We start from the raw sequence: 72,089 nt of genomic DNA, 5'->3' as shown, positions 1-72,089 counted from the left end.
ATAAGTCTCTATAAGACAAGGGGAGGCGATATAGGAACAATTACATCGGACTAGAGATGACGTTTCAGTGGCCCTTAGTGTGATGGTCAGATATAGTGTACTGTTAACCTCTATCCAGTACAGTCGGAATCTGATAGACCACCACACTGCACCTTGTCCGAAAACTGCACCTTGTCTGATCACTAATCCTTGTCTGATCACTGCACCTTGTCCTATCTCTGCACCTTGTCCGATCACTGCACCTTGTCTGTTGACTGCACTTTGTCCTATCTCTGCACTTTGTCCTATCTCTGCACTTTGTCCTATCTCTGCACTTTGTCCTATCTCTGCACCTTGTCCGATCTCTGCACCTTGTCCGATCTCTGCACCTTGTCCGATCTCTGCACCTTGTCCGATCACTGCACCTTGTCCGGTCACTGCACCTTGTCCTATCTCTGCACCTTGTCCTAGCTCTGCACCTTGTCCGATCACTGCACCTTGTCCGGTCACTGCACCTTGTCCGGTCACTGTACCTTGTCCGATCACTGCACTTTGCCATCAACTCCCTTTTATTCTAATAACGGCACTATACTGCATTTACACTATGGACATCACTGTACCTGTATATGCTGTATTTGTCATGGCAGCATCCCTTCCTCTTCATGTATCGATATTTTCGCTCTGTAAATTGGACATCATCACCGTAAATCAGCTTTACTTCAGAGTTTTGTTTTAAGTTTTCTGTATTTATATAGTATATGCTGTATGTTGACTATGTTGACCTTGTGTCTTTATTATGTCTGTACATTGACTATTGCTGGCAGCACTTATTCACTAAGTATAATTCCAGGTATGTGCAAATGTACTTGGTGAATAAAGTGATTCTGAGCCTGGTTCCTCTCTAGGTTTCTTCCTTCTAGGAAGCACAATATTTTGGGTCTAGGTTACTGTAAAAGCACTTTGTGACAACTGCTGATGGAAAAAGGGCATTATACATTTGATTCATTGACTCAATGGGACTGCATATAGGTCATAGGACAACCTTGCAAGTGAATGTGACCCCAATGTGTTGACACTGTGTTGACATTCTACATCCCAAAAAGCATCTACCACATGACGGCCCCCAAGGCAGAGAGTGGAAGGGTGGTGTAGCAGTGAATCCTTCTAGGGACCCAGAGCTAATGACATTGCAGATTTCAGGGGCCCTACAGGTAAAGTAGTATGTGATGTGCGTAAACACCTAGTAATTCCATAGCAGATATTGACTTAAGGAATCTGACTGAACTTACGCAGTGTAACCATACCAAATTGTTTCAAATGCACTTTGACAGCACATGCATGTAGGACCCAGACCTAATGACACTTCAGATTTCAGGGGGCCCTTGAGCTTTAGAAAATGTCTAATGTGTGAGCAAATACATTATTAGCCAAACTGCACAGTCATTATTAAAGTAACTGTCCAGTGTTTCAATATTTCTATGAAATATAATCTATAATTACTTACAATGTGGGTGAAATAGTTTTCCTTTACACATTTTTTAATTAAGTGTTAAAAAGCAGTTTTTTTCTGTGTTGGAATGGTGTGGGCGTGCCTCAACAACAGAAGGTGTGGGTATATAACGGTCATTAAAAATAATGTGAGTAGATGATGATTTGCCGGCTCATCCTCTGCAGGAGTATGACATCATCCCCTATGAGGAAATAGCAAGAATTGTGGAAACTGTATGTGTAAGATACAACTTTTTGGTGGTTTTTTTAAATTGTTTTTCGCCAGTTAATGCTTTCTCCACAAATACGGGTATACAGTAGGATGAGTCAGCAACATTATTTAGGTATGCGTTAACAGAATATTAACTTTTAAAATTGAGCTTTTCTATGGACAGTTACATTAACACAGCGTTCCCAAACCAAGGGTCGTCTGATATGAAAATTGGGTTGCCGGATAATTAACAAAATGTGGAGAAAAAATATATATACATACAAATATATATATATTATAATATAGTCGTTGTATCAAAATCACTGTAATGTGGTTAACCTTAACATTCTAAATGAAAATGATTTAAATCTAAAATATACAATTCAACCAGAGATCATGGAAAAAGTCTGCACTTGACCATTGCACTTGAATCATTCTTTGTCAGATAACACTGTTAAACGAATAATTTATGATATTGCTAGCAATCAAAACGAAACTCTAACTGCTGAACGATTCAAAAACTCCCCAGTTTATGCTCTCCAAATTGACATTAGCTGTGAGGACCGAGATGCCCATGCATTGCATGTTGTTCGCTATACATGTCGGGGGATGCTATTCACGAGGACATCTTTTTCTGTCTCACGATTCCCGAGCATTCAACTGCACATGGGGATGTTCAGTGTGCTGCGTGGCCATATTGACCAAAAACAGATTCCATGGGATCGAATGGTGGGCTTTTGCACAGATGGGGCTCCATCTATGGCGGGACGGCGCGCGGGCATATGCTCTCTAGTTATGAATGTGTCTCCCTCTGTCATGTAGACGCATTGTATGGTTCACCGAGAGCAAATGTCCTCAAAATAGCTGAGCACAGAAGTCAGAGATATGCTACAGCAGGTAACTTTGATTGTAAACTACATCAAACCACATCCACTGCGCGCCCGCCTGTTCGCAAAACTATGTGAAGACACGGGATCAGAGCATGACAATGTTCTACTTCACACGGAGGCTTGGGGGTATCGAGGAGCGTTGGAAAGATTTTTCACATTGAGAGAGGAACTGCTGTCATTCACAATGGATATATAAATTAGACTTGGTTGACTTTATGTGTAATGAAAAAAATATATATCCTTGAACACAAGCATGCAGGAGACATAGAAAACGTTATACAGATTCAGAGGAAAGAATTCTTATTGGAAAGTCTTTCAAAAGCGAACCATGCCCCTTCCCTCGGCTGTGCATGTTTCTAACAGAAAACAGCATCTGTAAGTGTCCCACAGGAGTGATGACTGATCACCTTCAAGGCTTGGAAGAGCACATTAGGAACAAATTCCCAATCCGTTGTGCCCCTGGTTCAATTGACATGCCGGTAAGTGAAATCCAACAGCTGAACGAGCTGTCATGTGACCGAATGCATTCACTGGTCATTCGGAGGAGTTTTGGTTGCTGACTCAACTGGAAGAATACCCTGCCGTCTCCCTCTGAGCATTAATGCCGCGTTCAAAACAACTGGGAACTCGGAAATCTCCGACTTCCAACTTCAGTGCGTTCAAGACAACTGGGAACTCTTTTTTTTTTGTTTTGTTTTTTTACTGTCAACCAACTCGGAATTCCAAACTCAGGAAATTGGGCCTCTTTCTAGAGCTTCCGACTTTCCGAACTGAACATCACGGACGTCATGATTTGACCTCGTATTTTTCCGAGTTCCCAGTTGTCTTGAAAGAACCATCAGCGCTCTCGTCTGTATTAAAACCAAATATCGATACAGGTTGGATGTGACAGCAGAGATAAGGTGCGCACTGTCGACCACGCCCCCTGACTTGAGACCTCTGACGCGACATGCATCAAGTACACCCATCTCATTAGTGGTGGTGAGATAAGACACATTATGTCAGACTAATTTCAAATTGACTGTCATAGCCCCACATTAAAAGTATGTGATGGGGAGTTGAGAAGACAATCATAAATACTTTTAGAATGTTTTTCAATTCACTGCCATAGCCCCAAATAAAAAAGTGAATTACATAATTATTTTCACATGGTTGGCATCGCAATAATTCAAATATCAAAATGGGGTCGTGGGCCTAACATGTTTGGAAACCCATGCATTAACAAGAATAATTAGTGCAAACCAAACCAAATTGCAAACCAAAATGCTATCAAACAACAGTTCACAAAAGGGGGTCTTGTCATTAGATAAACCCAATACATTTATCAGTTACAAGTTACACAAGTCTCACACTTACAGGGTGGATAGCCTCGGCCCACAATAACAACTCGATAGACCGAACACAACGCATGCAGCATTGACAAGATTACCTTCTGACAGCCGTGCAAAGTGCACACAGACCTGACTGACAAAGACAGGTGAGGGTTCCACGACAGGGAAAACTCTTCTGTCGCTCCTCGATTAGTACACATGACACCCTAGAATCAGAATGGGTTCCCCTCCTCAAACTCGGCTCTCATCACTAAATGATATCCGACAATAGGAAAGGTAAACGGGACGTTGTGGTCACTCTGCTATCAGGCATCGCTTCGGACAGAAACAATGCGCTCAGAGTCAGTCAGTGTAACTTAGAACTGACCTTTGTAGCTCCCTATTTTAAACTGTCAACGGATAGCTTAATGTTTGTCTACCAAATAATATACTCACATTTTGTACAGTTGCACTGTAACGGAAAACGGTATATTATACGGTAATTTGGGAGTATTAATAACAATACTCTGAAACGTTTTATTGCAGAATACTGTCATTTATGGTGCATTGTGGGAAAATTGTGAGGCCAGGGAAAGAATCCTGTCTCTCAAATAGGACTGTAATTCCATCCCACAGAATATAGTACCTATCTTTGGAACGCCAGAAACCTTTTGACCCCTAATGAGTGCATGTTATTGTTGTTTCTGGCTTATTACCATTTCTTTTAGGTGTGCCTTGTAAGATGCTTTATTTGTTACACCTGTGAGTGAGAATGCTGTACCAATTATTTTCCAATGTGCCTTGATTGGTTGAGCATCTTGCCATGTCCTTTTTGTCTGTTTTTCCCTGTAATCGCTGCCAGTTTGGAAGCCTTTGTTAAGGCCTCTAGATGTGCAAATGATATAAAACACAAACTATTCATTAATATACTGTAATGAGTAAACACTTTACCTAGCAGCCAACCTGCTTGCACCAATACCTTGTAATTACAGCATAATAGTCAATGTAACGGTATTGTACTGTGTGCCATTACACAAGTACTTGCTTCGATATCGTATTTATATTACAGTTAGGTGTACTGTAATATGAAATACAGAATTGTACTTGCCACCGAGCTGTCTGTAAACTTAAACTACTGTCTAATTCACTTTAACCATTTGTGTAGCTAGTTTCATGTCTGTACAGTACAACACAACTTTGTTAACGCTGGCTCAGACTCAAAACTATAACGTTATCAGCAGCTCTCTGAATTGCCTCTCACCTTGCCGGGTCCAACCAGTCCACATCACTGCAGCATGTAAACATGCTCTCTTTACACTTTAAGTTAAAGAAGCAAGAAACAAAGTAAAGAACTAGTTCACAACATTTTATATCAGAATCCAAATTTAAAACGTATATTTATTCACAAAACTTTCGAGAAAGAGATACACATCTCGTTTAATGTTTATTACATCGTTATTAAGCATGCATATTAAAGGGTTTTATTGTCCTACGTGAGAAATTGAGATGGCATGTATCATTTTGAAATATGCATTTAAACATACAAAATAATAGTTTACTGTGACAAGGCTAGTCATTGTTTCAACATCCCCACCGAGCCACAGACATGTACACTGAACAACATAATACAGAGATGTATCAGCCACTTTTTACCTGCAATGGATGAAATAGTGTAAGGATGTCCTGTCCAACCTGCTGATCCTGCTTACAGGTCATTTAAATCCATAACGACTAAGCAGTCAGCCTCTCGTTGTTTTGAGGACAGTCAGCGCACTGCGCTCTTGTCAACCAATTGCACAAGCCCTCCTTCCTCGAGTCGCGTAGAAAGTGTTCAGGCAGAGGTATGCATGAACATCTATGGCTGAGGCAGTCCCTGTGCGGTTGACGTCTCAGTCATATTTCTAATGGTGTACAACAAATTTAATTAACGTACCAAACAAGCCCAACTCAATAATTCAAGTTTGCCAATATATTTACGCAGGCCATCTGGGTTTTGATCCGTATGCAAGAGACATCCTACTTCACTTTGATGTGTAGGCGGGCATTATTCTCTGTTCCACAAATAATGCAACTAACTATAATAGCCTAACCAATCCACCTAAAAGCTAGGTACTCCACCATGTAAAATGGTGCACTGCAAGCAAATATGAACAGTGCCTGTGGTTTTTAGATATAAAATATATCTTAATCTGTAGTAGACATTGTGCAACCTACAAGAGAACCCAGACATACCGCAACCCTCACCTTTTGCTTTGATACCTCAACCTTTGTTGTGATAGAATCAACTACTTGCAATAACACTTTTAGTCATACATAATGATAACAAGCAGATGGTAGCCTAATCATCATATGCTATGGCTTTAAGGTTGTCCTGTTTGGAGAGAATCTCGCTTGTTTACTGCTTGACACTAGTTACTATGTGAGATCACATCAAATGCTAAGCCAGAGCTTTTCTTTACATGACCAGGTAAAACTCTACCTGAGTATTTGAGTTGTTGTTGAACTCGCATGACTTCAAGCTGAAAAATAAGGGAGATTTCCTCCCAAAAATGTAATCCAAAGGTGAATGAAGCACAAGACATTATAGGCTTAAGATTTGGCCAACATTCTTACAATTAAATGCCAATTGAATAATTGGATTTGCCATCACATACGCAGTTCAAGCAAACAACAAACTCAAGTCACAAGTAAAATCAAATCAAATCACATTTTATTTGTCACATGCTTCATAAACAACAGGCGAAGACTAATGTAACAGTGTAGGTTCCGTCCCTCTCTTCGCCACAACCTGGGCTCGAACCAGGGACCCTTGCACACATCAACAACTGACACCCCACGAAGCATCGTTACCCATCGCTAACTAACTAGCCATTTCACATCGGTTACACTAACAGTGAAATGCTTCCTTACAGGTCCTTTTCAAACAATGCAGCATTGAAGATAAATATAAACAAATTATAATTAAACTACAAACAGTGACATGAGGAATAAATACACAGTAAATAATGAATAACAAAATTGAGTAAAAAATAACATGGCTATATAAAGGAACTACCAGTATCGAGTCAATGTGCAAGGTTACGAGGTCATTGAGGTAACTATGTACTGTAGGTATTCCTTTTGTCCAGGTGGGTGAGGGCAGTGTGGAGTGCAATAGAGATTGTGTCATCTGTGGATCTGTTGGGGCGGTAGGCAAATTGGATTAGGTCCAGGGTGTCTGGGATGATGGTGTTGATGTGAGCCATGACCAGCCTTTCAAAGCCCTTCATGGCCACCGATGTAAGTGCTACGGGGTGATAGTCATTTAGGCAGGCAGGCTACCTTGGCGTTCTTGGGCACAGGGACTATGGTGGTCTGCTTGAAACAAGTTGGTATTACAGATAGGGTCAGGGATAGCTTGAAAATGTTAGTGACGACACTTGCCAGCTAGTCAGCGCATGCTCTGAGTACATGTCCTAGTATTCCGTCTGGCCCTGTGGCTTTGCAAATGTTAACCTGTTTAAAGGTGTTACTCACATCGGCTATGGAGAGCGAGATGACATAGTCATCCGGAACAGCTGGTGCTCTCGTGCATGGTTCAGTGTTGCTTGCCTCAAAGCGAGCATAGAAGGCATTTATCTTGTCTGGTAGGCTGGGCAGCTTGTGGCTGGGTATCCCTTTGTAATCCGTGATAGTTTGCAAGCCATGCCACATCCATCGAGTGTCAGAGCCGGCGTGGTAGGATTCCATCTTAGTCCGGTATTGACGCTTTGCCTGTTTGATGTCTCATCTTAGGTCGTAGTGGGATTTCTTATTAGCATCGAGATAGGTGTCCCGTTCCTTGAAAGTGGTAGCTCTAGCCTTTAGCTCAGCACGGATGTTGCCAATGGCAACATGGCTCTGGTTGGGGTATGTACGTACGGTCACTGTGGGGACAACTTTGTCAATGAATTTATTAATGAAGTCGGTGACTGATGTTGTAAACTCCTCAATGTTATCAGCTGAATCCCAGAACATATTCCAAGTGAGCCATTAGAACAAGAACTCAGTGGCCATGCCACTTCAATATTATTAAAGACCATCCTGGATCTTTAATACTTGAGAGTGAAACAAACCCATTGTTTTTTTGTTCTTTAGTGCAATATTAAATAAGTGGTAATCAAATCAAGAGCCTAAGACTTTGAATTTAAAGCATTTCATTCCATTACAGAAAACTCTTTGGGTTGGTTGGTTTATGTAACCATCTAGCTTCTTGTGAGCTGATTTCCAGATAAGTTTCCTTTTCTGCCTGCCTGCCTGCCTGCCTGCCTGCCTGCCTGCCTGCCTGCCTGCCTGCCTGCCTGCCTGCCTGCCTGCCTGCCTGCCTGCCTGCACAATTAAACGTCACACAGCAAGGCTCAAACGTCACACTGAGTGGCACAGTTGCGGATTGTTTCACAGCAGTTGAAAGTAAGAGCAATGCTATCAATTCATCCACATCCAGCATTCTATTTGACATTCATTCTTCTTTGAATCCCATGAGTGAGTTATGACAGACACACACACACCAGTGGAAGCTCCTTGGAGGACCATCCTACTCAGTGAATTTCAGAAAAATAAAAACAGTGAAACACTTAGTTATAATTTTTAGATAAAACTATACTAAATATATTCACGTCACCAAATAACTGATTAAAACAGACTGTTACAATGAAGGTCTACAGTTGCATCAACAACACTTTCTGGGGTAGCACCCTGGTTCAGCCGGAGGACAGCTATTTTTCATCCTCCTCTGGGTACATTGACTTCAATACAAAACCTAGGAGGCCCCTTCCATAGACTTACATATTAATTATGACGACTTCAGGAGGACATCCTCCAACCTATCAGAACTCAGCATGAACTGCATGAACTGACAATCACTGGCTGTGTAACGGCCGTCAAAGGGAGTAGACCAAGGCGCAGCGGGTGGAGTGCTCATTTTAACGTTTATTTTAATAAACTTGAACACGTAACAAAAACAAGAAAACAAATGACAGCTAAACAGTTTTGCAGGCTAACCCTAGTAGTGCAAAAACAACTTCCCACAAAACCCATTACAAAAACACCCCTCTATATAGGACCTTCAATCAGAGGCAACGAAGAACAGCTGCCTCCAATTGAAGGTCAAACCAATAACCCTAAACATAGAACTAGAAAGACTAGACCAGAACATAGAAATATACTAACATAGAACATAACCAAAAAACCCCAGAACACTTTAAACAAATACCCCCTGCCACGTCCTGACCAAACTACAATAACAAATAACCCCTTATACTGGTCAGGACGTGACAGGCTGACAATCACTGGCTGACGGAATTTCGTGACCGCCACAGCCCTAATTATGACAACTTCTGGTAGACATGCTCCAACCTATCAGAGCTCTTGCAGCATGTTGTCCACCCAATCAAAGGATCAGAGAATTAATCTAGTACTGGAAGCAGAAGCTACAGCTAGCTAGCACTGCAGTGCACTACGTGGCGAGTAGTTGACTCACAGAGAGAGAAAGCCAATTGTTGAACAGTTTTGAACAAATTAATTTCTTCCAAAATCAATGAGAAGCAGCAACGAGAGCTAACTATATTTCGCTTAAGTTTTTTCACTTTCACTTACTTAGCTAGCTAATGCAGCTAGCTAATTTAGCCTACTCAAACACCCAGCTCAAACACAGAGGAATGGTATTTATGTTATCTAGCTGGCTAAAGCTATCCAACACTGGAAATCTTCCAAGTCAAGGTACGCTTTCGGTTTTATTGCCAATGGGGCCCACCTGTGTAACTGCTAAACTACTTGCTGTACACTGTACTGCATGATTGTGTTGGGTTTACTAACACGGTAGTTCTAGTATCTATGTTGTTGACTATTACATTAGCTAACATGGTGACAATGATGTAGGCTGTGTGTAGCGGTTAGGGAAAGGTAAAGGGGATACCTAGTCAGTTGTACAACTGAATGCATTCAACTGAAATGTGACTTCCGCATTTAACCCAACCCCTCTAAATAAGAGAGGTGCAGGGGCCTGCCTTAATCGACATCCACATCATCGGCGCCCGGGGTTAGCAGTTATGGTTTGAAGGTTTGGCTTGGAGAGAGTGTGCAAGGTGGTATTGAATGTGTCACTGTCTGTCACCTTGATTACTCCAATTTGTCTTTCGACGAACATGTGCACCTACGTTATAAACTTTCATTTGTAAGCTAGGTTGTAGCAATGGGTATAGGGAAAATGTTTGTAACATGTATTAGCCTAATATCGAGCTTGAGCTGGGTGAATGGAATATGAATGACAGTCATCCAATATGCTGTGATAGAAATAAGGCCGTGCTCATTAAAAATATTAGCATCCTCCCTCATCTTAAACGGCACCGACCGCCACTGACACACAGAGAGGAAGAGACACACAGCAGCATCTGCTAAGCCAGAGGAAGAATGACATCGTGGGAAGTGGTGTCGGGGCGATGGTTTCCCATCCATATCTGTGGCAGTTCAGAACCACAGCTCCCCATGCAACAGAGCAGCAACAGCTCCCAGAAGGACCCTGTAGGCCTGTAGACCATTTCCTGCTTCTAATCAACAACACCTCATTGGATCGTTGTAGTCAAGGCCGTAAGGAAGTTAGATACATGATATATGGAAAAGAGTGACACTTAATTACATGATAGATACACTACCAAAATGGATGCAGTGTAAAGGAAATTAGACAATAAGGCAATCATTGGATCATTGTAGTCAAAGTTAGATACATGATTTATGGATAAGACTATAGGCTTTATAATAAATATGCTGCGTTCGTCTTTGAAGTTTAACAAAAATGTGAAATTAGACCAGCTAGGACTAGCAGGCAGGCACTTGTGTGTGAAGATATTCTCTTTAATCATAATCATCCTTCATATTTTAGTTGAGGAAGAACAGTGTAAGAACCACACATTGCTCTTTTCATGCAGTATATTTTGGACTTGTTTCTTAATTAATAAAATATTCCACCTTACCAAAATACTACCCAACACATTATTCTCCTCAATTCACCTCATGATATTGTAATAAATATTGTTTCCTGGGAAATGTAAAACATAGACTGAAAAGGGCTGAATGAGTCATCTGAATCAGGGGAGCATCATGACTGAGTATTTATCCTGTCTGATTGTTTACCACCAGTCTTTATTTCACTGCATGGGAATAGAAACACAGGATGCTATACATAAATGACTAATTACCCGTTTTCTTTTTTTACAGATAATAAAAAAACATCTGTTGTCTGAACTTGTGGCGTGGGATCACGTTTACCCCTGGTAGAGTATGTTCGGTTCAGCAATTTGTTTTAGAGATAGGTGAATATGACCCATATATTTCAATGTATATTTCAATGTACAGTATACTGAACAAAAATATAAATGCAACATACAACAATTTAAAATATTTTACTGAGTTACCGTTCATATAAGGAAATCTCTCAATTGAAATTAATTCATTAGGCCCTAATCTATGGATTTTCAATTTTACAGAGCGAATGTGATTGTTCCAAACGTATATCTACAATCAATCAATCAAATGTATTTATGAAGCCCTTCTTACATCAGCTGATGGCACAAAGTGCTGTACAGAAACCCAGCCTAAAACCCCAAACAGCAAGCAATGCAGGTGTAGAAGCACGGTGGCTAGGAAAAACTCCCTAGAAAGGCCAGAACCTAGGAAGAAACCTAGAGAGGAACCAGGCTATGAGGTGTGGCCAGTCCTCTTCTGGCTGTGCTGGGTGGAGATTATAACAGAACATGGCAAGATGTTCAAATGTTCATAGATGACCAGCAGGGTGAAATAATAATAATCACAGTGGTTGTTGAGGGTGCAACAGGTCAGCACCTCAGGAGTAAATGTCTGTTGGCTTTTCATAGCCGATCATTCAGAGTATCTCTACCGCTCCTGCTGTCTCTAGAGAGTTGAAAACAGCAGGGCTGGGATAGGTAGCACGTCCGGTGAACAATTCAGAGTTCCATAGCCGCAGGCAGAACAGTTGAAACTGGAGCAGCAGCACGGCCAGGTGGACTGGGGACAGCAAGGAGTCATCAGGCCAGGTAGTCCTGAGGCATGGTCCTAGGGCTCAGGTCCTCCGAGAGAGAAAGAAAGAGAGAAAGAGAGATAGAAAAGAGAGAAGGAGAGAGAATTAGAGAGAGCATACTTAAATTCACACAGGACACCACACTTTATTGTTGGTGGGTGGGAATGTGCGAAGGGAGGGGGTGGGGGAGTTTTGGGGGCTGATATAAGAAACAGGAAATGGAATCACAAGGAAGTTGCTCTAGTCACATTACTTTTCCTGATAATATTCATTTTTTGACTTATAGATCAATTTAGCCATGTTAGTCTTCAAGTAGTGTACATCTCAATGAACTCCCTGTTTACAGCCTACAGCCTTTTAAAGGCTTCTATGTTCCTGTCCTTGTCCCCAGGGGACCTCTGGGGAGGATGAGTTAGTGATGAAGATAGACCTTTGAAGCAGCTGGATGTGGATGCAAGAACACACAGAGTGATCTGGCAGAGTTCAGCCAGCCTCCAGAGACCGCCGGCCCAGCCTGGTCAAAGGTCACTGAGAATGACCAACGCTAGCATGACTCTGCGACCACGTCCTCATGCACATCATGGGCTGTGTTTTGACCAGGGCTCTTAGGGTGGAATAGTGTGCCATGTAGGGTGCCATATGTAGGGAACAGGGTGCCATGTAGGGTCCCATATGTGGGGAATAGGGTGCCATGTAGGGTGCCATATGTAGGGATTAGGGTGACATTTGGGACAAAGAACATGATAGGCTACAGCTCGCTCACCAAAACAAACCGAATGCGTTTTGCTATTTTTGTCCTGTCTATGGATCCTACAGTCAAACAGACTTTGCTTTCATGGAGTATAACATACCAGTAAAAGTCTTAACTGAATTTAAACCCATTGCTTTAAGGTGGAGGCTGCATCAGTAGCTTCTTTTAAATCAAAAATTGGACCACTGCTGTGTAATGCAGGTTCAAATTGGTTTTCCCTCCTCTTGTGTACAAACACATTACAGATTAGCCTTGCTAATAGGTTTCCTTTCCTCATCTGCAGTGTGTTTGTGTGGGTGTGTGTGCACCCCATCGGGTATATAAAGGCACTTTCTCACCATATCACAATGGGCGTCCAGTTTAATGATCCCCAGCTGGATGTGCAGCAGCAGTCCTTAGAGGCCTGAGGACCACTGAGGGACGCCTGGCCTGTAGGGTGTGTATGTGTGTGTGTGTGTGCCTCGCATACAGGGCAGGAGCCTGCAGCCGGCAGTGCCACTGACCAAGGACACTCCGGAACCTGCCCGGAACCCTTCTCGGAACCTTCCAATGGCCAAAGATGTTCTAACCAAAATACATTCATACTATAGGTTATAACTGTGTAATTACTATTTTACTAGATTGTACTTTCTAAATAAATACCTTGTGAGGAAATACATTATCCAATTCTTCAGTGTAGCTTACTGGCGACATCTTTCGGTAGGAGTGAGTCCATCGCTCCTATTTTGAGCAAAAATGGAATGATGTAAAAAGGACATTTAGAGCCATTGCTCAGAAACATGATAACCAGTAGAGGTCAGCATTCCCCAAATACAGTGCATTCGGAAAATATTCAGACCCTTTGACTTTTTCCAAATGTTGTTACTTACAGCCTTATTCTAAAATTGATTAAATCGTTTTTTCCACTCATCAATCTACAATAAATACCCCATAATGACAAAGGAAAAACAGATTTTTAGAAATGTTTGCAAAATTCTTAAAAATAAAAATTGGAAAAATCACATTTACATAAGTATTCAGACCCGTTACTCAGTACTTTGTTGAAGCACCTTTGACCACAATTATAGCCTCAAGTCTTCTTGGGTATTATGCTACAAGATTGGCACAACTGTATTTAAGGAGATTCTCCCATTTTTTCTGCAGATCCACTCAAGCTCTGTCAGGTTGGATGGGGAGTGTCGCTGCACAGATATTTTCAGGTCTCTCCAGAGATGTTTGATCAGGTTCAAGTCCAGCCTCGGCTGGGCCACTCAAGGACATTCAAAGACTTTTCCCAAAGCCACTCCTGTGTTGTCTTGGCTGTGTGCTTAGGGTCATTGTCCTGTCGGAAGGTGAACCTTCACCCCAGTCAGTTCCTGAGCGCTCTGGAGCAGGATCTCTGTACTTTGCACCGTTCATCTTTCCCTCGATCCTGACTAGTGTCCCCGTCCCTGCCGCTGAAAAACATCCCCACAGCATGATGCTGCCACCAGCATGCTTCACGGTAAGGATGGTGCCAGGTTTCATCCAGACGTGATGCTTGGCATTCAGGCCAAGGAGTTTCATCAGACCAGAGAATCTTGTTTCTCATGGTTGAGAGTCCTTTAGGTGCCTTTTGGCAAACGCCAAGCAGGCTGTCATGTACCTTTTACAGAGGAGTGGCTTCCGTCTGGCCATTCTACCATAAAGGCCTGATTGGTAGAGTGCTGCAGAGATGGTTGTCCTTCTGGAAGGTTCTCCCATCTCCACAGAGAAACTCTGGCGCTCTGCCAGATTGACCATCGGGTTCTTGGTCACCTCATAAGCTAGGCCCTGTAGTCCCCAATTGCTCAGTTTGGCTCTTTGAAGAGTCTTGGTGGTTCCAAACTTCTTCCATTTAAGAATAATGGAGGCCACTGTGTTATTGGGGACCTTCAATGCTGCAGAAATAATTTGGTACCCTTCCCCAAATCTGTGCCTCGACACAATCCTATCTTGAACCTCATGGCTTTGTTTATAGCTCTGACATGCACTGTCTACTGTGTGACCTTATATAGACAGGTGTGTGCCTTTCCAAATCATGTCCAATCAATTGAATTTACCACAGGTGGACTCCAATCAAGTTGTAGAAACATCTCAAGGATGATAAATGAAAAAAGGATGCACCTGAGCTCAATTTCAAGTCTCATAGCAAAGGGTCTGAATACTTATATGAATAAGGTATTTCTGTTTTTAATACATTTGCAAACATTTCTAAAATCCTGTTTTCAGATGGTTGTCTAGGTGCTCACTCACAGTAGTTATTGTTCTATAAAAATTACTATAAATCAACAAATAATATACCATCATGTCTAATACAGCTGAACAATATCAGATAACACACACACACACACACACACCTGCTGCCAAACTCTAGCTCAATATTGCATCAGAGAGTAATCCAGAGATTATTCAAAAAGAGATAAAGTCTTGTCTGGCAGAACCCTTGCTACAAATGCATTACATTTTTCATTGGTTGCTAGGGTTGTTGCTTCTGGTAAAATGTCCACCCCTGACACCCTCAACAATACCAGGAGGTGCTTGACCTCGCTATACCAGTCTGAGCTCAGAATATCTTTATTGGTACAGGACTTTGGGTCAGTGCTGTATATTGCACCTTTGATCAAGCGGTAAGGGTAGTGGAGATGACGACGTACAGTACCAGTCAAAAGTTTGGACACACCTACTCATTCCAGGGTTTGTCTTTATTTTTACTATTTTCTACATTGTAAAATAATAGTGAAGACATTAAAACTATGAAATAACACATATGGAATCATGTAGTAATCCACAAAGTTTTAAACAAATAACAATAATCACAAACTCCTTCAAGTTTGAGATTTTTGGTTCCAACAGCTGTGTCTTTGTGAGACACGGAGTAGGTGAACGGATGATCTCCGCATGTGTGGTCCCTGCCATGAAGCATGGAGGAGGAGGTGTGATGGTATGGGGGTGCTTTGCTCATCCCCACATTCTGCAGGGATACGACATCCCATCTGGTTTGCGCTTAGTGGGACTATAATTGTTTTTCAACAAGACAATGACTCAACACACCTCCAGGCTGTGTAAGGGCTATTTGACCAAGGAGAGTGCTGCATCAGATGACCTGGCCTCCACAATCACCCGACCTCAACCCAATTGAGATGGTTTGGGATGAGTTGGACCGCAGAGTGAAGGAAAAGCAGCCAGGAAGTGCTCAGCATGTGTGTGAACTCCTTCAAGACTGTTGGGAAAGCATTCCTCATGAAGCTGGTTGAGAGAATGCCAAGAGTGTGCAAAGCTGTCATCAAGGCAAAGGGTGGCTACTTTGAAGAATCTCAATTATAAAATATATTTAGATTTGTTTCACACTTTTTTGGTTACTACATTCCATATGTGTTATTTCATAGTTTTGATGTCTTCACTATTATTCTACAATGTAGAAAATTTTAAAAATAAATAAAAACCCTGGAATGAGTAGGTGTGTCCAAACTGTTGACTGATACTGTAGTCCAGACCTCCTGTGGATTGCATCATCATAAATTAATGGATAATTGGTATTCCCAGAACTCCGTTATTGAACACATCCATAGATCTCAATTATTAAACACGAGCCTGGTCCCAGATCTGTTTGTGCTTTCTTGCCAACTCCCATAATAATTTTCAAGCCAAACATTGAGGGATGCAAGAGGCCATAGGAGTCGCCGTGCGGGTTGGCAAGACAGCACAAACAGATCTTGAACCAGGCACATTCAACACATCTGTATAACTCTGGGCAACACCCAGTGCTATAGCTGTCAATGAAACATTGCCATTGGAAAACTCTTTACAAGACAAAAAAGGCAATATGACATCAATGTCATCAAATATTGTGTAATATATTTATTAACCTGCATAAAATGTTGTTTTCCATACAAGTATTGTGGATTTACAAATACTTTTCTTCCTGTGATCTCAATAATAATATTTTCATCTAAAAGTTAAATTAAACGATTCGTAGCACAAAATTACAGCAACATAGAAAGCATGAAAAGGAAGTTGACAAAAAAGGAGAGTGATTCTTTATCTGTGAAGAATAAAACAAGAGGACAAACATTTCGGATCTGACACCTGTTAACTGGAATTTACTGCATCTTAGCATGTCCCATGTAGCCTGGAATTCCAGACAGCATCATACTACAGTTCACTATTGTTTCACACTGAAACCTGAAATAGAGTTGTATTCATCCAGGATTTGTAGGCTATGTTCGATTGGAACCCTACGGGGCAAAGTAGCTTTTAAAACTTTGCCCATTAGGGGCCACGGTACAGTAGCACAGCCCAATCTGCTGATGAATTAACTTTCCTTCAAACTCTCTGCACTTCAGATGCCTTAGTATATAGGTCTAGTCAGCTTCACTATAATAGGTCTAGTCAGCTTCACTATAATAGACCTAGTCAGCTTCACTTCATAGGTCTGGTCAGCTTCACTACTAGGTTTAGTCAGCTTCACTACTAGGTCTAGTCAGCTTCACTACTAGGTCTAGTCAGCTTCACTACTAGGTCTAGTCAGCTTCACTAGATAGGTCTAGTCAGCTTCACTAGATAGGTCTAGTCAGCTTCACTAGATAGGTCTAGTCAGCTTCACTAGATAGGTCTAGTCAGCTTCACTAGATAGGTCTAGTCAGCTTCACTACTAGGTCTAGTCAGCTTCACTACTAGGTCTAGTCAGCTTCACTACTAGGTCTAGTCAGCTTCACTAGATAGGTCTAGTCAGCTTCACTAGATAGGTCTAGTCAGCTTCACTAGATAGGTCTAGTCAGCTTCACTACTAGGTCTAGTCAGCTTCACTAGATAGGTCTAGTCAGCTTCAATATATGGGTCTAAGCTTCACTACTACGTCTAGTCAGCTTCACGATATAGGTCTGGTCAGCTTCACTATATGTCTAGTCAGCTTCACTACAAGGTCTAGTCAGCTTCACTACTAAGTCTAGCCAGCTTCACTACTAGGTCTAGTCAGCTTCACTATACATGTCTAGTCATCTTCACTACTATGTCTAGTCAGCTTCACTACTATGTCTAGTCAGCTTCACTACTATGTCTAGTCAGCTTCACTATATATGTCTAGTCAGCTTCGCTATATATGTCTAGTCAGCTTCGCTACTAAGTCTAGTCAGCTTCGCTACTAAGTCTAGTCAGCTTCGCTACTAAGTCTAGTCAGCTTCGCTACTAAGTCTAGTCAGCTTCACTACTAAGTCTAGTCAGCTTCACTACTAGGTCTAGTCAGCTTCACTACTAGGTCTAGTCAGCTTCACTACTAGGTCTAGTCAGTTTCACTATATATCTAGTCAGCTTCACTATATGTCTAGTCAGCTTCACTTCTATGTCTAGTCAGCTTCACTTCTATGTCTAGTCAGCTTCACTACTATGTCTAGTCAGCTTCACTATATATGTCTAGTCAGCTTCACTATATGTCTAGTCAGCTTCACTACTATGTCTAGTCAGCTTCACTATATATGTCTAGTCAGCTTCACTACTAAGTCTAGTCAGCTTCACTACTATGTCTAGTCAGCTTCACTTCTATGTCTAGTCAGCTTCACTACTATGTCTAGTCAGCTTCACTTCTATGTCTAGTCAGCTTCACTACTAAGTCTTGTCAGCTTCACTATATATGTCTAGTCAGCTTCACTATATATGTCTAGTCAGCTTCACTATAATAGGTCTGTGCATGGCCTCAGTGCAATGTGCAGCCATCAAATCTACTGTACATCAGCAGTCCCATTCAGTGGTGTGTTTTTCTCTTGGTCAAGTAACGTTTCCTATAGCAAATAGTGAAGACATGTACAGCCTGAGTATCTTCATAGTATACATACATGATGCACAAACTATGCAAATATCAATTTATATCAGCTTTTAATAATTAATAATTACAGAGGCTTAGTCAAAACGTGACTATCAATTGCTAAAAGATTTCAAATATGCTCTATAGGAATATGGATTATAACACAATTATTTATATCAATTTTAAAAATAGAGACTTGAAATCCTGTTACATGTATAATTATTCACCTGGAAAATAAAAATAACATCTACTTGAAACAGAATGTATATTATATTGCTTCTTAACCATATTTCGCTGCTTTTCGGAAAACCTAACCACACGTCAGGGTTGATATGGCGACTACACAGATAGGAATATACCCTCATGATAAATATCTCTACATCATCAAAAATACTGTGTTCCTTCCTGTTCCTGTGGTTCTTAACATAAGATCTCATCTCAAAGTGTGCCCTCAAGTCGACAGAGAGTACTGTCAAAGATGGTCGTAGTCATTACCATAGAAATATAATGAATTCTATTTCTACGGTTTCTGTGGACTATTTCTACGGACAAGAACTTTAATGCTGTGATGTCATGCATATCAGTCATCAGACATATCAAGGTCAGTTTTCCCCCTCTCAAACCAATAGATCCCACGCACATGTAGATCCAAAATAACCTTCCATAAATACTGTCATTGGGATTTTAGCTAGCACCCACATTTTGTTACTCGGGAAATTCAAATATCAAGAAGTTTAAACTGTTAAGGTCCGGAATATAAACCCAACGCAAACTGAGTGGAAAATACAACTTCAGCCCGTTTCAGACAAACTCAGTGGAAAGTGTAATAAACTTCATTTTAAACTCATCCACGTTGTGATGAGTGAATCTCTGGCTTTATGGACTTACTGGTGATAGTATGAAGAGACCCTGTCTTGAAAACATGGAGGAAATTATGCTCAACTCAACCAAATGTAAAGTTTTGATTTACATTTGGTTGAGTTATCAACTAACATGAATTCAATGTGAAATCAACCAAAAATGTCATGATGTCATTGGATTTCGGTTAAAAGTTGGGTGAAAGAAAATACAAAATTCCTTTATGTTGATTACTTTTTTTCAATTCAAATCACTTTTCTACGTTGATTCAACGTCATCACATTTAATTTTGGGGTTGAAATGACGTGGAAACATCATTGATTCAACCAGTTTTTGGCTAGTGGGTTTTGAGCTGTGTGGATGCATACAAATGTCTTTCTCATCAACAAAACACATCAAAACACCATCATAGATTAAATATGTCTCTAATACTTAAATTATCATACACAAAAAGTAAACATTCTTATCAAATTTATTCCTAGTGGTATCTGCGTCTCTCTTTGCTTGCCAAACCAGTTGAACTCTGCTCCTTCTGATACCAGGTTTAGTGTTTGTTCACCTACTTTTTCCCATATAGTGCATACACTTCTCTGATATCTGTCTTCAAAAGCATGCTTACTCTGCAGTGTTGGGGTAAATTCCTTTTCAATTCAGGAAGTAAACTGAAATTCCATTTCCAATTTTACACAATGCTTCACGTTGCAAAAATTGTAGAATTAGAAATTTAGTTTACTTCCAGAGTCCGCAAAATGACGTTGAGTGAGCAGCACCGCAGATATTGCAATGAGCAAGATGCAAGACTTCGCTCTCACACAGTATCTGTACATGTGCTCTGGTTCGATTCATGCACTTACAACGTGGTAGCCACAGGACCAAAACAGCAGAGAAGCTGAGCATCGCAATCTAACGCTCTAAGTTGTCGCATACAATTGACCCACTATGCTGTTTACTTTGTGCATCTATGTCATATCGCTGACTCTACCTTTAATTGAAATGGAATTGACCCAACCCTGTAACTCTGGGTCATTCATTCCTGATAGTGTCTTCAATCCTAAAGTCCTAAACATCAGTTCAGGGTATACAGTAATAACCTAATGTGATAATGTTTGTATTATTCCTCTCAGAGGACATAGAAGACTGAAAGAAAGGATGACGGTTGATGATAACGATTGGAAAGCCCTGACTGCCAGTGCCAAGCACTCTGCCATGTCATGTTCAGGAGACTACAGTAGGGGGAGCTGTTGGCACACAGTTCAGCTTCCTGTGGAAGACAGTATAATGATTTATGAACAATTTAATTTACATTTTCAATACTGTGTTTAAAACTCTCAAGTAAACATGACCAGTAGTAAAACAGCTATTGAAATAAGGTTGAAGGGCAACAACTTTGCTACTGTACCAATTTAGAAATTAATTTAATCTTTGATTTCCTTTCTGGGTATAAATGTCTGTGTCTGAGAATACACTGTACGCTCTCTCAAATTAACCTACAACCCAGTGAAAAGGGCGAGAGAGAAAGCTTAATTTCACAGGCAGAAGTGCACATACATACTGTAAATGTTTTCCACTTTTTCCTAAAAAGATATTCACCGCATCATTTCTAAATGAGAAACAGTAGGAAATGAAACCCCTACGAAGCTGGTTCTAGTTATGCATTTAAATGAGGTTGATTTCAGAAGTCCGTAAATCCCATAGCGATTAAGCTGCTGTGTTTGATAGTGTAGTATATTCCATATCACAGCCACATCCCGTGTATCTACTTTCTTCCTTCCTTCCTACTGACAGAGCAGCTCTGTCTCACCTGGGACCACTCTATCCCACTCTGGGGGGACCTTCTTGTTTATTCAGGAAACTGCAGTGCTGTTTCAAGTTGCAATTTCTTCAGGATACATGAGGATATTCCTAAATTTCAACAAAACAAGCATCATCATAGCAATTATACAGTAAGTATAGTTTAAATAAGTCAACATAAATAAAAATGATTGTTATGGACATAATTGATCATTAACTTCGCCTGTTGTGAAGTTGTAGTGTTGGAGACTCAGAGACCTCATCACCCTCCTCACTTCTCACCTGTCCATCAGAAGTTTCAAAGCTCTCTCTATGTTCATCCGATGTCCGACCCTGGTCACCCCTAGGTCTATGAGGTCGTCCTTCTGTAGGCTAGGCAGGTGGCTGCCCTCGATGTCGTTGTCCATGAAGGTGTCTCTGTGCTCAGCCAGGTTTAGGCTTTCCAGCCAGTCGGCCACGTCGTGTTTGCTCCACATCAGAACCGGCTTGGTGGCAAAAGGCTTGTTGGAGACGGCCTGGATGAGGGTGAGGGGGGAGGGTGAGCGGCTGCTCCCCGTGCCCAGGCTGAGAGGGGGGGTGGGCAGGCCGAACACGTCTGAAAGGGTGGGAGAGGTGGCAGGGAGTGAGGAGGCACAGCCGAGGCCTGAGTCTGGGGGAGAGAGGATGGGGCTGGGGGCTCTGTGGTGGGAGGGGCTCTCTGTCTGTTGGTTTGGAGATGGGGCAGGCACGTTCGGGGGGAGCTGGGCAGCAAAAGAGACTGTGGTATTCCGCTGTGTACCTGAGGAGAGGGACCCACTGTCCGGACCCCTACAGAAAGTACAGAACACATTAGGTTTGATGACAAGAGAGAGAGAGAGAGAGAGAGAAAAAGAGAGAGTAGAGAACACACTAGGTTAGAGGACAAGAGAGAAAGAGGTGTTGCTTATCAGAAAAGAATGAGCTGAAACATTAGTCAGAGACCCTGAGTTAGCATGACAAACAAACTGAAATATTCCACAACTACACCTGGATGCAGTATAGACTCATCAACTAATCCAATGACTGTTCTAACTGGGCCAGTAAGAGACGGACACGTTGATGTCTCTCCTCCTGTGAGGAAAAGAAGAAGTAGTCCACCTGACCTGACAGACCTACTGGAGGATTAATACACTGACCTGACAAACCTACTGGAGGATTAATACACTGACCTGACAGACCTACTGGAGGATTAATACACTGACCTGACAGACCTACTGGAGGATTAATACACTGACCTGACAAACCTACTGGAGGATTAATACACTGACCTGACAGACCTACTGGAGGATTAATACACTGACCTGACAGATCTACTGGAGGATTAATACACTGACCTGACAGATCTACTGGAGGATTAATACACTGACCTGACAAACCTACTGGAGGATTAATACACTGACCTGACAGACCTACTGGAGGATTAATACACTGACCTGACAGACCTACTGGAGGATTAATACACTGACCTGACAGACCTACTGGAGGATTATGACACTGACCTGACAGACCTACTGGAGGATTATGACACTGACCTGACAGACCTACTGGAGGATTAATCCACTGACCTGACAGATCTACTGGAGGATTAATACACTGACCTGACAGATCTACTGGAGGATTAATATACTCACCTGCCAGTCTTCCCTAAACAACACAAACTCCTTCAAAACTGCAGACTGGAAGGGGGCTTCCGTGTGTGTGCGTGTGTCCATGAGTGTGTATGTCCATGTGTGTGTGTGTCCGTGTGTCTGTGTGTGATTATGTTTGTGTGTACCTGTGGGTGTGTGTGTACCCGTGTGTGTGTGAGTGTGTGTCCTTGTGTGTGTGTGTTTATGTCCATGTGTGTGTGTGTCCGTGTGTGTGTGTCCGTGCGTGCATGTGTCCCTGTGTGTGTGTTTGTGTCCGTGTGTGTGTGTGTGTTTGTGTCAGATGAGAGTGAAGAATAAGAACAAGTATAAAAAGGATCTATTCTTTCCATTGGAAGTTAGAATTTGGAAGTGGGGAATTCATTCTAAATACAAAGAAACTAACAGTGTTTTCCTTCCCATAGAAACTAACAGTGTTTTCCTTCCCATAAAAAGTGACAGCCATTTCTTTGAAAGTGTCAGAAGATCTCTATTCATTTATTTATGTATCAGGTTGAATCAGGTTAACCTAATATCTCATTCTGATTAGGTTTGTTCTGTGCTCTGCAGTATATTCAGCGTGAACAACACTGGTAGCAGAGCTTTGGTGGTACAGCCATGACTTTTAGAGTTAGCCTCATCTGGTCTGCTCTGTAAATAACCACAGCTTTCCATAATAAATGAGTTTGTTGCTATCCCAGAGGACTGCTGTAGGGTGGAACGCACAGTGTCTGTAAGAAATGCCATGCCGGCTTACGTAGCCTGCTGTACAAACAAGATATCTGCCAGTTACACAAATAGACATACCGTACGAGCAGCGATAAACAAACGTTCAGACAGTGACCTGCATACACAAAAGTGTTCTAAATACACACAAATATGCATTCATACCTGCAAAAACCAACTACACAATAACAGCCTACAATCATACATCCCACACATACACCACTCCATAGCCTACATCTGTTGGAGCCTCAATGTATACACACACATTCATATCTAGTCTACGATGACAATCTACTTCCAGTGGTTTGCGGTGACTGGTAGAGGAATGAAGAGGAGAGTTAACTGACCAGAGAGGCCCATTGATATTTGACCAACTCTGGGTTTGTTCAAATGACAGACAATTGAGAGACAGGTTACACACACACCATCCACCCCTGTTAAAACAAAGTGTGTATGCATCTCAAATGGCACACTATTCCCTATTCCCCTATGGGCCCTGGTGCACTAAGTAGGGAATAGGGTGCCATTTGGCACGCAGCCTCTGTGCTATTTTGAACCGTGCTGCTAGCGACACACAGTGACACACCACTCACCCCTTCCTTCGGAGGAAAGCTCTGTGGCGGTTTGGTCTCTATGATAATCAGACTGGCATGACGTTGTTGCTCATCTACTCCTCAAGGCTGCTGCTCTCATTATTAGGTTGCTAGGCAACTCCTTCTGCTCTCCGGCAGAACACACACACACATACACACGGCGTAGCCTACCTTGATCCAAAAACAGTCCTACATCCTGAGGAAGAAGAGTCTATCCCCTCTCCTGGCTTTGGTGTCCTGTCCTTGTTCTGCATGTCCTGGGGGTTAGAGCCTGGAGGGTCTCCCCATAGCTTGGAGGTTCTTTGAGTTGGTGTTCTGGGAGGCTCTGAAGAGACGCTGGCCCCGGGGGGAGGCGGTGGGACGGAGGAAGGTGCGGCGAAAGTTCTTATGTTCTCCTCTCTATCCATCAAGGCAGGGTCCTTGTAAAGTGCGTTGCTCTTGTTTGCGGCAGGTTGCCTGGTTCTTGACTTTGAAGTCCGGTCCACCAGAAAGGCCTGTCTGTCTGCATAGACTGTACATGTGTTGTCCAGCACCTCGCCACCCTCGGACGACAGCGTGGAGATACTGGATACGGTGGACATAGTGCTTGTAGTCTCCAGCTGGGGGTCTCCAATACTGCGGCTGTCCGGCTCCACATCAATGCCCGAGTCACTGATAGGATCGTAGCTCTCCAAGAGGGCATGGGGGAAACAGGGGGGCGTACAGTTGGTGAGCACCGCAGGCCGTTTGATCATGGTCTGGTCAGGGTGGCCTGGGGTGTTACCGTGATAGGGATAGAAGGGGGCTAGAGACGATGGTGCCCTGCCAGCGTTTCGTTGCTGTTTCAGGAGCTCAGCGATCGCCCCCTTTTGGTCCTCTGGGATGTCGAAGCTGTTGGCGAACTCGAGCGGCGGTGGCAGTGGGTCAGCAAAGAACTCATCGTCGATGTCCACGGAGGGAACACAGGGTGGAGGGGGGATACCGAAGGGTAGTTTGACCGGCTCGTCCACTGAGGTGACGGTGATCATGGTCTTACTACCTCTGGGTCCAGGGCCCATAGAGTGGGGGTTGTGGGGGTTAGGGGAGGCCATTTTGGGGGTGTTAGGTTGGTTGGGGTCCCGGAGCTCACTGGGGGTGCTGTCTGGACTGACCGCCCCGTCCCTCTCCCCCTCAGACAGGTTGTTCTCGTCAGTGGTGTGGACCATCAGCAACCCAGCTGACTTCTGCTGAGACGTGTCACCAATGTCTATCAACATGTTCTTCTTCTCCTCTTCTCTCTGAGGACGGGAGAGACTCTTGTCCTTGTCTTTGGCCAACGGGTGGTCGTATTTGGACTCTGTCTCGTACTTTGCCTCTGTCATCTGCCTACGAAGCCCCGCCCTGCCCGGTCGACCCATGGTGGCGGTCGAGGAGAAATTTGCGCCCATGCCGGTCCTCAGCTTGGTGTCGATGAACAGAGGCTTGTTCAGGTCAGGTTTAGGCAGTTCGGTCTTCAGCGGGAGTGGCTGGGACTGCTCTCTCATGGCCCGGTCCCGTGCAGCCAGAGCCAGGGCCAGAGGAGAGTTGGGGTCCAGAGGCTTCCCTGTGACTGGGTGGACGTAGCGCCCACTACTGGAGGTATAGGTCTTGGCGGGCAGACTGACCGGGCTGTGGTGGCCAGTGCGCGTGTGGAGCGGCTCTCTCACAACAGTGGGCTCCGGGGTGTTGAAGACCGCCACGTTACTCCCTCTTCTGGGGATGCTGAGTAGTGAGGCCGGTGGGGCCATGAGGCGACGCAGGCGCTCGTCACTACTGAACATTCCCTCGTCGATGGACTTGGAGTGGCGGAGGCGAGGCGCGGGCGCGGGAGGCGAGTCTTCTTCACCCTGGTCGGTGAACCTGTAGGATGGGGAGTTCTGGTGAGAATCCACCATCCTCATCTCACGTTCCCGCACTGCGCCCGCCATGGCCGTGGCAAAGGGACTGCTGGGGTTGTGTCCGTCATCCGGCCGGAGTTGTCCTGGGTGGTCATGGGATCCAGTCTCTATCTCCATGCTGCTGCCCTGGCTGCTCTTCCCACTGCTAGATGTAGAGGGTTCTTTGATGATGATGGTTGGGATTTTTATGGTGCAGGTCTTCTCTGGGCTGTCCTCAATCTTGTTCTGCTTCATCAGCATGCCCTTCCTCCTCTGAGGTTTGTTGGGGGCAAACAGGCCCAGGTTGCCCATCTTCCCCAGGTCTGAGTATGGGTTCTCTGGGATCTGGGCCCTGCGGTTCAGGAAGCTCTGCTGGGCTGTGAGCCCTTGGCCTGGACTCTGGCTACCCTGGTGGTGGTGGTGGTCCTCAGACTGATACTGTTCCGACTGGGGCTCTGTGTAGTACATACCCCCCTGTTCCCTCCATCCGTCCCTGCCGCCCGTGTTGGGGTCCCCCCCTCGCTCAGGGGCGGTGCCTTTGGGAACAGTGTGTCTGATAGTGCCGTAGCCTCTGCCCTGGGGGTTGGGGTCGTTGTTGTAAGGGGGAGATGGAGGGGAGATAGCGGGCGGGGGTGGGATGTCCTCTGATGTGTCCGGCATTGATAGGCTCCTGGTGAATTTCAACATGGGAGGGGTCAGGAACTGAGGGGCGTCCTCTTCTGTTATTCCTGAAGAAAAAGCAACATACATTGACTATTACTTTACATTAACGGCAATTATAGAATTGAAACCTTCAAGGGTGTGTGTACGGGAAAAAAGGTAATTGAATACAGATGTCTGTGTGTGTGTGTGTGTGAGTGTGCATGCCTGTGCACGCATGTGTACTGTATATAAGTGTGTGCTGTACAGTATGTATGCAGGTTAAATATTTAGCATGGACAGAAACATGTTGAGATGTAGTTACCAGATGTTCCTATGGACTTTTGTCGTCTCATGGTCCCCTGTCTGTTTGGCACCCCCAGGAAGGGGCCTCGACCTCTGGGGCTGCCTGGCTCTCTGGGCTGGGTCTGGGTCTGCATCGACACGTCCTGGCTCTCACACATGGACTGTAACAAAGAGAGGAGAAGAGACTGAGCCTGCATGGGAAACAGTCTATCAGTTTATAGATCAGTTAGAATGATTGTTGATGTACATTTCCTTTCATTTTATTTGTCATTTATTTCATAGCCCTTTACACTCGTACCCATATACGGGTTGAAAATGGCAGATTTCAAATCAAATAAAATTGTATTCACATTTCCATGTCATAAAACTGATGTAATATACACTATCAATGTTTATGATGACTATGTTAGATGTACAGTTACAAGATGACCTGGTGTTATACCCTGGGTTGTTCTGAACAGAATGAGCCTGTTTGTTGTATTGTGAAGAACATTTGCAGTGGACCACACACCTGAATGCACTCATGACTCCATTCTATGCACACCAAAATTATGAAAAAGTCCATAGGAACATCTGGTAACTACATCTCAACATGTTTCTGTCCATGCTAAATATTTAACCTGCATACATACTGTACAGCACACTCATGACTCCATTCTATGCACACCAAAATGATGATCTGCTTCTCTGAATTGCCTTGTGAAAGCCTAACGCTATAGTTTCTAATTTAGCTCGTCATGTTGGCAATAGAGCAAGATTAAAAATGATGATCTGCTTCTCTGAATTGCCTTGTGAAAGCCTAACGCTATAGTTTCTAATTTAGCTCGTCATGTTGGCAATAGAGCAAGATTAAAAATGATGCTTACCTGACCCAGATTTCGAATTTATAATGGCCCATTTATGGATTGAGTAAACAACAACAATAATTGTGTAAAGGCGGGGATGCAGGGCTATATTCCAAACAAAACAACTACAAGTGTGCTTGCTCTAGTTCCTCAATGGCATAGCTAGGAGTCATAAAAATGCATTGAAATGCATTATGAACTGTGCACACTTTGGAGAGGTGTGTGGCCACTTGGAAACACCAGTTAGACCTCTCACTTTTATGTTGCACCTACTGTACCCCAAATTTTCCAAGAATATTATTACCATGTTACTGAATGTATCCAGATATTTTTTTTATTTTGTTATCAACAAATGCGGCAAAAAGTACAATACATGTAAAATGCACATACAATCAACTGTGTAATGTTTGGATTCAGTCTTGTGTCAGGTGAACTGTTGTGTCCTCAACTTTGGACTAATCATTTTCCCATAATCGCCAAACTGTTCCCTTTTAATTGCTACCATGGTTACGCATACGCTTTAAATATTTATTCCTTAAGAAACATTTCAATTTAGCCCTATCCATATTGGGCAATTCCCACAAGTGTAAGAGGTTATTAACCAAACACATTTATTTGTCCTCTGCTGCAGGTCAACTTGTGAAAGATCTAATGGAAAAGTAAGAACATGAAGCTGTTTAAACCTAAACACTAGTTGAGAAGCAGGTCAGGACCATGAACACCTCCTACCAGATAAAATCCATCAGGACCATGAACACCTCCTAACAGATAAAATCCATCAGGACCATGAACACCTCCTAACAGATAAAATCCATCAGGACCATAAACACCTCGTAACAGATGAAGTCCATCAGGACCATGAACACCTCCTAACAGATAAAATCCATCAGGACCATGAACACCTCCTAACAGATAAAATCCATCAGGACCATGAACACCTCCTAACAGATAAAATCCATCAGGACCATAAACACCTCGTAACAGATGAAGTCCATCAGGACCATGAACACCTCCTAACAGATAAAATCCATCAGGACCATAAACACCTCGTAACAGATGAAGTCCATCAGGACCATGAACACCTCCTAACAGATAAAATCCATCAGGACCATAAACACCTCCTACCAGATAAAATCCATCAGGACCATAAACACCTCGTAACAGATGAAGTCCATCAGGACCATGAACACCTCCTAACAGATAACATCCATCAGGACCATAAACACCTCCTAACAGATAACATCCATCAGGACCATGAACACCTCCTAACAGATAAAATCCATCAGGACCATGAACACCTCCTAACAGATAACATCCATCAGGACCATAAACACCTCCTAACAGATAACATCCATCAGGACCATAAACACCTCCTAACAGATAAAATCCATCAGGACCATGAACACCTCCTAACAGATAAAATCCATCAGGACCATGAACACCTCCTAACAGATAACATCCATCAGGACCATAAACACCTCGTAACAGATGAAGTCCATCAGGACCATGAACACCTCCTAACAGATAAAATCCATCAGGACCATGAACACCTCCTACCAGATAAAATCCATCAGGACCATGAACACCTCCTACCAGATAAAATCCATCAGGACCATGAACACCTCCTAACAGATAAAATCCATCAGGACCATAAACACCTCGTAACAGATGAAGTCCATCATGTACTTCCTTATCCAGCCAGCTTAGAACAGTAAATTGCAACAGGCAATGGTGCACCCATCAGCATTCTCGCAGCATAGATCTCTATGGTCTTGCTCCAGTGTCACATAGCAACAAACTACACACTCAATAATGAAATACATACGCATACCTCACAACAGAGTAGTGTAGATAGTAGTAGAGTAAAGCCTGGTTAGTGGTTATACTTACGTTCATCTCTGGGTTCATGGCCAAGCACCTGCTGTTGGGCCGCGTTTTGACCGTGTTTGCGACCCTTATGTCAGTGTTAGAGTTGTCCCATATGGGCTTCTGAGGAGGCATGTTCTCTTCCACTTTATCTGGAACACAAAGACAGACAGACAGACAGACACCGCTCCACTGTGAGTATAGGATACCATAGCCTACACTCTATATCTGTCTCCAAGCAATGACAATCCATTCCGTCAGTCAGAATGGGAAATCAAACCGAGCATAAAGGAAAAGGGAACAGAAATAGTCACACTGACATTGGTCAAAGTCAAAGCCGTGCAAGCTAGCTATCACTTTCTTTTGGTTCTATGATTTAGCTGTTTTGGTCTGTTTTTAACTCCTTGGTTGCGTCCTAAATGGAATCCTATTCCCTATCCAGTCCACTACTTTTGACCAGGGCCCATAGGGCTCTGTTTAAAAGTAGTGGACTATATGAGTTAGGGTGTCATTTAAGACGCAACCCTTAAAAAATTGACAATGAGTGACAAGAATTTGGTAAGACGGCACAAACTGATCTGGACCAGGCTATATGGTTCAGCGGCAACTGCACAACCAACATGCTAGTCTTTTTTTTCTTTTTGAGCGCTCCCATGCATGGGACGATTACTTAGAGTGACTGAGAATACAATCCTCTTCTTTAGACGCTCATTATCTGAAGACTGATCATCTAGAACAGGAAGAAAAGGCAGTTCAGATAGGGACATCCATACGGTATCTCTAGTTATTCTGATTACACATTCAAAAACCCTTCTCCCTCACTGCTGTCAAAAACCTGTGAACTGAGGAGAGAGGGCTATAGGCTACATCCTACTGTCTTCATGAAATACATTATTACTGAATTAAATCTAACCAAGAGCAGGTTGACATTTAGTGTCATGAGTTTTGTCCTGAAGGTAGAACTGAGTAATTTCCCTTTAGATAGGCCAGCTGCAAAGTTAAAATTGGCTATATTGTAAAAATTCATGACAATAAGGTTAGGGTTAAGCATTAAGGTTAGCAGTGTGGTTAAGGTTAGGGTTATGTTTAAAATGAGATTTTATGACTTTGTGGCTGTGCTAGCTAGTGACTACTCTGCAGAGCTGCCCCCAGAACAAGATTCATGATGAAAAAGGCTAACCTGCTAAGCAAGAGCTGTTTATGTTTGATGCACATTGTCTGCTATTAGTGTATTAATAACCTTTATCGAAAGACACAGTGTATGACAAATGATAAACATGACTGTTATCACTGTTTAAACCCCTGTGGAAAAAACAGCTTCATACAGTAATACTCTGATCCTTCTGTCTGCATACTAATACAGACATGACCATATGTGTACTGTATAATTAAGATGGAGAAGATTCCAGTGCTGTCTAAAAACATTCTCACCATCACTGGCCACCCAGCTATATCTGTCTCTTTCTCTGTCACATCTGCTGATACAGTAACAAAGCAGTATTTATGGCAGTAAGGAACCCTGGTGGATTGATGTGAAGAAGCCACACATTCTAAGACACCTTAGTGTCTGGTGTGACCATGCATTCTAGAATTCTAGAAGCATTGCTGCAAATCTCCAGTGTTCTGGTGTGAAGTAGTGAACACAGAGCGAGGCCGTTACAGCTGAATAATGTGCCTACGACTAGGCAGCAGCAGAACTGTACACTCTTAGAAAAAAAGGTGCTATCTAGAATCTAAAAGGGTTCTTTGGCTGTACCCATAGGAGAACCCTTTTTGGTTCCAGGTAGAACCTTTTTGGGTTCCATGTAGAACCCTTTTCAAGGGAAAAGGTGTTCCTATGGGGTCTGCCAAAGAACCCTTTTGGAACCCCTTTTTCTAAGTGTATATAATATTTTTTGCAGGTAGAATGCTCTCCTGCTATAGTTGACAATGCACTGTACTCTATGCAGCATTATTGCCATGGCAACATCTTGTTTCTGTATGAGTCAAATGCCTATTTGTAATGGGCCCATTGTATAACAGCGTTGTGCCGTTAAAGTTAAGTCTGTAGTGTATTCTGAGAAGGCAGCTACCTACTCTTTGATATACGCAGCTGACTGTTGTGCATTAACTCTAGGTCTTTCAGTTATTATCCCATAAAGGTGTTTCAGATCATTTTATCATTACAGAAAACACTACAACCATTTTAGAAGGTTACAAATCTGTGGTAGAGGGATGCAAATCTAAAGTAGAGGGATGCATCCTAATCCCTAATGATACCCTATTCCCTTTAAAGTGCACTACTTTTGACCAGAGCCCATAGGGTTTTGGTCAAAAGTAGTGGAAAATATAGAGAAAAGAGTGCACGTTTGGACACATCCAAGATCTCTGCTGTTGCTTTTTCCTGATCTTGCATAACTGTGTCTAAAAGAGGGCCAGAACCATGAATAATGCATGAGAATAGCACTGCGCTCTCACACCGAACTGAAGTACGTAGGCATTGCTGTGAAAAGTTAGTTTTTAAACAGGTTCTTGTTCAGAAGGGCATTTTCATATGTTCTTAATTTTTACGACACCCCTGTTTAGGTTACAACCCCTAGACAACAAACACTAGTTCACCTTCATACCCACTAAATGCCCTCTAAAGTCCAGTGAGCATGTATAGTACACTGAGTATACCAAACATTAGGAACACCTTCCTAATATTGAGTTATACCCCCTTCTGCCCTCAGAACAGCCTCAATTCGTCGGGTGCACGGATTCTAGAAGGTGTCGAAAGCGTTCCACAGGGATGCTGGCCCATGTTGACTCCAATGCTTCCCACATTTGTGTCAAGTTGGCTGGATGTCCTTTGGGTGGTGAACCATTCTTGATACACATGGGAAACTGTTGCAGTTCTTGACACAAATCGGTACACCTGGCACCTACTACCATGCCCTTTCAAAGGAACTTTCACCTTTTGTCTTGCCCATTCACCCTCTGAATGGCACACATACACAATCCATGTCTCAATTGTCTCAAGGTTTAAACATTAGCCTGTCGTCTCACCTTCATCTATATGATTGAAGTGGATTTAACAAGTGACATCAATAAGGGATCATAGCTTTCACCTGGTCAGTCTATGTCAAGGAAGGAGCAGGTGTTCTTAATGTTTTGTCCACTCAGTGTCTAGCTAAGGATCTAGTGAGTGAGAGAACATATCATCAAGTATATAGCATTCATTCTAATTGAACACAATCGTAAACAAATAGGGATCTAGTAAATAAAGTCAAAAGAACATCAGTTGTTTTGTACATGTACTGTATAAAGCATGCCGATCACACTTACCACCCATCTTTTTCCTCAAAGTGGCTTACAAATAAGAAAATAGAAAGAACTTATATAGCAGATGATCAAAAGTAATCAACAAAATAATCTCTTACCATCAACACAGGCTATTATGCAAAGATAGTGTAATATTGTCATTTAAAGCTGAATTATATTATAACCACTACTGACCACTATAGGCCTAGTTATATTTTCATTAAGCAATTGTATTCAAGCTTCCAAACATGCCACTTGCCCAATAGACAAAGACATATAATGACCAGTAATCCCATAGACAAAGACATAGAATGACCAGTAACCCCATAGACAAAGACATAGAATGACCAGTAACCCCATAGACAAAGACATAGAATGACCAGTAACCCCATAGACAAAGACATAGAATGACCAGTAACCCCATAGACATAGAATGATCGGTCCAATCATGATATTTCTATGACCGGCCCTTCAAAAGACATCTACTGCAGAACAGTTGTAAGCGACAGATGAGTCAGCAATAAGGTAAAAGCTTTTCAAAAGGTGAGTCAAATCAAAGCTATTTACATACAGCATACAGCTCTGAGGTAAATCAATCAATTAAATGTCTAAGTAAATTAATAATATTGTTTTTTAAAGCGTATTAAATTCAATTTATGATGACATGGCGTGGAATTATGCAACTGTTATGATGGTTCAAAACAGTTCAAAATTATCAGTCATGCTGGCTAATGATCCCTTTATCACTTTAGATGATTCAGCACAGTCCTTCAAATGTTCTCTCCAGCTCTCTTCAGATCAAACCCTACAGAGCAGAATAGCTTTGTGCCTTTTTACAAAGTACATCATTGTTCAAGCCCCCTCAAAGAAGAATAAATATAGTCATCTCTTAAATGACGTGAGATGCGTGCAGCTGTGACCAAACACTAGCTACGGTATACTGCATACCTTTGTCCACTGTAGAGGCAGGTATTGAAAAAAAAAATCAGGAGTGCACAGTTACTTTTAAAAATGTTTTCCAGATAATCAAATCACTAAACAAACACACAGAGAACAAACCACAAGCATACAAAATGCATTTGATCTCTTGGAATTCTATTCTCACAGGTCCACATTGCTGATTCCTACCTAGCTCCTCCAGCTCTGAGGTCATGGATTTGGAGCGCATGGCCATGGACAGGGCAGCGGGAGGAGTCCTACGTGGAGGTGTGGCCACTGCAATGACACAGCACACAAAAGAACATCAAGGATGTGATAGAATAGAGTTAGCTCTATCACAAACTATGTGACAGAAAATAATTTCTGTTCTACATTCTACATTTCTATCTGAGAGTTCTGTAATGTTACATCATCCTGTACAGGCCCCAAGTGTGAGATTTCTAATAGACAGAACAGGAGTTTGGTGACTCCTTAATTGAGGAGGATGGACTCATGGTAATGGCTGGAGTGGAATGAGTGGAATGGTATCAATGTGGTTGATGCCATTCCATTTGCTCCGTTCCAGCCATTATTATACGCCGTCCTCCCCTCAGTAGCCTCCAGTGGTAGATAGGGATGTTAAAAAGCAGGCAAACTTTTTTTAAATGCCTGTGCTGCAGCAAAGCTGGATTGTTCATGTGACAACATCACAAGTCTCGCAGGGTGACGCCAAGCAAGTAGAGTGACGCCATGCAAGCGCCAAGTTCAGTAGCAATCATCTAACAAAAACATTTAAAAATGTATTTCCCAAATATGCCCCTGACAGTGCAGTTACATTCACTTTGAATTGGACCTGTGCTGCAGTACAGGTTCACTTTTGAATGCCCCAACTGTAAAACCACAGTCTCAACTTCAAGGCTGAAAAGCACCAGTCATCAATGTTCTTCTAGCGGTCAGCTTCTAGCTTCCTGATACATTACAGTACAGTACAAGGATGGGCCACGACGGTTTACAACCACCTGGATTCAAATACTATTTGAAATATTGAAAAAAACTTTGAGCGTTTGCTCTAGCCTGCCTGGAGTATGGGGTTTGACGTTTTAGGTCTATCTATTGGTCCATTAAGCCAGGCAAGCTAAATCGAGGACAGATGAAGTATTTAAAATGATTTCAAATAGTATTTGAACCCAGCTCTGGTTTGAGGACCAGCTGGGACCCTCACTGTGGATTCATCCCAACCGATCAGTCATTGATCCCACTGGCCAGGTGGTGTAGGGCAGAGCAGCAAGGTGAGAAACAGAGAGGATAAGAGGCTTACCTTTCTTCCTGGCCGTGTCATCAGGGTCCAGATTCCTGCTAACTGTCACCACTTTGATGATGAGCCGGTTGCCCCCGTGTCGGATTGTATTGACCACCTGTTTGTGGCCCACCTTCACAACATTTTCCTGGTTCACCTGCAAAACAGAGGACAATACACCTGAGAGTCAGTACAACATGAACCTTCAGGACTCAATGACTGGACTCAATGTAACATCGCAACCCTAAAATACAGCTGTAACAGAACGTATTCCATCAGATGTTACATCTCTCAATAACAACTCACTATCAAGCTGATATGAACTCGGCAAAGTCAACATCACTTCAGGACTCAATCACTGGACAGAAATATAACATTACAACCCTAAAATATAGTTGTAACAAATCCTTATCCCCATGGAAACAACTCTCCATCATGAAGCTGATCTGAAATGCAGCATATCTTCATCACTCCATGACTTAACTTAAATGTAAAACCACAACCCTTAAAATAGAAATGCAACAACCCGGCAAAACTTGGCAAAGTATTGAGGTTTGACTGAGATTGACGGTGATTATATATCTTCAGTCGTTTTTTTGGTATTTCCTGCTCAGAGTTCTCTTGTGGTGTTTCAACCAGGTTTTATGGACTGATTCCAGCACAGCATTTCCTGCTTGGAGGTCTCTGGTGGTATTTCAACCAGGTTTTATGGACTGATTCCAGCACAGTATTTCCTGCTTGGAGGTCTCTGGTGGTATTTCAACCAGGTTTTATGGACTGATTCCAGCACAGTATTTCCTGCTTGGAGGTCTCTGGTGGTATTCCAACCATCCTGTATAACAGATGTACTGTACACTCTTAGAAAAAAGGGTGCTATTTATAACCTATATAACCTTTATAATACATAATCTATAACCTGCCTTGGAACCTTTTTTGTTCCAGGCAGAACCCTTTTGGGTTCCATCTACAACCCCATCCATGGAATGCTTCTGAAGCTTGTAATTTCCACTGAGAAATGTCATACCTAATTTTCCTTTACAAAACACTGATCAACCCCTACAAAAATATCCATTAATTATAATCCACATAATAAGTCACATTTCTTGTTGCTCAAATGAAGCCCCTACATCTGTACACTGTGCTGCAATCTAATAAACTGTTTATGGACTGTTCTCATTCCTGTATTTCCTGGCCAGAGGTGGTCTCTGAGGTGTTCAACCAGCCTGTGCTGCTGTCTAATGGATCATTGTTTCCAGCCACTCAATCAGGTCCTCAATAAGGCCCAGGTAACTTTAACCACCGCTAGCTAAAAATGAATGGAAGAAATATGGCATGTGATCCCCTGTGACCAAAATCACCTGAAATCTCCTCAAATCAACTCCATATTTGGTTTGATGTTACGTGAAAATGATTTGGCCTTTTAAATAAATTCCATAGATTTTAAACTAACTGTGGCTCTAGTTAGCTGAAGTTTGTAGGGGCTGTTTAAAGAAAACCGAACCATGGATTACAATTTCTCCTGGCCCATGGACTACTTTCTGGGTGATGAACCATCTAACATCATGTTGTAAAATAGTGAACTACTCCTTTAAAAATACAGATTTTACTGACTGTCCCACTCTTGAATACAAACATAAAGAACTGCTGCACAGTACAGTATGATATCATCCTGTTCTAATAACACAGTACAGTATGATATCATCCTGTTCTAATAACACAGTACAGTATGATATCATCCTGTTCTAATAACACAGTACAGTATGATATCATCCTGTTCTAATAACACAGTACAGTATGATATCATCCTGTTCTAATAACACAGTACAGTATGACATCATCCTGTTCTAATAACACAGTACAGTATGACACCATCCTGTTCTAATAACACAGTACAGTATGACATCATCCTGTTCTAATAACACAGTACAGTATGACATCATCCTGTTCTAATAACACAGTACAGTATGACTAAATCCTCTTCTAATAACACAGTACAGTATGACATCATCAGTACAGTATGATATCATCCTCTTCTAATAACACAGTACAGTATGATATCATCCTGTTCTAATAACACAGTACAGTATGACATCATCCTGTTCTAATAACACAGTACAGTATGACACCATCCTGTTCTAATAACACAGTACAGTATGACATCATCCTGTTCTAATAACACAGTACAGTATGACTAAATCCTCTTCTAATAACACAGTACAGTATGACATCATCACTACAGTATGATATCATCCTCTTCTAATAACACAGTACAGTATGACATCATCCTGTTCTAATAACACAGTACAGTATGACATCATCCTGTTCTAATAACACAGTACAGTATGATATCATCCTGTTCTAATAACACAGTACAGTATGATATCATCCTCTTCTAATAACACAGTACAGTATGATATCATCCTGTTCTAATAACACAGTACAGTATGACATCATCCTGTTCTAATAACACAGTACAGTATGATATCATCCTGTTCTAATAACACAGTACAGTATGATATCATCCTGTTCTAATAACACAGTACAGTATGACATCATCCTCTTCTAATAACACAGTACAGTATGACATCATCCTGTTCTAATAACACAGTACAGTATGACATCATCCTCTTCTAATAACACAGTACAGTATGACATCATCCTCTTCTAATAACATACAATAACATTACAGTAGATCTGTTCTGGGTGACACAGACAAAGACAGAATCAGCATATGCTTTGGGAGCTAGAGCCAACAATCACTCTCAAAACGGGGTTCCTGTCATAAACAACTCTATCATATCAAACAGTCTCTCCACTTTTACTCATCATAAAGGTCTTCATCATTATAGGGACAGTATTGTATTGATCCAAGCCTAAAGCCAGTGGAGTGTCTTCATCATTATAGGGACAGTATTGTGTTGATCCAAGCCTAAAGCCAGGGGAGTGTCTTCATCATTATAGGGACAGTATTGTATTGATCCAAGCCTAAAGCCAGTGGAGTGTCTTCATCATTATAGGGACAGTATTGTATTGATCCAAGCCTAAAGCCAGTGGAGTGTCTTCATCATTATAGGGACAGTATTGTATTGAGCCAAGCCTAAAGCCAGTGGAGTGTCTTCATCATTATAGGGACAGTATTGTATTGATCCAAGCCTAAAGCCAGTGGAATGTCTTCATCATACTACACACAGTATTGTATTGAGCCAAGCCTAAAGCCAGTGGAGTGTCTTCATCATTATAGGGACAGTATTGTATTGATCCAAGCCTAAAGCCAGTGGAGTGTCTTCATCATTATAGGGACAGTATTGTATTGATCCAAGCCTAAAGCCAGTGGAATGTCTTCATCATTATAGGGACAGTATTGTATTGATCCAAGCCTAAAGCCAGTGGAGTGTCTTCATCATTATAGGGACAGTATTGTACTGAGCCAAGCCTAAAGCCAGTGGAGTGTCTTCATCATTATAGGGACAGTATTGTACTGAGCCAAGCCTAAAGCCAGTGGAGTGTCTTCATCATTATAGGGACAGTATTGTACTGAGCCAAGCCTAAAGCCAGTGGAGTGTCTTCATCATTATAGGGACAGTATTGTACTGAGCCAAGCCTAAAGCCAGGGGAATGTCTTCATCATACTACACACAGTATTGTACTGAGCCAAGCCTAAAGCCAGTGGAGTGTCTTCATCATACTACACACAGTATTGTATTGATCCAAGCCTAAAGCCAGTGGAGTGTCTTCATCATTATAGGGACAGTATTGTATTGATCCAAGCCTAAAGCCAGTGGAGTGTCTTCATCATACTACACACAGTATTGTATTGATCCAAGCCTAAAGCCAGTGGAGTGTCTTCATCATTATAGGGACAGTATTGTATTGATCCAAGCCTAAAGCCAGTGGAGTGTCTTCATCATACTACACACAGTATTGTATTGAGCCAAGCCTAAAGCCAGTGGAGTGTCTTCATCATTATAGGGACAGTATTGTATTGATCCAAGCCTAAAGCCAGTGGAATGTCTTCATCATACTACACACAGTATTGTATTGAGCCAAGCCTAAAGCCAGTGGAGTGTCTTCATCATACTACACACAGTATTGTACTGAGCCAAGCCTAAAGCCAGTGGAGTGTCTTCATCATACTACACACAGTATTGTACTGAGCCAAGCCTAAAGCCAGTGGAGTGTCTTCATCATACTACACACAGTATTGTACTGAGCCAAGCCTAAAGCCAGTGGAGTGTCTTCATCATTATAGGGACAGTATTGTATTGATCCAAGCCTAAAGCCAGTGGAGTGTCTTCATCATACTACACACAGTATTGTACTGAGCCAAGTACACTGCGTGCACAATTATTAGGCAAATTGTATTCCTCTGGATTAATTTTATTGTTGAACAACCACAATGCTCTCAGTCAATCCAAAATGTTATTGAACCTCAAACCTGAATGTTTAACAAAGGAAAAGTGAGTTTTGTCTTTCTCAGGGAAATATATAAGTGTGCAGAATTATTAGGCAACTATTAGTGTGCAGAATTATTAGGCAACTAAATTACAAAAATAATTTCTCTCAACTCACTTGTTTATTCTCAATTTTTAGAGTAAGTGTAAGAGATAAGTAATACAAAATGACAATTATATAACATTTTTGGCCTTTCAAAAATATTTTGTGACCAATATAGCCACCCTTATTTTCAATAACTGCCATGAGCCTTCCATCCATGGAGTCTGTCAGTTTCTTGATCTGTTCACGATCAATTTTCGCTGAAGCAGCAACCACATCCTCCCAAATGCTGTTCAAAAAGGTGTATTGTCTTCCATCACTGTAAATCTCACGTTTGAGAAGGGCCCACAAGTTCTCAATAGGATTTGAGTCAGGTGAGGAAGGGGGCCAGGTCATTATTCAGGCATCTTTGAGGCCCTTGCTGAATAGCCAAGCAGTGGAGTACTTGGATGCATGTGATGGAGCATTGTCCTGCATAAAGATCATGGCCTTCTGGAATGCTGAGGACTTCTTCCTGTACTACTGTTTGACAAAATAATCTTCCAGAAACTGGCAGTAGGTTTGGGAGTTGAGTTTCAGTCCATCTTCAACCCGAAAAAGTCCAACTACCTCATCCTCAATGATAGCAGCCCATACCAGTACCCCTCCTTCACCTTGCTGGCACCTGACTCAAAGTGGTGCCCTGTGTCCATTACTGATCCAGCCACGGGCCCATCCATTTGGTCCATCAAGAGTCACTTTCATTTCACCTGTTCATAAAACCTTTGAAAAATCTGTCTTCAGGTATTTCTTTGCCCAATCTTGACACTTCAACTTGTGAATCTTATTCAGTGGTGGTCTTGTTTCAGTCTTCTTGAGCTTGACCATGTCTCTGAGCACTTGACACCTTGTACTTCTGAACACTCCAGGTAGGTTGCAGTTCTGGAATACGGTGGCACTGGAGGATAATGGGTTCCTGGTAGTTTGACATTTAATTATTCTCAAGTCTTTTGCAGTTAATTTGCGCCTTTTCTTCCCCATGCGTTTTTTTGCGCCCCAGTTGACTATTCGCAACAAAACGTTTGAATGTCCGGTGATCACACCTCAATAGTTTAGCTATTTAAAGAGTGTCGCATCCGTCTGAAAGGCATTTTACATTTTTGGCTTTTCAGTGTCAGTTAAATGTATTTTTTGGCCCATTTTACCTGAGGTAATGAGGCTTCCTAATAATTATGCACACCTTGATATAAGGTGTTATTCACCTTCGCCACACCCTCCCTCATTACACAAATACATATCACCTGAAAATGATTAAATCCAATAAGCATTCAAGTTTATATGGTTTTGAGTTCAAAAATGTGAATAGAAACAATGATAACATCAGAATACTCACTTGCCTAATAATTGTGCACGCAGTGTAAGTGTCATCATAACCCCCATCTGCCAGAGAAGTGTCCAAATGGCCAAAAGGCTGGTCACATATGGTGTTGATGATCGATGGTCAGTTAGGCCCTCTACACTGCCTGATCTCAACCCTCTACACACGTCCAGAGAAGAGGACTAAGCTAGTTAGACCCCAGGTCTATCAAACACAAACACTTCAACCTGGCCCCCTGTCCTCTTCAGATACAAATCCGAAGTACAGAAAACCTACTGTAATAATACACCAGAAAAATGTGACATTTGCCCTGAGAAGGATACTCGAAAGTAGTTTGAATCGTTGAAATCATTATTGAAAACATGAATAGTGGTTCTGCGAGCCTAATAGAATGCTGATGCTTGTATAATACCACTCCCAGAGAGTCCCAGGGTGACAGGGAAGATGCTGAAACTTGTATAATACCACTCCCAGAGAGTCCCAGGGTGACAGGGAAGATGCTGAAACTTGTATAATACCACTCCCAGAGAGTCCCAGGGTGACAGGGAAGATGCTGAAACTTTGGGGAAGGTGAGTCTCATCACCATCTCTGACCTCCATTAAAGTGTACAGTAAGAGAGACTACAACAGTAAGCCATGTATTTCAAAATGATGATGATAGTCCCAGACTGGCAGGAACATCCCCCGGGGGAGGTGAAATACTCCTCGCACTCTATGACCGTCGCCACAGTCACAACCCCCTAAAGACACAACCCCCAAAGACTAAACCCCTTAGTGAAAGTCTCCTCACCCTCTGTGACCTACTATATCTAATTAAGTGCATAGATGACATGTATTTTTCCCCCTGCTCCTGTTCCGAGGTAAGTGCATGATAATGGTCCATACTAAATCAAAACTAATTTCACACATATATTATTTAGTATATGTAAAGACAAGATTAAATCAAATCAAATTTGATTACAATACAACCTTACATTGAAATGCTTACAAGCAAACAGAGAGCAGCAGCAGCCTAAAAATGGGTGTGGGGAGGTCAATGCAAATAGTCCGGACAGCCATTTAATTAGCTGTTCAGGAGTCTTATGGCTTGGGGGTAGAAGCTGTTAAAAAGCCTGTTGGACCTAGACTTGGGTGGCTGTCTCATTGTCGTCGGTGATCAGGCCTACCACTGTTGTGTCATCTGCAAACCTAATGATGGTGTTGGAGTTATGCCTGGCCATGCAGTCATTGGTGAACAGGGAGTACAGGAGGGGACTAAGCACACACCACTGAGGGGCCCCCGTGTTGAGGATCAGCGTGGCAGATGTGTTGCTACCTGTTGTGGTTCCACCTGTCACCAGAGGGCAGCAGAGACCGTCCTATTACTCATTACGATTTCCCTGTTAAAAGAGGTGTGTTTTCTGGTTTATTTTCAGAAGCTTGAATTGTTTACCTTGTGCGTTTGTTTCCTGATGAGTTTTCGTCACTTAGTGTTTGTTGTTTTTTCCAGTGTACTGTGATCCTGGGGCTACTGTTTATCAGTAAAGTATTTATGTTTATCCTTAACCACTGATTCCTCGTCTGGTCTCTTCTCTGCACCTAGGTCCAAACTCACCACGTCACAGTTACCTACCCTTACCACCTGGGGGCGGCCCCCGTCAGGTAGTTCATGATCGAGTTGCAATAGGAGGTGTTTAGTCCCAGGCCCTTAGCTTAGTGAATAGTCTGATGGGTAACAATATTACCCTATCCCTTGTGAATGATATATTATCACTTGTGAATGATGCCTAGCTTGTGTGTAGGCAGGCAAGAAACAGCGCATGCCTTTTATTTGCGACTTTTTCAAATCATAGTCCCACACCTCATGTAGCCTAGCCCATGGGCCTATGTGTTTTGATAAGGTTCGGACATGTATCACAACTAAACTGGCCAAATAACTTCTTAAAATTAAGCACATGAATCCACTTTACAACTGGTGTAGAGCCTAACGTGCATACTGTACATAGGCAGCGTGTGAGTTTGGGGAAGATAATTTCCCCCATAAATATGCACCTTTATAATAAAGCGTTACATGCATAATCACATTTGTAGTCTTTTACACTAATTGATTGCATTTTGGAACACTCGTGCTTATAGCCTACTGTCGTGTGTGCATTGCTGCGCTTATTATGTGAAGAAATAGCCTAATATTTGATCAACATTTTAAGCTAAACGTTCTCATCTGTTGCATCAGCCTCATTGCTTTTAAACTGTTTTTTGATGCAAGTGGTTGTATTAATTTGGGATCCATCGCATCCCACAACTGTCCCAGACTATGTTTTGAATATTTATTTCTCGCACAGAAGGAAAGTTGACCAATAGAATAGGTCAACTTTAGTACTACGGGGGATAGTAGATTGCCATAGGCTCGTGCATTTGCTGTTCGTTAGGCTTACTCATCTTGTTGGCTGACGAAAAGTAAATGTGGACAGGTTTTCTATCTTCAATATGCGCCTCGGAATTCGATAAGAAGGAAGTGCGCAGTTGCGTCCTGTCGATGTGTCTGTCTTCACTTGTAGCCTAATTCGCAGCTGAGATAGATGCCTGTGAGAAGAACCCGATCACGTGATGGGCAATGGCTAATTTGAATTGAGATATCTGAGAGAGCCATGTGAGTGAGAGGTGCTTCGGAACACGCAGCCGGGAGAAGGGAATTATAATTATTTGTCACACCCTGATCTGTTTCACCTGTCTTCGTGATTGTCTCCACCCCCCTCTAGGTGTCTCCCATCTTCCCCATTATCCCCTGTGTATTTTTACCTGTGTTCTCTGTTTGTCTGTTGCCAGTTTGTTTTGTTCGTAAAACCTACCAGCATTTGTTTCCCTGGTCCTGTCTGTTTTCCTGCTCTTTTCTAGTCCTTCCTGTTTTTGACCGTTCTGCCTGCCCTGACCCTGAGACTGCCAGCCGTTTTGTACCTTACCCCACCATTCTGGATTACTGACCCCTGCCTGCCCTGACCCTGAGACTGCTTGCCATTCTGGACCCGTTTCACCCTTTCTGGATTACTGACCCCTGCTTGCCTTGACCTGTCGTTTGCCTGCCCTTGTGGTTGTGATAAACTCTTGTTACTTCTACACTGTCTGCATCTGTGTCTTACCTAAACGTGATATTATCATATTCAGCCCAAGGGCACAACGGCCACTGACCGGAAAAGGCATGGATTTTTTTAGGGGGCACTCGGAGGATGCTGCCGGGAAATTCGAGGCATTATCAAGTGCTTGTCAAATGATAAATGAGAGACTGATAAAGTGTGTGCAGCCTGTGCAAGAAGCAAATCAGAGCCAATGCCTTTCATGCAACTTTTTTCAAATTATCATTAGAGTTGCACCATGCAGACTTATAATGTATATATTTTTTTAACATATAGCCCAACGTTTGTATCACAACTAAAGTTGCAAAACAACTCTAAATTAAGCATATAGGAGAACCAGTTTATTTGCCAACTGTTCAACACAGAATAGCGCACTCCCTCAGAAATTGTTTGGAGAAAAGATCCTTTCTACTTTATTCAGCTATGTTCAATTGTATTCTTCATACTATAAACTCCCCAAACATATGGAAGAAGGTACTCTGTTCAGATTAGACTAAAATTGAGCTTTTTGGCCATCAAGGAAAACGTTATGTCTGGCACAAACCCAACACCTCCCATCACCCCGAGAACACCATTATTCTGGCCATCATGCTGTGGGGATGTTTTTCATCGGCAGGGACTGATCAAAATTGAAGGAATGATGGATGGCGCTAAATACAGGGAAATTCTTCCAGAGATTTGAGAGGACAAGCAAGATGATGACCCTAAGCATACTGCTAAAGCAACACTCAAGTGTTTAAGGGGAAACATTTAAATGTCTTGTAATGGCCTAGTCAAAGCCCAGACCTCAATCCAATTGAGAATTTGTGGTATGACTTAAAGATTGCTGTACACCAGCGGAACCCACCCAACTTGAAGGAGCTGGAGCAGTTTTGCCTTGAAGAATGGGCAAAAATCCCAGTGGCTAGATGTGCCTAGTTTATAGAGACATACCCCAAGAGACTTGCAGCTGTAATTGCTGCGAATGGTGGCTCTACAAAGTATTGAACTTGGGGGGGGGGGGGGGGGGGGGTGAATAGTTATGCACGCTCAAGTTTTCTGTTTTTTTGTCTTATTTCTTGTTTGTTTCACAATAAAAAATATTTTGCATCTTCAAAGTGGTAGGCATGTTGTGTAAATCAAATGATACAAACCCCCCCAAAATCCATTTTAATTCCAGGTTGTAAGGCAACAAAATAGGAAAAATGCCAAGGGGGGTGAATACTTTCGCAAGCCACTGTAACGAGGGCTCAGGACTGGAGGGGGCGTGACGAGATCCATGTCAACCCCCCAAACAGGAAATCTCACCCTTGTCTTTTAATCTGGTTAATCTAGTTACATTTGGACTACAGCGAGTCTGAGACAGAGAGGGCACTACACCCACACACACCCGCTCACATGCACGCACCAACACACACACACGCAAAAGAAAACATGGGGGAGGGGAACCAGATGCTTAACTTAACAAAATAACATTTCGCACAAAATCAGATCCCAAAATCGGCTTACTGTAATGCTTTATACTGAATGACCCTGCATGCACGGCTTACACACACACACACACACACACACACACACACACACACACACACACACACACACACACACACACACACACACACACACACACACACACACACACACACATTAATTAAGGGAAAAGTGTTGCTCTGTGGTCAACATCCCAATGCGTCATTAAAGCCTGATGAAATTAATGACTTTGTCCCTGATCAGCCAACATGGACTCTACAACACACAGAATGGATTAGAAGATGCTGAGCCCTCCATTTTACTCCTCTTATCTGTTCACTAACGGTTGCTTTTGTCTTTGGCTGTGTCCCAAGAAAATATTGACACCCTGGATAAATATGAGCAAAAATTACTGTTTAAAATAAATAATTCAAATACTGAGCTACACTACATGACCAAAAGTATGTGGACACCTGCTCGTCGAACATCTCAATCCAAAATCATGGGTATTAATATGGAGTTGGTCCCCCCTTTGCTGCTAGATGTTGAAATATTGTTGCAGGGACTTGCTTCCATTCAGCCACAACAGCATTAGTGAGGTTAGCACTGATGTTGGGCGATTAGGCCTGACTCGCAGTTGGCGTTCCAATTCATCCCAAAGGTGTTCAATGGGGTTGAGGTCAGGGCTCTGTGCAGGCCAGTCAAGTTATTCCACACCAAAATCGACAACCATTTCTGTATGGACTTCGCTTTGTGCACGGGGCATTGTCATGCTGAAACAGGAAAAGGGCCTTCCCCAAACTGCTGTCACAAAGTTGGAAGCACAGAATAGTCTGTATGCTGTAACGTGAAGATTTCCCTTCACTGGAACTAAGGGACCTAGCCCAAACCATGAAAAACAGCCCCAGTCCATTATTCCTCCTCCTCCAAACTTTTCAGTTGGCACTGTTCATTCGGGCAGTTAGCATTCTCCTGGCATCCGCCAAACCCAGATTCGTCCATCTGACTGCCAGATGGTGAAGTGTCATTCATAACTTCAGAGAACGTGTTCCCACTGCTCCAGAGTCCAATGGTGGCGAGCTTTACACCACTCCAGCCGACACTTGGCATTGTGCATGGTGAACCTAGGCTTGTGTGCGTCTGCTCGGCCATGGAAACCCATTTCATGAAGCTCCCGACAAACAGTTATTGTGCTGACATTGCTTCCAGAGGCAGCTTGGAATTCAATAGTGAGTGTTGCAACCGAGGACAGACAATTTTTGGATGATTTTCAGCGGTCCCGTTCTGTGAGCTTGTGTGGCCTACCACTTTCCGGCTGAGCCGTTGTTGCTCATAGATGTTTTCATTTCACAATACCAGCACTTACAGTTGACCGGGGCAGCTCTAGCAGGGAAGAAATTTGATTATCTGACTTGTTGGAAAGGTGGCATCCTATGACGGAAGGTCACTGAGCTCTTCAGTAAGGTTATTCTACTGCAAACGTTTGTCTATGGAGATTGCATGGCTGTGTGTTCGATTTTATACACCTGTCAGCAATGGGTGTGGCTGAAATTGCAGTGGACATTGTATGCTCATACAATTGCTTAGAGAAAGAGATTTTGTTTAACAAGTGATATATAATTTTTTCTTGGTAGGTAGGGGTAAAGGTTGTTGGCACCCATGTTTTCAATGCCTTTCAATACCTCACCTTGTGAGGATAACAACACTGAGCATTTTCTAAAATGTTTGATGAGTTGGAGGACACACTGGGAGGGACCTTAGACCATTCCTCCATACAGAATCCTTCCAGATCCTTGATATGCTTTGTCTGCGCTTATGGACTGCCCTCTTCAATTCAAACCACAGGTTTTCAATGGGTTTTAAATCCGGAGACTGAGATGGCCATTTCAAAATGTTGATATTATTAACTATTTCCCTTCGGATTTTTATATGTGCTTGGGGTTATTGTCTTGCTGGAAAATCCACTTGCGGGCAAGTTTCAGCCTCCTGGAAGAGGCAACCAGGTTTTTGGCTAAAATATCCCGGTACTGGGTCATGATGCCGTTGACCATAACAAGGACCAGTGGAAGCAAAATAGCCCCATAACATCAAAGATCCACCACCATATTTTATAGCAGGTCCAGTGCCTTGCAAAAGTATTCACCCCCTTGTCGTTTTTTTCCTATTATGTTGCATTACAACCTGTAACTTAAATGGATTTTTATTTGGATTTCATGTAATGGACATGCACAAAATAGTCCAAATTGGTGAAGTGAAATGAAAAAAATTACTTGTTAAAAAAAAATTACCAAAAATTTAAAACGGAAAAGAGGTGCCTGCATATGTATTAACCCCCTTTGCTATGAAGCCCCTAAATAAGATCTGGTGCAACCAATTACCTTCAGAAGTCACATAATTAGTTAAATAAAGTCCACCTGTGTGCAATCTAAGTGTCACATGATCTGTCACATGATCTCAGTAGGCCCCAGAGTCTGCAGCACCACTAAGCAAGGGACACCACCAAGAAAGCAGCACTATGAAGACCAAGGAGCTCTCCAAACAGATCAGGGACAAAGCTGTGGAGAAGTACAGATCAGGGTTGGGTTATGAAAAAATATCAGAAGCTTTGAACATCCCACGGAGCACCATGAAATCCATTATAGATTTTTTTTAAGAATATTGCACCACAACAAACCTGTCAAGACAGGGCCGCCCACCAAAACTCACAGACCAGGCAAGGAGGGCATTAATCAGAGGGGCAACAAGGAGACCAAAGATAACCCTGAAGGAGCTGCAAAGCTCCACAGCGGAGATTGGAGTAATTGTCCATAGGACCACTTTAAGCCGTACACTCCACAGAGCTGGGCTTTACGGAAGAGTGGCCAGAAAAAAATAAACAAACATGGAGACTTCCCAAACAAATGGAAGAAGGTACTCTGGTCAGATGAGACTAGAATTGAGCTTTTTGGCCATTAAGGAAAACGTTATGTCTGGCACAAACCCAACACTTCTCATCACCCCGAGAACAACATCCCCACAGTGAAGCATGGTGGTGGCAGCATCATGCTGTGGGATATTTTTCATCGGCAGGGACTGGGAAACTGGTCAGAATTGAAGGAATGATGGATTGAGCTAAATACAGGGAAATTCTTGAGGGAAACCTGTTTCAGTCTTCCAGAGATTTGAGACTGGGACGGAGGTTCACCTTCCAGGAGGACAACGACCCTAAGCATACTGCTAAAGCAACACTCGAGTGGTTCAAGGGGAAACATTTAAATGTCTTGGAATGGCCTAGTCAAAGCCCAGACCTCAATCCAATAGAGAATATGTGGTATGACTTAAAGATTGCTGTACACCAGCGGAACCCATCCAACTTGAAGGAGCTGGAGCAGTTTTGCCTTGAAGAATGGGCAACAATCCCAGTGGCTAGATGTGCCAACCTTATAGAGGCATACCCCAAGAGACTTGCAGCTGTAATTGCTGCAAAAGGTGGCTCTACAAAATATTGAACTTGGGGGGGTGAATAGTTATGCATGCTCAAGTTTTCTGTTTTTTTGTCTTATTTCTTGTTTGTTTCACAATAAAAAATATTTTGCTTATTCAAAGTGGTAGGCATGTTGTGTAAATCAAATGATACAATTTTAATTCCAGGTTGTAAGGCAACAAAATAGGAAAAATGCCAAGGAGGTGAATACTTTCGCAAGCCACTGTATGGGGTTATTTTTGTGCCAAAGCACTGCTTTTGCCCAGGGCCGGATTACCGAACGTTGTTTTTGGAGATCGGGGGGCATATGATAACAAAATATGAATATTATCTCAGTCTCATGGCAAAATGTGTAGAATAGCAGGAAATTAGCTTTAAAACTGTAAAATCTTCTCAGCCTCATGGAAAAATGTGAACAAAGGCATGAGATGAGCTATAAAACAGCACTATTTTTTCCCCTGCCCCATGGCAAAAAGACAAGCAATGTTATATAATGACTGTATGTGTCTGTGTATGTGTGTGTCAAATAAATTAAAATGTTATTGGTCACATACACGTGATTAGCAGATGTTATTGCGGGTGTAGCGAAATGCTTGTGCTTCTCGTTCCGACAGTGCAGTAATATCTAACGAGTAGTATCTAACAATTCCCCAACAACTACCTAATACACTCAAATCTAAGTAAAGGAATGGAATTAAGAATATATAAATATATGGATGACCAATGTCAGAGCGGCATAGACTGAGATACAATAGATGGTATAGAATACAGTACACACATATATATTAGTGTGTGTGTGCAGATGTGTGTGTGTGTACAGTGCATTCGGAAAGTATTCAGACCCCTTGACTTTTTCCACATTTTGATATGCTACAGCCTTACTCTAAAATTGATTAAATTAAATGTTTTCCTCATCAATCTACACATAATACCCCATAATGAAAAATTAACCAAAAAAAGAATAAGAAATACCTTATTTACAAAGTATTCAGACCCTTGACTATGAGATTCGAAATTGAGCTCAGGTACATCCTGTTTCCATTGATCATCCTTGAGATGTTTCTACAAGTTGATTGGAGTCCACCTGTGGTAAATTCTATTGATTGGACATGATTTGGAAAGGCACACACCTGTCTATATTACGTCCCACAGTTGACAGTGCATGTCAGAGCAAAAATCAAGCCATGAGGTCAAAAGAATTGTCCGTCGAGCTCTGAGACAGAATTGTGTCGAGGCACAGATCTGGGGAAGCGTAACAAAAAATGTCTGAAGCATTGAAAGTCCCCAAGAACACAATGGCCTCCATCATTCTTAAATGGAAGAAGTTTGGAACCACAAAGACTCTTCCTAGAGCTGGCAGCCCGGCCAAACTGAGCAATCGGGGGAGAAGGGCCTTGGTCAGTGAGGTGACCAAGAACCCGATGGTCATTCTGGAGGATCTCCAGAGTTCCTCTGTGGAGATGGGAGAACCTTCCAGAAGGACAACCATCGCTGCAGCATTCCACCAATCAGGCCTTTATTGTAGAGTTGCTAGACAGAAGCCACTCCTCAGTAAAAGGCACATGACAGCCCACTTGGAGTTTGCCAAAAGGCATCTAAAGGACTCTCAGACCATGAGAAACAAGATTCTCTGGTCTGATGAAATCAAGATTGAACTCTTTGTCCTGAATGCCAAGCATCATGTCTGGAGGAAACCTGGCACCATTCCTATGGTGAAGCATGGCGATGGCAGCATCATGCTGTGGGGATGTTTTTTAGCAGCAGGGACTGGGAGACTAGTCAGGATCAAGGCACAGATGAACGGAGCAAAGTACAGAGAGATCCTTGATGAAAACCTGCTCCAGAGCGCTCAGGACCTCAGACTGGGGCGAAGGTTCACCTTACAACAGGATAACGACCCTAAGCACACAGCCAAGACAACGCAGGAGTGGCTTCGGGACAAGTCTCTGAATGTCCTTGAGTGGTCCAGCCAGAGCCCGGACTTGAACCCGATCTATCATTTCTGGAGAGACTTGAAAATAGCTGTGCAGCGACGCTCTCCATCCAATCTGACAGAGTTTAAGAGGATCTGCAGAGAATAATGGGAAAAACTCCCCAAATGCAGGTGTGCCAATCTTGTAGCGTTATACCCAAGAAGACTTGAGGCTGTAATCGCTACCAAAGGTGCTTCAACAAAGTACTGAGTAATGGGTCAGGATACTTATGTAAATGTGATATTTCCGTTTTTTAAAATAAATTTGCAACAATTTCAAAAAATCTGTTTTTGCTTTACCATTGTGGGGTATTCTATGTCGATTTAATACATTTTTGAATAAGGCTGTAATGTAACAAAATGTGGAAAAACTCCAGGGGTCTAAAAACTATGCACTTCATGTGTGTGTCGAAAGGATAGGGGGGGTGGGGGCAGTATTTTCTGCTCATGCATTCTCATTTCGATGCCAAATCCACCACTAGTGTGCATGGCCAAAGAGCTCTATTTTAATGTTATCCAACAAATGTAAATGCCTGGAGTTTGCTAAATGGCATCCTTCCCAATGTGTTCTCCAACTCATAAAACATTTTAGAAAAACATTCAGTGCCATTATCCTCACAAGGTGAGGTATTGAAAGGTATTTAAAACAGGGGTGTCAATAATTTTGACCCATACTTAAACATTTTTTATTTTTATTACTTGTTAAACAAAATCGCTTTGTCTGAGCAATTGTATTATTAAAATAATATAATTTCCCCCCAAAATGTGAGCGTACAATGTAGCTCAGTATTTGAATTATTTATTTTATACAGTCATTTTTGCTCATCTATATCAAGGATGTCAATCATTTCGGACCCAACTATAAAAAGTACTCCAGAGTGACGCAGCGGTCTAAGACACTGCATCTCAGTGCTAGAGGCGTCACTACAGACACCCTGGTTTGAATCCAGGCTGTATCACAACCGGCCGTGATTGGGAGTTCCATAGGGCGGCGCACAATTGGCTCAGCGTCGTCGGGGTTTGCCCGGTGTAGGCCGTCATTGTAAATAAGAATTTGTTCTTAACTGACTTGCCTAGTTAAATAAAAGGTTAAAAAAATATTAATAATAATTGTGCACTACTTTTTGATCACAACCCGACTCTGGTCAAAAGCAGTGTACACTATAAAGAGAATAGGGTGCCATTTCAGATGCAGCCTCATTTTCACAGAGTCTTGTCTACTCTGCTCAGGGTCGCTGCTCTGTCTCACAAACTCTCGTCTACTCTGCTCAGGGTTGCTGCTCTGTCTCACAGAGTCTTGTCTGCTCGCTGCTCTGTCTCAGAGGTTCTGACCCAATCCATCCAGTGAAAAAAAGGAAAACACCAATGTTTCGCATCCTACATCATAGTAGCCCAGTACATCTCAGTGATGTGAAATACAGACAGCAACGAATGCAGCGAGTGATTTACCAGGGAGGGAGGGAAGGAGGTTGTGTGCCTGTGTCTACAAGGCCCTTTCATAGTTCGGAAATAGGATTTTGTGTCACTTCTGGTTATATCCAGCAGAATTAACATGTGCAATTTACTAAAAGGGTGTGCACCCACTTGCATAGTGACACACACACACACACACACACACACACACACACACACACACACACACACACACACACACACACACACACACACACACACACACACACACACACACACACACACACACACACACACACACACACACACACACACACACACATTATATAACATTGAATGTCTATGTTCGGCGGCCCAAGCATTACATAACACTGCTCAGTGAACCAGGAGACCCTTGGGCACCTCTGACCAGTCCACAGAGATAAAGAGATGAGCCATTTAATAACACTAAAAAGAAAAAAAAAGATTCTGTCCCCAGACTCCCTAAAATTCCTAATTCTGTGAGAAAAACAAACCAATCAATACACAGACAATTAAAGGAAGGACAGAGACAGACATCCAGATTCAGCCTTTAACCAGTATGTACAAGAGACAACAATAATGATTTATTGCTTCCTTGATTCATCCACTTCACTGGATGAAATGCACGAAAACTACACACACCAAAACAAGAAGCACATACTACACACACTCAAAGAGTCACATGACACACTAAAATATGTATTCGAATCATGGGCAAAAAGCCTTCTGAGACACAGCATTTTTACCTGGTCAGCTCAGGGATTTTACCTTGTCAGCTCGGTTACTGGCCCAACGCTCTAACCACTAGGCTACTGGTCAATAATAGTGCACTACGTAGGGAATGGGATGCCATTCGGCACCACCAAGTGTTTTCTTCCCTCTTGGACAGGGATGTTATCGCGTAAGAGGGAAAAGGCCAGTGGCTGGCAATCAATGGAGTAAAGACTGTCTCACTGTGGTTTCACTGAGCCACTTCAGAGAGGGAGGGTTAACAGAGGCCAATCACCCACAGTCCCATTGCAATTCCATGATCAAATGCAATCTCCTCGCTAGCTATTCTGCTCTTCAGTCTTCAGGGCAGGTGGAACCCTTTTGAGTAGTCTAATTACCAAGTACACAGAGGAGCTGCTGGATGAGATGACCCATCTATCGTTCTTCCCTTTTACAGCCTTTTCTGGGTGGCCTGAATTGGAACCGCTTCAGCACAAAGCCCATGTATTAAGAGTAGTGGTATCATACGTTAGGCATACGCAGATGAAACACTATTGAAGAGAGGGATCCCCACACACTGATGACATTCAAGAGAGAGATAAACCACAGGAGATACTATGTGATGTCATGGTTGAAGAGTAAGCATATGAAAAGTATATAAGAAAAATGTCAAGAAACACAATCAATGTATATATCAAAAAACATCTGATTTGATGTGTTACTGTATGTTATAAACCAATGGTATTCCAAAGAGCTGAAATGTAAACACTACAAGCCATTATATACTGTATCCCACGCTGTGGTGTAATCAGAGTACATTTGAGATGACCTTGAAGTGAATGCCACATTTAGCTAATCAGCTAATTTAGGAATAGCAATAGTATAGAGGTTGTATTATACAGTTGGCAATATAATATATTAATAACACAATAAAGCACATTTTCTGTCTTGGGACACACAGCTACATAGCTCACACCTCCGTCACCCCAGCCACTTGCTGACGTTTTCACACACGTTTATATTAGAGTAGGCAGACCGTCAGCGACAGACAAAGAGGGTGCTGCTGGGAAATCTCTTACAGCTGTCTTCCTCCCTTTCATCCATCCCAGCGAGCTTAGGGACACAATGTGAAGCTGGTTGCTAGGTGACCACTGAGCCGTATTACGACATGCGTGAGCCCTGGACATCCAGCAGCATGTGCGATGAACCAACAGGTCCCCACCATGGCTAATGAGATTGTATTTACAAGAATCCCCATTAGCCAGTGAATGGGAAGTATAATGATTCTACTGTCTATTCATTGGGTAATAATGGGGATTCTTGTAAATACATTGTCCTTTTTTTCAGACTCAACATCCCATGTTGTCCCTTCAGGGAGAATAGGGCCATTGTAACACTGAACAAGGTCATCAGTTCAAAGCCTGGATTGAATTATTTACTACAATATCGACAAATAAACAATTAAGAGACAGTTAAGCCTGTTAGTACATTGCTACCGTACGTATCCACACAATTTACTTTCCTCCTATCCTCAAAGTAGGTTACACCACCAAGCAGAGTTCTTTATTTTAGTGACAGGTTGTGTTGTTATTAGGCCATGAGGTAGCTCCAAGGCATGCTCTGCAGTGTCTCTTGGCGGCCGTCCACACAGAACAACTCACTGTCTATGAGATAGTCACAGAGATGAGTAGAACAACTCACTCTCTATGAGATAGTCACAGAGATGAGCAGAACAACTCACTGTCCATGAGATAGTCACAGAGATGAGCAGAACAACTCACTGTCCATGAGATAGTCACAGAGATGAGCAGAACAACTCACTGTCTATGAGATAGTCACAGAGATGAGCAGAACAACTCATTGTCTATGAGATAGTCACAGAGATGAGCAGAACAACTCACTGTCTATGAGATAGTCACAGACATGAGCAGAACAACTCACTGTCCATGAGATAGTCAAAGAGATGAGCAGAACAACTCACTGTCTATGAGATAGTCACAGAGATGAGCAGAACAACTCACTGTCCATGAGATAGTCACAGAGATGAGCAGAACAACTCACTGTCCATGAGATAGTCACAGAGATGAGCAGAGCACTGCAGTAAGGACTGGCGAGGGCAGGCTTAGTCCAACATCAATACAAGCTCCACAGTACCAGGCAAAGAGAGAGAAGGGTGTTTGGAAACAACAGTCATTGATGAGAGGGCAGCACTAGTTTAAATATACCTATCAGTTGCAATGAAGCTTTGATTCTTTCTCCTATAGCAACATTTCTTACCTAGTGATGGGGGGGGGTCTATATAGAAGAGTATTGCAGTATTATTTTTGATGATATCATTTATTGTATGACTCTGAGTAGCGATTCTCTCCAACAACAATTTTTTTGTTAAAGTTATCCAGCGCTAGTCAGCTCTTCCTGTACCAAAATTCTAGCTCGTTCTCCATGTTCTTCTCTAGCTCGTTCTCCATGTTCTTCTCTAGCTCGTTCTCCATGTTCTTCTCTAGCTCGTTCTCCATGTTCTTCTCTAGCTCGTTCTCCATGTTCTTCTCTAGCTTGTTCTCCATGTTCTTCTCTAGCTCGTTCTCCATGTTCTTCTCTAGCTCGTTCTCCATGTTCTTCTCTAGCTCGTTCTCCATGTTCTTCTCTAGCTCGTTCTCCATGTTCTTCTCTAGCTCGTTCTCCATGTTCTTCTCTAGCTCGTTCTCCATGTTCTTCTCTAGCTCGTTCTCCATGTTCTTTTTCAATAGTGAGCCAACATGTTTTCAGCACTTTTAAATCCACAAATGATCAAAACTCGTTTTCTCATGCGCTCTCTTGTCCCACTGCAGCGAATCCCAATAACATCACAGTATAGAAACTACAATACATATCATATCAGCACCTAAGTATTGTGTTAATATCGTATCGTGAGGTGCCTGGCAATCCCCAGCCCTAGTCCTCATAGACCACACTGACAAATGTTTTGGCTCGCACCTTCCTCAATGCGTTTGTGGTCACAGTACCACACCAGTGCTCTGTATGTAGAACAAACCCAGACTGTGACAAACTGGCTCCGCTGGAGGACAACGACTTAGGAGAGTGCTGACATCTATGATGTAGGGCAGCATCGCACCTTGCCAGTTCATCACACACACACACATAAAACAGAATGAAAAACACGCACACGCTGCACTTACACACTGAAAATATGTTTCTTCTCCACACACACACACACACACACACACACACACACACACACACACACACACACACACACACACACACACACCTTCACCCACCTCCCACATACATACACACCTTCACCCACACACCTTCACCCACACACACACATTGCCCTTTCACACTGGAATCTGTTCCTGTGAGGAACATAACATCAGTGCTAAACATATGCTTGATTATAGGTTATTTCAAGCAGCTGCTGTTGTTCTCTGTGAAAGGACAGGAAGCTACACAGACAGATAAGAGAATTAGACGTCCACTGCTAAGAGATTCTGTATTGTTGGCAGGATACACTGAGGCTGCTGCATCCCAAACTGCCCCGTGTTCCATATCCCTATACAGGGCATTATTTTTCAACAGGGCCCATTCATGGTAGGTTACTATTTCCTTAGCTATTAGGGGAAAGGGGACTAGGTTTCCCCCTTTCCCTATACAACTGACTAGGTATCCCCCTTTCCCTATACAACTGACTAGGTATCCCCCTTTCCCTATACAACTGACTAGGTATCCCCTTTTCCCTATACAACTGACTAGGTATCCCCCTTTCCCTATACAACTGACTAGGTATCCCCCTTTCCCTATACAACTGACTAGGTACCCCTTTCCCTATACAACTGACTAGGTACCCCCCTTTCCCTATACAACTGACTAGGTATCCCCCTTTCCCTATACAGGTCAGTATAGGAAAGGGGGATACCTAGTCAGTTGTATAGGGAAAGGGGGGTACCTAGTCAGTTGTATAGGGAAAGGGGGATACCTAGTCAGTTCTACAACTGAATGCATTCAACTGAAATGTGTCTTCCGCATTTAACCCAACCCCTCTGAATCAGAGTGTGTTTTCGAAAGGTTGCCTTAAATCAACATCCATGTCTTCTTTGCCCTTGCTCAGGGGCAGAACGACAGATTTTTACCTTGTCAGGGGATTCGATCCAGCAACCTTTCGGTTACTGGCCCAACGCTCCTACCCGCCAGGCTACCTGCCGCCCCCCAGGCTACCTATACTTTCAATTGGTTAAATTGGAGCCTGAATACATTGTATTGTGTATGTAAGATACAGAATATGTGGAGGTCCGTTTGGCCATGGCCATTCAGACCAGCAATATTGTCATATTATATCCACTACCAGAGCCATGCATACATATTTATGTCAATACACATCTACTAAGTACATTAACAAACCATATCACAACCTGCTATGTGACCCTAAGGGCTTCCTACAAGCTGCTATGTGACCCTAAGAGCTTCCTACAACCTGCTATGTGACCCTAAGAGCATCCTACAACCTGCTATGTGACCCTAAGAGCTTCCTATAACCTGCTATGTGACCCTAAGAGCTTCCTACAACCTGCTATGTGACCCTAAGAGCTTCCTACAACCTGCTATGTGACCCTAAGAGCTTCCTACAACCTGCTATGTGACCCTAAGAGCTTCCTACAACCTGCTATGTGACCCTAACATGCTGACCACACCGCTCGCGTAGCGTGCATGCTCGTTGCAAAATAAATGTACACATAGATGTTATTCAATCATTGCACCCACACTGCTTGCGAGCGTCTGTGTTGCTAGGCGCTAAAATAGAAGTCAGTTCTACTTGGGACGCTGAACGCAGTGCAAGTCCTGCCTCTCCCATCTTCTCATTGGTTTATATCCACGTGGGTGATTGAAAGATGAACCGAGGTCAGTCGGGCGTGGTAATACACCTTATTATGAAAGTTAGTTGCCAATCGCCATATAAAGACCAAAGAAGAAAAAGCCTGGAAGAAGGAGAGATGACTAGAAATTATTCGGTTGACCGTTTTTCTGTGTGGATTAATTGTCGGAGTAGAGGACCTTGTGCATTTCAGGTAAAATAACACCTCAACGTTTATCTCCCAGGACAAATTAGCTAGCAACAGCAAGCTAGCTAAATAGGACAAATTAGCTAGCAACAGCAAGCTAGCTAAATAGGACAAATTAGCTAGCAAATGCAAGCTAGCTAGCTAAATTGCCATAAATGTTTAATGCTTTCTGACCTGTCCCCAAATTAATATAATTGGTTCAGAGTTTGTTTTGATATTTCAACCTAAGTGTCGTGACCACGCTTGGTGTTCGGGGACAAAATCAATTTGCGCACGATGGCGCATGCGCGCGTCTGGTCTGGGCATGGTGTAAGGGCTTCCCATGTCCATTAATCTACAGCAGTGCATCAGTAATTCGTTCAGCAATCAGCATTCGCCTAAATACATACAGCCACTTCATTTTTACTGCTGTGTGTGTACCTCCTGGACAGGTTTGTGTTTATGCAGACTGAAAGCTCATTTGGACCAAATGCTGAATAATTCCATGAGCATAGAAGAAGAGCTAACACAAGCTCGCTACAGAACTCTACTTACAGGGCTTTGACAAAACGCAGTGCTGTCTGAGTGTATCTGCAAAGACAACGGAGAGAAAAAGTACAACCAGGAGAGGAAAGTATGGGGAGACGTAAGAGAGGAGATGCAGTATCCTGAATGGTTTGTATTCCATATATATATATATATATATATATATATATATATATATATAAAATCAGCAGCATGTGGTGTGGATAATTTCTTCCCAGAATGCAGCCACGCTATGGTGCTAAAGTAAACCAACAAGTTGTAATACAGAGCATCTGCACTTCAGCACCAACGAAGCAGACAGCAACATAATGTGAATCAGAATTCTGAACTTCAGCACCACATGAGTGGAAAACATCTACAACTTGGTATTGGTATTTTATTAGGTTCCCCATTAGCTGTTGCGAAAACAGCAACTACAGTACTCTTCCTGGGGTCCACAAAAAAACATGAAACATGACATAATACAGAACATTAACAGACAAGAACAGCTCAAAGACAGAACTACTGTCAAAGAGGATACTGGTGGATCATCACAATAACCTGGGATAAAGACAACAGGTTATTGGGCTATATGCCTAGAACAACCAATTACATATCAGGTTATTGGGCTATATGCCTGGAACAACCAATTACATATCAGGTTATTGGGCTATATGCCTGGAACAACCAATTACATATCATTGTTCTGCTTCTTTAGAGGACGTCCTGGCTGGCTCACATCTGTAATAAAAGGAGCTGACAGAACCAGCGCTACCAGAACCAGAGTTGACAGAACCTTGAGTTGACAGAACCTTGAGCTGACAGAACCAGAGCTGACAGAACCAGAGCTGACAGAACCAGAGTTGACAGAACCTTGAGCTGACAGAACCTTGAGCTGACAGAACCAGAGCTGACAGAACCAGAGTTGACAGAACCTTGAGCTGACAGAACCTTGAGCTGACAGAACCAGAGCTGACAGAACCAGAGTTGACAGAACCAGAGTTGACAGAACCTTGAGCTGACAGAACCAGAGCTGACAGAACCAGAGTTGACAGAACCTTGAGCTGACAGAACCTTGAGCTGACAGAACCAGAGCTGACAGAACCAGAGTTGACAGAACCAGAGCTGACAGAACCAGAGGCCACCCAAAGAAAACAACACGGCAGGGAATAGGCTCCAGCTAGCTCACTGCTAACAGTGAAAATAACAAGAGATAGTAACATCACTACTAACAGTGAAAATAACAAGAGATAGTAACATCACTGCTAACAGTGAAAATAACAAGAGATAGTAACATCACTGCTAACAGTGAAAATAACAAGAGATAGTAACACATCACTACTAACAGTGAAAAGAACAAGAGATAGTAACATCACTACTAACAGTGAAAAGAACAAGAGATAGTAACATCACTACTAACAGTGAAAATAACAAGAGATAGTAACACATCACTACTAACAGTGAAAATAACAAGAGATAGTAACATCACTACTAACAGTGAAAATAACAAGAGATAGTAACATCACTACTAACAGTGAAAATAACAAGAGATAGTAACACATCACTGCTAACAGTGAAAATAACAAGAGATAGTAACATCACTGCTAACAGTGAAAATAACAAGAGATAGTAACATCACTGAAAAGAACAAGAGGTATGATGACAGGTGATAAACATTCCCCTATATCCCCAGAGAAACACTCTCTCTCCCTGATGACAGGTGATAAACATTCCCCTATATCCCCAGAGAAACACTCTCTCTCCCTGATGACAGGTGATAAACATTCCCCTATATCCCCAGAGAAACACCCTCTCTCCCTGATGACAGGTGATAAACATTCCCCTATATACCCAGAGAAGCACCCTCTCTCCCTGATGACAGGTGATAAACATTCCCCTATATCCCCAGAGAAACACTCTCTCTCCCTGATGACAGGTGATAAACATTCCCCTATATACCCAGAGAAACACTCTCTCTCCCTGATGACAGGTGATAAACATTCCCCTATATCCCCAGAGAAACACCCTCTCTCCCTGATGACAGGTGATAAACATTCCCCTATATCCCCAGAGAAACACTCTCTCTCCCTGATGACAGGTGATAAACATTCCCCTATATCCCCAGAGAAGCACCCTCTCTCCCTGATGACAGGTGATAAACATTCCCCTATATCCCCAGAGAAACATCCTCTCTCCCTGATGACAGGTGATAAACATTCCCCTATATCCCCAGAGAAACACTCTCTCTCCCTGATGACAGGTGATAAACATTCCCCTATATCCCCAGAGAAACACTCTCTCTCCCTGATGACAGGTGATAAACATTCCCCTATATCCCCAGAGAAGCACCCTCTCTCCCTGATGACAGGTGATAAACATTCCCCTATATCCCCAGAGAAACATCCTCTCTCCCTGATGACAGGTGATAAACATTCCCCTATATCCCCAGAGAAACACTCTCTCTCCCTGATGACAGGTGATAAACATTCCCCTATATCCCCAGAGAAACACTCTCTCTCCCTGATGACAGGTGATAAACATTCCCCTATATACCCAGAGAAACACCCTCTCTCCCTGATGACAGGTGATAAACATTCCCCTATATCCCCAGAGAAGCACCCTCTCTCCCTGATGACAGGTGATAAACATTCCCCTATATCCCCAGAGAAACATCCTCTCTCCCTGATGACAGGTGATAAACATTCCCCTATATACCCAGAGAAACACCCTCTCTCCCTGATGACAGGTGATAAACATTCCCCTATATCCCCAGAGAAACATCCTCTCTCCCTGATGACAGGTGATAAACATTCCCCTATATCCCCAGAGAAACACTCTCTCTCCCTGATGACAGGTGATAAACATTCCCCTATATCCCCAGAGAAACATCCTCTCTCCCTGATGACAGGTGATAAACATTCCCCTATATCCCCAGAGAAACATCCTCTCTCCCTGATGACAGGTGATAAACATTCCCCTATATACCCAGAGAAGCACCCTCTCTCCCTGATGACAGGTGATAAACATTCCCCTATATCCCCAGAGAAGCACCCTCTCTCCCTGATGACAGGTGATAAACATTCCCCTATATACCCAGAGAAGCACCCTCTCTCCCTGATGACAGGTGATAAACATTCCCCTATATACCCAGAGAAGCACCCTCTCTCCCTGATGACAGGTGATAAACATTCCCCTATATACCCAGAGAAGCACCCTCTCTCCCTGATGACAGGTGATAAACATTCCCCTATATCCCCAGAGAAGCACCCTCTCTCCCTGATGACAGGTGATAAACATTCCCCTATATCCCCAGAGAAACATCCTCTCTCCCTGATGACAGGTGATAAACATTCCCCTATATCCCCAGAGAAACACTCTCTCTCCCTGATGACAGGTGATAAACATTCCCCTATATCCCCAGAGAAACATCCTCTCTCCCTGATGACAGGTGATAAACATTCCCCTATATCCCCAGAGAAACATCCTCTCTCCCTGATGACAGGTGATAAACATTCCCCTATATACCCAGAGAAGCACCCTCTCTCCCTGATGACAGGTGATAAACATTCCCCTATATCCCCAGAGAAGCACCCTCTCTCCCTGATGACAGGTGATAAACATTCCCCTATATACCCAGAGAAGCACCCTCTCTCCCTGATGACAGGTGATAAACATTCCCCTATATACCCAGAGAAGCACCCTCTCTCCCTGATGACAGGTGATAAACATTCCCCTATATACCCAGAGAAGCACCCTCTCTCCCTGATGACAGGTGATAAACATTCCCCTATATCCCCAGAGAAGCACCCTCTCTCCCTGATGACAGGTGATAAACATTCCCCTATATCCCCAGAGAAGCACCCTCTCTCCCTGATGACAGGTGATAAACATTCCCCTATATCCCCAGAGAAGCACCCTCTCTCCCTGATGACAGGTGATAAACATTCCCCTATATCCCCAGAGAAGCACCCTCTCTCCCTGATGACAGGTGATAAACATTCCCCTATATCCCCAGAGAAGCACCCTCTCTCCCTGATGACAGGTGATAAACATTCCCCTATATCCCCAGAGAAGCACCCTCTCTCCCTGATGACAGGTGATAAACATTCCCCTATATCCCCAGAGAAGCACCCTCTCTCCCTGATGACAGGTGATAAACATTCCCCTATATCCCCAGAGAAGCACCCTCTCTCCCTGATGACAGGTGATAAACATTCCCCTATATCCCCAGAGAAACATCCTCTCTCCCTGATGACAGGTGATAAACATTCCCCTATATCCCCAGAGAAGCACCCTCTCTCCCTGATGACAGGTGATAAACATTCCCCTATATCCCCAGAGAAACATCCTCTCTCCCTGATGACAGGTGATAAACCCTACATCCCCAAGGCCATCCACATCTCAAGCATTGAACCATTACACTGAGGGGTTTACTAACAGCCTGGAAGGTCATTGGAGGTGGTCTGTTCTGGTGGGGATGACTGAGCAGAGCAGAACAGAACACCAAACACACAAGACTAAACTGTTGATTCCCGCGATGGACTGCTTTTATTTTATTTTCTTAACAAGACTAAGGATCGGCTGGATTGCCAGGGAACACTTTCGGTCATGCCATCATTATAGTTGACAGCAACTCACTGCAGCGCTATATAATAGTTCATATGAAGTACTGTACACGCATGGTTAGTTAGATTAAATCAAATTAAGATCAAATCCTATTCTGAGGAATGATCACCAAATAGATTGTGAAGTGTGACCACTTTCCATAACTTATATAACAACGCAATAACAACTTCGAATTCAAAGGGACAATCACCTGGGACCATGTCTATCTCATCTATACAGCATTATGAAAAGTGGTAGAATGATATTAGTTTAGCTGCCACCCTTGTGCTCTCTTCTAGTTCATGTTTTGTTATTTTCCCTTTTTTGTGTTACATCATGGCCATGCTGCTCTAACAGTTGATTTTAAAAACACAAGCTGTCCACGGATTATCAGCACCTAACGAGTCCATGAACATTGTGTCAGCGTGCTGCATGAACACATAATGATTATCTACCCTCCTTTCTGTCTCATACTAAATGGCTTCAACCGATCCCTGTTGAAGTGACACTGAAGAACACTGACAGTGATGGAATCTTGGATGAGTATATAAAACACTCCCACAGCACACAGAGCGAGGCCTGAGTCTATGTTTATCATTTTGCAAACACAACCTGTTGTGGTCAAGTGTTAGACAATGAAGTAAAGAAATAAAGAATTTAGGTGAGGTGGTGCTGTACTGAAAAACGAAAGATAAATCCACAGCAAGAATAATATAAAATTTAGCAGACGCTCTTATCCAGAGCGACTAGGGTTAATTGCCTTGCTCAACAGTCTTAACAGCAAGGCTACATGTTAGCTAATACGTGTTCAAGAGGAAATCTAACCCATAGTGGCTACTGCTTGGGTTACCCTGGAATTAAACTGATAAACCGATACGCTTTGTTATGTTTTGTGAAACAATGGTGAAACTGAGATTTCAGGCTATGCTTGGGTATGAACTCAATCACCTTACAACCAAAAAGACAGATGAATGGAACTGGACAGTGTATGGAAGAGACTCTAAACACAACTCTGAGGACAATACCATATCTAAGGGGAGTAGACAGAGCTTCAGCCATAAGACGAGGTGCAGTCCAAAACCTTCATCTCTTTCCACACAGTAGCTTAGTCGTCCTTATTTCAGCAATAACAGAACGCCAATTTTTCATTAGGTCAGTGCATTATGGAACCTTCTGGAGCTTATCCAGACTTTTATAACTAATTTTGCAGAAGTTCAGTTGATTTGGAGGCTCAGACAACTATGCCATAATGTGCTGTCCTAATGATTTTCTGGGTCAAACAAAACTCCCTCGATACTAAATGGAGAAAAAAAATGAAAACTTGGCGGGACCACATTCATATACGTATTCAGACAGACCTCCCATCCGATGACGTGGATGTTGATTATGGTAACCCCACGTACCTCTCAGATTCAGAGGGGTTGAGTTAAATGCGGAAGACACATTTCAGTTGAATGCATTCAGTTGTACAACTGACTAGGTATCCCCCTTTTCCCTTTATCCTTTCCATCCAGTTTTAAACAGATCATCACAAATCCTTCATTAGCATGCTCTTCACATTGAAAAGGATTATTCCACAGCTCAAGTCCAGGAAGGAACGTGTGATTCCTCACAACCATATCGGAGAAGATCCAAGGTCCCTCCCCTAACACCCTCTTCTCCAATGATTTTGACGAGGAGAAGGAGAAGGAGGAGAAGAAGATGCAAACAATAGAGGAAAAATGTGTTGAGAAAGAGCCTCTGTTGCCTTACCTCGATGAGGAAGTCTCCGTTGCGAAGCCCCGCCCGCCATGCAACCCCTCCCTCGTCCACAGACTCCAGGTACTGCAGGGCGGGGAAGGCGGGTGTAGGGGTGAACTCCTCGATGGGCGTGTCCGCTGGAGGGGTGGGTGAGCAGGTGCAGACAACGGCCCAGGTAAAGACAGAGACAGAGAAAGGGTGAGAAAGGCAAGGTAGCAACATCACTGTCTGGGACAGTATCATTATTACACATATGTTATGAAGTTAATTCAACAACACATCACCCATGAACTTCAACACAGCAGTGTGATGTACAATAGACACCTTTGAATGTTAACGTTCAAAATTGACAGCATCAGGGAAATGGCGAACATATTTTACTGGACCACATATAATGAAGATGTTGCCAACTGTGTTGCATACACATGTACATGGAAGATACATGCAAATACAGTGCATTCGGAAAGTATTCAAACCCCTTGACTTTTTCCACATTTTGTTACGTTACAGCCTTATTCTATAATGGATTAAATTGTTTTTTCCCCTCATCAATCTACACACATAATGACAAAGCAAAAACAGGTTTTTAGACATTTTTGCAAATTTGTTAAAAATAAAAAATGGAAATATCACATTTACATTAGCATTCAGACCTTTTACTCAGTACTTTGTTGAAGCACCTTTGGCAGCAATTACAGCCTTGAGTCTTATTGGGTATGATGCTAGAAGCTTGGCACACCTGTATTTGGGGAGCTTCTCCCATTATTCTCTGCAGATACTCTCAAGCTCTGTCAGGTTGGATGGGGAGCGTCACTGCACAGCTATATTTAGGTCTCTCCAGATATGTTCGATCGGGTTCATGTCCGGGCTCTGGCTAGGCCACTTAAGGACATTCAGAGACTTATCCCGAAGCCACTTGTGCGTTGTCTTGGCTGTGTGCTTAGGGTCGTTGTCCTGTTGGAAGGTGAACCTTCGGCCTAGTCATAAAGGCCTGATTGGTGGAATGCTGCAGAGATGGGAGAACCTTCCAGAAGGACAACTCCCTGACCAAGGTCCTTCTCCCCCGATTGCTCAATTTGGCCGGGCAGCCAGATCTAGGAACAGTCTTGGTGGTTCAAAACGTCTTCCATTTAAGAATGATGGTGGCCACTGTGTTCTTGGGGACCTTCGCTGTTGCAAAAAAAAGTGGTATGGAAATAGGTTGCACTTGAGCTCAATTTCGAGTCTCATAGCAAAGGGTCTACTGTAAATACTTATGTAAATAAGGTATTCCAGTTTTTTTAATCTTTAATACATTTGCTAAAATGTAAAAAAAAAAAACTGTTTTCGCTTTGTCATTATGGGGTATTGTGTGTAGATTGAATAAGGCTGTAACTGTCAGGATTCACCTAACAGTCATGATTTGGGGCTGTACAAATTTTTGATGTATTACAATAATTGAATATGCTTACGTTATATTAATAGAAGGGGAGGGATTATAAGACCCCTCCCTCCTTACATTTATAGGGTCCTAGACTATATATTAACAATATATATATTGTGTGTGTGTGTGTGTGTGTGTGTGTGTGTGACAGAACTCTGCAGGGGAGTGAAGGAGATAAGACTAGGTAAACATTACATAATAAATCAACTTTGGGGGAAGGGGACATTTACTGCTAAGTGTTTAGCTAACAATAAAGGCCCTGTTTTGGTCCCAGGAGTAGAGGATGATGATGTAGCCAGTGACATCACCATGGCGCGACTTAGGGTTTAATAAAACCACTGGAGACCTTTTGTTGGATGCAGAACTTACTCGAAAACATGCGTGCTATGTTCCTGATTGTCAACTTCTGTCTGCAATTGCATTAATAAAGGTTTTGGAATTATTTAATTAAAGATATTGTCATAATGCTAATTTCACCAATGAGCCAATGCTGATTGTAAAGGAGGAAAGGAACAAACCCTAACATAACCTAACATAATGAAGAAAAAGTCAAGGGGTCTGAATACTTTCCGAATGTACTGTACATGCAGGAACAGAATTACAACAATGCTACGGTACCATTTGTACTTGGATGGATCATCATATGCAATGTAATTATCAGGACACTAAAAAAGCATGCATGTAGGAAAACAGAGGCCTAATCATGCTGTCTGGACAGAGTCAGAGACGGTGGCCAAGTGCTGGGGAAGGTGCTGGGCTGGGGAAGGTGCTGGGGAGGTGCTGGGCTGGGGCAGGTGCTGGGCTGGGGCAGGTGCTGGGGAAGGTGCTGGGCTGGGGCAGGTGCTGGGGAAGGTGCTGGGCTGGGGCAGGTGCTGGCCTGGGGCAGGTGCTGGGCTGGGGTAGGTGCTGGGAAAGGTGCTGGCCTGGGGAAGGTACTGGGCTGGGGCAGGTGCTGGGCTGGGGAAGGTGCTGGGAAAGGTGCTGGGCTGGAGCAGGTGCTGGGGAAGGTGCTGGGCTGGGGCAGGTGCTGGCCTGGGGCAGATGCTGGGCTGGGGTAGGTGCTGGGAAAGGTGCTGGCCTGGGGAAGGTACTGGGCTGGGGCAGGTGCTGGGCTGGGGAAGGTGCTGGGAAAGGTGCTGGGCTGGAGCAGGTGCTGGGCTGGAGCAGGTGCTGGGTAAGGTACTGGGGCAGGTGTTGGGACTGGTAGTGGGGCTGGGATGGGACAGGTGCTTGGGAGGGGTTAGGGCTGGTAGTGGGTCTGGGACTGGTAGTGGGGCTGGGATGGGACAGGTGAAAAGGGAAGGTGTTAGGGCTGGTAGTGGGTCTGGGGCTGGTAGTGGGGCTGGGATGGGACAAGTAATGGGGCAGGTGTTGGGGCTGGTAGTAGGGCTGGGATGGGACAGGTACTGGGGCAGGTGTTGGGGCTGGTAGTGGGTCTGGGGCTGGTAGTGGGGCTGGGCTGGGACAGGTGATAGGGCTGGTAGTGGGTCTGGGGCTGGAAGTGGGGCTGGGTTGGGACAGGTAGTGGGGCTGGTAGTGGGTCTGGGGCTGGTTGTGGGGCTGGGATGGGACAGATGTGGGACAGGTGTGGGGGCTGGTAGTGGGTCTGGGCTGGGGATGGTAGTGGGGCTGGGTTGGGACAGGTACTGGTGCTGGTAGTGGGTCTGGTGCTGGTAGTGGGGCTGGGCTGGGTCTGGTAGTGGGGCTGGGATGGGACAGGTGCTAGGGCAGGTTTTGGGTCTGGGGATGGTAGTGGGGCTGGGATGGGACAGGTGCTGGTAGTGGGTCTGGTGCTGGTAGTGGGGCTGGGCTGGGGCTGGTAGTGAGGATGGTAGTGGGGCTGGGATGGGACAGGTAAGGGGACAGGTGTTGGGGCTGGTAGTGGGGCTGGGATGGGACAGGTGCTGGGGCAGGTGTTGGGGCTGGGATGGGACAGGTGTGGGGCAGGTCTTGGGGCTGGTAGTTGGGCTGGGATGGGACCGGTGCTGGGGCAGGTCTTGGGGCTGGTAGTGGGGCTGGGACGGGACAGGTGCTGGGGCAGGTGTTGGGTCTAGGGCTGGTAGTGGGGCTGGGATGGGACATGTGCTGGGGCTGGTAGTGGGGCTACAGAGAGACGCATCACTAACCCCTCCACTCTGGTCCAAATAAACTCCCTGCATTGTATGGTTCATTAGTGTGTGTGTGTGTGTGTGTGTGTGTGTGTGTGTGTGTGTGTGTGTGTGTGTGTGTGTGTGTGTGTGTGTGTACGCATAGATCTGTCTAGGGGGTGTAAAACTGAACTGGCCATCTCTTCAAGCCAATAAAAGCATACAACTATCAGCAAAGCTGCATCAAAGTTAACTTTAGATGTTGCAGATTGTCACAGATGTTACAAGAATACTGTGTAGCATCTTTCTCCTGCAGAACTGGAGTAACAGCAGCTCAAACAAACCGCTGGTGACAAGTGACACTTGTAATAAATCAGCCATGTGCTTCAAGAAAACTCCACGGGCAGTTAGTCGTCTGCTCATTCAATACAGCTTACATGAATGTACATACAGTAGCTTACATGAATGTACATACAGTAGCTTACATGAATGTATATACAGTAGCTTACATGAATGTACATACAGTAGCTTACATGAATGTACATACAGTAGCTTACATGAATGTACATACAGTAGCTTACATGAATGTATATACAGTAGCTTACATGAATGTACATACAGTAGCTTACATGAATGTACACACAGTAGCTTACATGAATGTACACACAGTAGCTTAGATGAATGTACATACAGTAGCTTACATGAATGTACATACAGTAGCTTACATGAATGTATATACAGTAGCTTACATGAATGTACATACAGTAGCTTACATGAATGTATATACAGTAGCTTACATGAATGTATATACAGTAGCTTACATGAATGTATATACAGTAGCTTACATGAATGTATATTCTCTGGAGCGGAGGCACAGGCTCTGGGTATTAGATTTGAATGAACTGGATAAATAATGTCGTTGAGAGTTTGTGATGAAGAAGCTTTTTAAGTCAACAGAATATCATTAGGTGTTTGTTTATTCTAAGATCAGTCGGTTTATTATTGACTTCTATAATAAACTTATTAAGGTCACACAAAACATGACAAGGAGTAGAGATGACTACAACACAAAACAGTCACAGATATGAGATCTGTCTCCAACAGAAAAAAGTAATTTCTATTGAAGTAAGTGGGTGTACAAAGCAGCATGGGGTTGATAATAAGCAATATGAGCGTGATTCTCATCACTGACGCGACGGTGGACCGGCGATGCAACATGAACACAACAAGGGAGGTACAGACACTGACTGAGTGAGTGCGTCTCTTGGTCTGTCAGTCTCCTACCTTTCGCCCCTCGCAGCACAAACCCGAATCCCTCATTATCCTTCTTCTGTAGAACTACCGTCTTCTCGTCAATAACACAGTTGCTGTGGAGAAAATTGCGCGCAAATCGACCGTTATTATTACATCCTATCATCCTCATCATAGCCACTGCTGCTCGCCCAGAGTGCTTCATTATGACAGTTCGTCCGTTGCACAACGAATTAATTAACTATAATGAAGAGTGCTGCACGCGATGTGACAGCGACACACCGTCACCGTGAACCTCCAAAGAACGAGTCAGCCTCGGCAGAAAACGTTGCAGTTGTTGCACTGGAAAACATAAACTAACGGCAGGAGCCGGCGACAAAGCTAGGTTGTCCATCACGAGAAACATTTCCACCCAAAGAGGAAACCCACAAGCGGCAAACATGAGAGAGGAAAAAACATAGCTGGGGAAGCGAGGTCAGGGAAGGAGGGAGGGAGGTAGGGATGAGGGCACCCTATAGGGTGCAAGGCTGACTAGATGAATGAAAGAACGAATGAATGGATAAACGAATGTAGGAAATAAGCAATCATTTAATTCAATTTAATGGGAGTGACCACCCTTAGCCTATCAAAATGTTCGTTCCTCGGCCAGCAGTAAATCCTATAGGCTGTGGCGCGCGCAGCAACATCTGGATGCTGGATGACAACCGCATCATTCTTATGCTGTGGTGTCATTTCTGAAAGATGAAAAAAAGTTATATTCCTATAGACAATTTTGCAATAATGTGATTGGATTTGGCCTAATATCAATATCAACTAAACGAAACCATCAGAAAATGGAAGCATACAGTGCCAGTGCCACAAATAAAAGCATAAAATGGTGAAATGTTTTTATTTATTTTTTACTTAAAAGGAATCACTCATATTTTTCAGTAATCATTTGCTGGGTTTCAAACCCCCAAAAATCTCTAAAAGAATAGCTTACGTGAATCTTTTAAGATGCATGGCATTCTTTCAATTTAGTATGCTTGGATGCAAACAGTAGGTCAGACTAATTTTCATAAACTAGGCTACACAAGTAGACAGCATTCCAGAATTAGTATTGCATTGCAAGCCTTGGTTGGGTTCCAAGGAGGAATTTGAAGGGGAGAGCAGCAGAGGTAGCAGCAGCATGATGCTGGTGCTGGTGGTGGGATGTCTGGTTGCCATGGTAACACACTACTTTGAGCTGGTAGTCAGAATGGTGTTAGTCCTAGTATTCCAGGGACAAAGTGGACCTGCAGGTCCTCATAGTGCGACCATGTTTTGGTAGATTCTGGTGAACCGATGGTGGCCTTTGATCGAAACAGGGGGATGAGGTCACTATATATAATGATAATGATGATCAAATCAAAGTTTATTGGTCGCGTACACAGATTTCCAGAAGTTATCGCAGGTGCAGTGAAATGCTTGTGTTTCTAGCTCCAACAGTGCAGTAATACCTAGCAATACAAAACTATTATGATGATAAGGATGATGATGGAGATGATGATGACGGTGGTGATGACGATGGTGATGATGACGATATGGTGATAAGGAAGATAATTCTGATGACAGTGGTGACGATGGTGATGATGACGATGGTGATAATGGTGACGACGATGGTGATAAGGAAGATGATGGTGGTGATGACGATGATGGTGATAAGGATGATGATGGTGATGATGATGGTAATTATGATGGTGACTATTATTTTCCTCCTGCAGGTCAATGTAGCATCCAGACAGGCATTTACATGTAATACATGGCTTACAGAGACCTTCAGGAAACAGAATCAAGTCATGCCTATTCCAATGTTGAAGTATGAACCCAAAAGGCAGCCTATGGCTATCCCAATGCAAACAGGCTCTGCTCAGCTAATCAGTAGTATTAGTCCCCTTTCTGCTTCATGTATCGCCTGTACATCTAAGTAGGACTACACACTTTGAAGTGATTATAACGTGAACCTATTGAAGAGATCCAACTGGTCAAAAGGATAAAATGGAAATCCCCCTAATATAGAACAATCCCCAGGTTGATATTTATTGGGATGAATCTTGTCCTGTAGGCAGAGCTGAGTGGTTTTCGCTAGCTAGGCCAGCTACAAAGTCAAAATGTTCTATGTCGTAAAAAATTCATGATTTTTTTGTTGTTGCTTTTTGGTCTTAATGTAAGGTTAGGCATAAGGTTAGCAGTGTGGTTTAGGTTAGGTTTAAGGTTAAGGTTAGATTTAAAATCAGATGTTATGACTTTGTGGCTAGGCCAGCTAGTAACCACTCTGCAGAGATCTCGATAAATACCAA

At 43.0% G+C, this 72,089-nt stretch overlaps 2 protein-coding genes across 3 annotated transcripts in view; both read right to left on the bottom strand.

Moving 5' to 3' along the window:
• Window positions 1-5,740, bottom strand: part of LOC106561616 (anoctamin-1) — a 98,716-nt gene extending 92,976 nt beyond the window's left edge. The window contains exon 1 of the mRNA XM_082957408.1: window positions 5,532-5,740. The gene's annotated coding sequence lies outside the window, so the exon portion shown is untranslated. The remainder of the gene's footprint in view (window positions 1-5,531) is intronic.
• A 10,774-nt stretch (window positions 5,741-16,514) lies between these two features.
• On the bottom strand, window positions 16,515-70,596 carry LOC106561615 (SH3 and multiple ankyrin repeat domains protein 2). Of its 2 annotated transcripts, XM_082957406.1 has the most exons (9): window positions 69,805-70,596; window positions 65,023-65,147; window positions 35,136-35,271; window positions 34,028-34,114; window positions 29,642-29,769; window positions 26,926-27,067; window positions 24,259-26,689; window positions 21,408-21,932; window positions 16,515-21,236 (listed from the first exon to the last, which is right to left on the bottom strand). In XM_082957406.1, exons 1-9 carry the CDS (start codon window positions 69,974-69,976, stop codon window positions 21,200-21,202), a joined length of 3,783 nt encoding a protein of 1,260 aa, XP_082813532.1. In that variant the 5' UTR covers window positions 69,977-70,596; the 3' UTR covers window positions 16,515-21,199. The 2 variants fall into 2 exon arrangements, with proteins under 2 accessions (XP_082813532.1, XP_082813533.1); XM_082957407.1 differs by lacking the exons at window positions 34,028-34,114; window positions 35,136-35,271; window positions 65,023-65,147; window positions 69,805-70,596 and adding an exon at window positions 32,924-34,020.
• Between the last annotated feature and the right edge of the window lie 1,493 nt (window positions 70,597-72,089).

The sequence above is a fragment of the Salmo salar genome, chromosome 10 (genome assembly GCF_965601325.2).
Source record: "Salmo salar chromosome 10, fSalSal1, whole genome shotgun sequence".
Taxonomy (NCBI): Eukaryota; Metazoa; Chordata; class Actinopteri; order Salmoniformes; family Salmonidae; genus Salmo; species Salmo salar.
This window is presented reverse-complemented; position numbering and strand designations above follow the sequence as displayed.

Bases quoted from the DNA above. Each gene is read 5' to 3' on its own strand.
- LOC106561615 (XM_082957406.1), bottom strand. From the start codon at position 69,976: ATGAAGCACTCTGGGCGAGCAGCAGTGGCTATGATGAGGATGATAGGA. The intron at 65,148-69,804 runs GTAGGAGACTGA...CCACCCCTCCAG, and splicing joins TGTGCTGCGAGGGGCGAAAG to CGGACACGCCCATCGAGGAG. The intron at 21,237-21,407 runs GTGAGAAGTGAG...GTTGAAATTTAG, and splicing joins TTGAAACTTCTGATGGACAG to GAATATCCTCATGTATCCTG.